The sequence below is a fragment of the Carya illinoinensis genome, chromosome 13, assembly GCF_018687715.1.
Source record: "Carya illinoinensis cultivar Pawnee chromosome 13, C.illinoinensisPawnee_v1, whole genome shotgun sequence".
Lineage (NCBI taxonomy): Eukaryota > Viridiplantae > Streptophyta > Magnoliopsida > Fagales > Juglandaceae > Carya > Carya illinoinensis.
This window is the reverse complement of record NC_056764.1, coordinates 33,369,200-33,432,359: the sequence shown is the minus strand read 5'-3', so window position 1 is coordinate 33,432,359 and position 63,160 is coordinate 33,369,200. Positions and strand designations below refer to the sequence as shown.

Sequence of the window (63,160 nt, the reverse complement as noted above, 5' to 3'; positions counted from 1 at the left end):
TATTGATGCGCATAATCACTTACAATTAAATTTTTCCATTTATATATAAATCCTGCGGCGCTCCATCCCTTCCCAGGGATTTTTTTCCCGACAACATTAAATGCCATAGATTCTCTTTTCTCTTAAATTTTGTTATAAAATTCATCTCAAAAAAATCCATTAACAACAACATTTGTTTTGAAATACAAATATTTTTATATTATTTATTATTATTTATAAATTATCTGAAACATATTCAAACATACCTAAATGATATTGCTAAGGAAAAACAACGTGATTGGTCTAAGAAAATCAAATGGGATGGGTATGCGACATGTCCCATTCACACAACTTTTCGTTTCAAATTTAAACAGAAGAAAAGTCATTTAGTATATATATCACATGGAAATGTTATCTTTTTTTTCTTGGCAATGATTATGTGTAATATTGAGATTTTGGGAAGTTTTTTACGAATAGAAAAGAAATAAAATTTAGATGAAGTTTTAATTATAAACTTTTGTCATTTATGGCTATCACTTTAAAATTATGTTTGTGTAGAAAAAACTGAGTTTTGTATGTTTAAAGTTAGAAGATCACAAAAATTTTGGATAATTCTCAACAATTTTGGATAATTCTCAACCTACATGTAGGTGAGATAGATGTTTGTATTTATAAAAGTGTTTACAGGTCTTGCAGATACATTGACAAGATGATAAAGATAAAATAAGATAAAGATGAATATACTAAAAAGTTATTTTCAAATTCAAGCTAAGTTTGTTGCTGCAGATGACGTTTATCATGAGGGGTGCTTTATGCTTAGCTAAGAGATATCCGAACCAGCGGTCACTTGTGAGGATGCCTCAACCAAAATGAGGTTAGAAAAAAGGTTTAAAAGTAAAAAGAATAATAGCAAATTAAGTGGAGTTCTTCGCTCTCTCCCGAAAATCTCTCTCTCCATTTTTCTCATTTTCTTTCTAGAGCTTGCCCTAGAAAAAACCGGATCCACAGGTGTGAAGTTTCGGCTCCTCCCTCCCTCCCTCCCTCATCCCCTCAAAAAGTGTGAATTTTTTTTAATTTTTTTTTTGTTTTGCTTTTTCCCAATCCAAAGTATTGCGAACTGCTGATCTGCTGTTTTCAGATCCCAATGACACCACGCACCCTATCATATGATTTCCAAGCTGCCGATCTTTCAAACGGATGAAAGTTTCGTCAAACAAAGCGGCACGTGAGTCACACGCAAGGGTCAAAGTTGCGCTTGTATTCCACGCACCACTACACAAGGAGGCTCCTACTGCACCACGCGTGGCATTTCTAGGACCAGGGTTCTAGGTTTCTTCATACTTAACTGTTTGCCACACTCCTAGGGTGGCTTGTGTCCTTCATAGGCCACCACAGTTGCTTTTGCTTACCTTTTTGTTTTTGTTTTTGTTTTTGTTTTTGTTTTTTTGAAAATAAAGATCTAAAGTTTTTCAAGCTGTAATTAGTTATTTTCCTATTTATCTGTATGTTTTATTTTTTTTATTTTTTTTATTTTAGGCAGAAATAAAATCCTATTCTCATTTGGAGGGTGGAGGAAGAAATCCCTCTCATTCTCTAGAGGGTGGGGGATGAAAGCCCTCTCCTCCTCTGGAGGAAGAGGGATGAAAGCCATCTTTACTTTATCCAGAGTGTTGTCTCGCAGACAGTTTGTCTGTAAAGAATTATAGAAGTTAAGACCTTATTAGTCACAAATGAATTTATGTACTGGTGAAGCCCTAACAATGAGTAGTTAGTTTGAAATATGGATTTTTTCATGTATGTATCAGGTAACAACTATAACTTTGCTTTCATGAATAAATGAAATTTATTTATATATATAAAAAAAAAGAAGTAAAAAGAATAATTATATTTGAAGGTTTTTATACTACACACCATACAAGTAGCATAATTTAATTTGAAAAAAATAAATTTTAAAATTTAAATCTTTAAAATCAAATTATATCATATAGATGGTACGTCAAAGTTGAATGCATAAAATTAAGATGTAAGGCAAAAACTTATTACAATTGCCAACTTAACTTGAAAACATTCAGGTTTAACCATGTTTTTAATATTGCTTGCTTGCTGGGGAAACATGCTACAAGCACAATGCATGAAAATTTAATTTGTGTTTTTAATTAATCATCGTTTCTGATGCATTAAATAATTGATAAATAAACAAAATATAATAAATAACTTTTTAATAATTTTTTTGAGAAATAAGAAAAGAATTATTATTAAAAGAACTTTTAAAATTCATTCCGACATCACGTAGCTATACTCCAACGAAATAAAAGTAATGGAAGCAAATATCCATATTACCTCCCCATCTCTCCTAAAATCTTCTTATCATGATTACAAAAAATGTGAATTTAAGCTTCGAATTTATTTACCGAGAGTGAAAATTCCTAATGAATAATAATTTCTCGTCATTTTGTCATTGAAATTCATTCATATTTTCAGTTTGATTCTCAAGTTTCGAGCTATATCCGTTTGATTTTCGGAGGATTGAGGATTCCCTGTCAAGGATTCAATCGCTCCCTGTTTTTCCTTCTAGGTACGCCTAACATTTTCTTGCTAATTTATTTCTTCCTAAGATTTATTTTCCTTAAACAAGTATATTATAGATATATTTAATAGTTGCATGATACAAGAGTCAGAATCCCTAAATTCATTCCAAACCAACAAATATAACACAAGAAAAAAATAAAAAGAAAAGAGATATATATATATATATATCACATGGGGTCAATGACTTGATCCCCCATTTCCTACCAAGGAAAGCTGCATGAAGCGATTTTGGTACAATCCGATAAACAGGTTGTAATTTTATGACTAAAAGTCACAGTAAAACATTTTGTCTTGCATTTCGCTGGTCTATACATGTTGATTTGCTCCTAAGATATTATTATTTATTAACTTTCCTCATATTTTTAATATATGCTAATTATGTTAGGTTCTTCGAGGGCAAATGGCAATTATATATGGATAATTCTATAAACAACCGGCTTGCGGTACCCCTGCGGCATCGGCTTGCCATGTCAGCCGATATTAAAGAAAAAAAACATGAAATAGGCGAAAGGAGGGAAATTGAAATGGGTCTTTGTTTTCTCACTGAAAGCAAAACTAGAGAGTTCCTGTGAAGCTCCTGTGAAGTATTTCATCTTTGGTCGCCGACGTTGGTGAAGGATTCCGGTTATTGCGGTCGCCGTCGTCGCATAGTGTAGATATCTGAGTCGCGGTTGTCGTCGTGTGTGAGGAAGAGGTCTACGGTCGCCGTGAGAGGTCCACTATGATTCGGTTATTCAAGGAGTGCTTTTTTTTTTTTTGTTCCCCTTCCTGTTGTTCTCCTAATTTGACATTTTTTACACATTTCTTTAGATTTCGTTTTAAAAAATTTTTGGCAACATGGTTTTGGTTCTGTTTGTGTTGCCTCTGAGAATCCAAAACATGTTCTTGATTTTGCTTCTGTAGCTTCGAAGGTTGTACCGATTACTTGGTTGGCCATTGTAGTTGGTTGGTTTGGGTTTTGCGGCAAAGGAAACATGGAAGTGAAGAATCAACGTTCAATCTTGAAAAATTACTTTCACTCAAACATTTCCTTGACCTCTTATAGCTTCCTCCATGGGCTTTATTGATTTATTAGCTTTCTCCACGGGCTTTATTTGTTTTGTTTCATCAAGAGTAACTACGATGCATATTGAAGTTTTTTTTTTTTATTAGTATGATATGATGTATATTGAAGTATTAAATATGCTTTTGTTAGAAAACTCATCAGGGAGGTTTTTTTTTTCCTTGTAAGATAACCTTTTCAGGAAAAAAAGAACGGTAAAACATTAAGTTTTTAGATTATAATGTTGTTGTCATGAAAGAAAATATAAGATTACTTCTAGTAGATTACCTAATGCATAGGCCTATCTGATAAATTCGCTTGTGTAATTTTATTTTGAACTGAAATTGGATGGCGCATAGTTCTAGCATGCGATGTTTGATGCTTTAAACTTGTGTAATCAATATACAATATTTATATTGACCATGCATTTGCCTCCCTCACAGAATGTGGTTGGCATCACCCTGGCTCTAGCTAGAGACGATATAAAGAAACAGGTGTAGATTCAGATTGGGTCTATACCACAATTGATATGTTAATTAACATTTCACATTATGTTGATTAATTAATAAAAATCATTCATGATTTTGCCATTCTGCGCTTACACATCATTGCATTTAAGGAATTTCTTATAAATTCATAGCGCACAAGGATATCAAATACATGTGTGCGTATACACATGAAAATTAACTAAGAACCAGTCCACAGCGGGATTCAGCGACGGTGATTGGAGGCTTCCTCTCCTCTTTGGACTCGATCTCCAATTTAGAGCACTCACAATAGGTTTTTTTAAAACCCATTGTTATGTCAAATTTAAAGGAATGTTGTCTAAAAAGTGCATCCAACGGATGCTGTATTGTATTTTTATTTTACATTTCTGTACAGTGTTGTCGTTAGATGTAGAAGAAACTATATACAAATGTAAACATATTTTATTTGTTTTCTATCTCTTCTTGTATTTTTTTCTCTCAAATTAATTTGTCTCATTGTACTTTTTTTTTCATAAAATATTAAAAGGTATAATATTAAAATGATATGAAGTTATTTTAGGACTTAAAAGATTCTGAAGTTATTTTCCCGTATCAGCACTAATTTGGCTGACTCGGCTGGCAGCATTCCAACAACTCTTGACCAATTCAAACTTTAGAGCACAAGTGTCAACATTTAAGTTAAGAAATCCGGCCATGGTTTCCAAGAAATCCACACAGATTCTTTTAGGATCATCATCTTGGTAAATTAGCTCCATTGCCATTTACATCCTATGCTTATTGGATGGTTTTCTTCCTACTACAAACATACTATGATCGATATTCAATCATTCTACTCCATCTGTCGCTATTAATTAAGGAGTTAGCTTTCTTCCCACGGCATTGATGTGCATTAATTCGGCAATTTCTGAGTTTGTTCCATTCCTAGACAGCAACTTTATTCTCAGGCTGAATTGGAAAGCTTTCACAAGATGACCACAAATAGGATAAAATACCCACAACAGCAAGGGCGGCAGTTGGAAACGGTCCAAGACTTCTGGAACCTCCAGAAGAGCGTTGTGTTTCGGCTTGGCATGTAAAGGAACGTCGTACAGACACAAAGAGTCTGGAGATCCCTCAGGCCCATTGAAAAGGTCATAAAACTGACAGGAAACTTCAATTTTGCAAACCCAGGGTGCATTTGTTATCAACTTTCATTTGTCAATCTAGCATTACTTGCATTGCCATTTCACGAACTTCCCCATCTCTCACTCGTTTTCTGCTTCATTTGAGTTTTGCTCCTTCATTTCTCTGAAGTACTTTCATTGCATACTTATCCTCGTGTCGTTTCCTCACTCCGCATCTCCAACATTCCCTTCTTTTTGTATCCCGCGATTCCTTCACATTCCTAGTATCTATCTGCTCTAAGAAACCTCGTCGATAGAAGACCGATGCATTTATTTTTTTCACGCAAATTTAAAGCTGTGAAAGTCCGGTTTGAGCTGATGATATTAAGAAGAGCAAACGTCATTGAATAGGCGAAATATATCCGGAAAAATGTATGGGGCTTCTGAAGAACTGGTTTTTGCTTGAAGTTTCGTGGTCTCTGTGGTGCTTTTGCAAAAAGGAGCTGCAAGGTACACCAACTGATACTTTTTTAGCATGGTGTTTGTATGCTGCATATTCTATGTTAAAGAGAAGGAAAGAAAGGAATTCAGAGATTAGATCTACTCTTTTCCTATTAATTTATTTTTTATCGTGGGATTCTTTCTGTTGTCCTGCTAGTTAGTTCTAAATTCACTGAACTAAGTTTGGATAAGAAAAAAATAAATGCTTTAATCACAAACAGAACCACAAAAATAACCCAAAAATTGATGTGGTTGATACAGTAGGTTAGATTAAAAGTAGATTTATTTTTGTAGAATTTTTTTTGTGGCTCAGCACTCCTCTGCTTTCATTTCTGATATGGAACTCATAAAGGTGGGTAATTGGGATCTCTGCAGTGGACTCTCACTCCAATGTCCCCCCCCACCCCTCCTCTAATATCCTTGATCTCGTGCAAACTTCTAGAAGTACTAATTTCAAGGTACAATATTCATAGCAAGCTTGTGTGGACTTTCCATTAAATTGCATGAATTAGCTTATATGATATATGTCAACTTCAAAGAAGATTTCGGGATTTGATGGATAAAACCTTCACCGTAACAGATTTGCTAGTAGTTAATACTAAATGAGTAATTCCATGATAACATTCTCCTTCCTTACAGTCAGAAAACAAGAAGAAACTCAAGGAAATAAAATTTCCTCTATAATAATCTTCAGGAGGCAATGTCATAATCCCTTGTACATACGGTCTTCCTGACTTACTAATGGCTGTTTATTTCAATTCATGTGTACATAAACCTTTTTCACTGTGATCTCCTTTATTCTAGTGTGGTGGAGTTTCTAACATCAACAGAAATGGCATTATCTTTGGAGGAGCTTCTTGTGGAGGAAGGGTTTAAAGTAAGATCATTGGCTAGATCATCCTTTAATGCTGCAAGAATGTCTTCTTACACTTCCCGAGATCAATACAAGAATGATTCTGTACTGGGACATAGATATAAGATGGAGAGGGCAAGGTCCGAGGTAGCTCGGCACAGTTCGAGAAGTGAATTACCGCCAAATGACAGTAGGGGTAGGTGATCAAGGGATAAGTTTTTGGAAAAGAAATATGAAGGCTTGAAGAAAGAAAGTAGAGAGAGGCGTTTTAGCCATATCAAGGAAGGGAAAAGTTTTCGTCCCAACTTATCCAGAAACATGCCACAAAATGAAATAGAGGATCATAGGCAGGATGACGAGAGTTTCAGGATTATATATTCAAATAAATTTTATAGCTCAGAGAGAGAGAGACTGGTAAGTATTCAAATGGATGCAGGGAAAAGGAAGCATACAAAGAGAGGTCAGGGAGGGATAAAAGATTGGATAAGTTGAATGGGAAAAACATGGCAGAACAGATGCTTGGACGTTTGAGTTTTGGTGCCACAAATAGGAAGAGCATGCAAAAGCCCATAAACTCGAATGAAACGTGTAAGAGACATTCATGGAATTGCAAAAGCTTCGAAGATAACCAGAGTACAAAACGTGACAAAGTTGAAGAAGTAATTTCAGAGCCTGCTCTTGAAAAAGTTGCTATCCAAGCCATAGTCTCCATCCTAAATGGATATATTAAATGCTTTCTAAACGATGAGGAATTTCGTACTACTCTGCATCACAACTACTTTTCTTCCCTTAAATTTACTGGACTTGAAGAAGGGCACAGTACTGAGAGCAAGGTCATGGCCAGCCTTGAACAAGCCATTGAAGCAGTAGAAATAACTGCTGAGCTCCTCTAAGGCTAACGAATTGCAAAGGGCTTCTTTGAAGTTGCGTGTAATTACAGGGTTATATTCGAATGGTTTGATGGATGGGTTCACATCTGGAATTCCTAATTTTAAGCTGTCAGCTTGTGCTCATCTCTACCTCAGCGTGGTATATAAACTAAAGGAAAAACAGAGGACTGCAGCAAAGCATCTTTTGCAAATATTTTGCATTCACCTTTTCAGGCACGAACAATTTTGTTACCTGAACTATGGGACTATCTTTTTTCTCCGCAGCTCTCACATTTGAAGGCATGGTACGACGAGCAAGCTGCTTCTCTAGCAGATACACCAAGCAGGCCAAGGAAACTGAAGCTTCTTGAACAAGTGTATAATGAGATTCTTGATTTTGGTACTAACCAGTTTGCGGTATACTACAATGATTGGCTCACAGAAGGGGTTCAAGCTCCTCCCATTCCAATCATCCATTTCCCTTCGGTCTTTGTTTGTGGAGGTCAGCAGGGAAGTTCACTTGGTCATTCTTCAGAGTTATCTAGTTCAATGTGTCCTTCCTCACCTGAACCTGTGATTAGTAAAACACTATATGATGCTGTGATTGGCCGCTCAAATAAACCAGGAATCGACAAAGCTGAAGAATGGGGGGAGGCAGACGGCTTCAATAATTGTATGAGAAGCTCCGGTGGTTCTGCTGTAGTTAAAGGAACATTAGCATACTTTTCTGAGACGGTCAAAAATATGAATTTTTCCGTTGAAGAAGATTTGGCCAAGAGTGTGTTGGATGATGCATTATTTCCTGTAAGTTTTTGTTTTTTTGTCTTCTGATATTACAACTAACTTTAATTGTTTTCTTCATGTTATTTCTGGAGGATTTATTTGGTACAAGAAATATCCTTACTAGATCTGGAGCAATGTGAAAATAATTTCCAAATGAGATTATTGTCAGGGCCATTATTTGCACTATTATCATCTTTTTTCTGGAACAAAGCGATGATCTAGCCATATGTCACACACACACACACACACACATATTACTGTTAAGAGTATCCTACATAAAAGCTTAAGTACAATGGAGCGGCTAAACAAATATATAATACCCACAACAAATAGTTGAATCCTTAACATTGACACGCGTGAAGGATTGAATCTTTTTCTCTCTATTACAGTAGATGGTAGATACTATGCTCTGATAGCAGTTTGTTGTGAGAGCGTAACTTCTGATGGTAATCCTTATCTAAAAATAGTCGAGTTTTGTTGGAGTTGCTCAGGGATATGGGTTTGAAGTTGGCCAAACTTGGTTAAAATCTTGTGGTTTCACTTTTTAGCTATACGTCTGTTCCAAAGCAGATAATTTTCAGCCTTGAAAAAACTACAATCTTACGCTCCATATGGGAGGATCACCGAGGGATGTATAAGGCTTCGACTGTGATTCATTACTCTCTTTCTTAATTTTGTGACTTGGGATTTTAAAAATCTTTGCATATGGATGAAACAAGACGATGATCAACTAATTATGTCACTTCTTTCCTCAACCATACAACTTCCTCCTTCATGATGATCGGTAATGTTAAGTTTTCTGGAAAGAGTCAATCTTTAATACTCTCTTATATGCTAGGTAAGAGTCCATCTCTAATACTCTCTTTTATGCTAGTTAACGCTGACAATAATCTTAACACGTAGGGAAATGAGCTCTCATCTATAGATGAAAAAGAGTGGAGGTTGTATGGCACGAGTACCTGGCATGAAAGTACTCTTAATTGTGGCATTGGTGACTCCACTATATGGCATGAAGCCACAGGGAATAGCAACATGGCCGATGCACCAGCTACTTATTTAAATTTCTTGTCCTTTGGTAAACCCCCAAAGTACTTTAAAGCTGACACTGCAGCTCGCACCTGGTAATAAGGCCCTCAAGTTAAATAATGGAAGAAATAATCAACAGTTGCTTTAGAATTACATTAGTTACATAAAAGGAAACAAACTTGCCTCAGGCAAATCCACAATGGCATTTGTTAAGGACGGACCATCCAATGGTATAATGTTATAAGCAATTAAATCTTCAGTCATTGCAGTGTCAGATTCCATCATCCGTTTAAGCTGGAAAGAAAAGCAATGAAATAAAATTACATCAAATCAAATAAGAAAACTACATTATCAGCATATTCCATAGTAATTTGCACACGCATAGGGGGTGTAACAAATACCAAACAAAATATAACACTCACGAAGATTAATCAAATCAAGAATCAAATTTGTAGTTTGCAATTTGTAATTCCTGGTATCCTACTAAACAGCACATTGTGAAGTGATCTTAAACAAGGGAACCACCCCCACCCTCGCTGCCACAAACTTGACAAACTTACTAAAATCTGCTCCCAGTTTTTTTATTTGATAAGTGGTAGGATTTGTAGAAATCCAACCCACCAACTCTGGGTCCGACTCCGCACCATCATAGTTGGAGTTCCAAAAAAACAGAGTCGGAGTTGAGTTTTTCATGTTAAATCCAATCGGAGTCAGAGTTGGCGGTGGAGGACTTTTCTGACCAACTCTGACTCCGACATCATTAACCACATGTTATAAAATATATCTTAACTCTATACCATTATTTTATATAGTAATCATATATATATAGCATATACTTATATTGAAGTCTATAACTTATGTTCAATACTAAACTAGTAGAAGTGTTAATAATTACGGCATATTTATTTTATAGAATCACACATTTATGTATATATTCAGTATTAAATTCTAGTTAGTATTTGTACTAATACATATCTAGGGGTAGTAACTGTTAAATATGAGTCATGTACTATTACTAATTTATACCATGTATATAGTAATCACCATGTGTACTACTAGATTAATGTTAGATGTATGCTATATAATTTATATAAGGGTATGCTATTATTTTATACATATACTATAACTATAGGCTTGAAATTATAATAATTGATACAGGGTATACTTCATATCATAAATCTTAGCTTATACATATATTCAATAATAACATATTTACTTGTATAGATCTTAGAGTAATTGTTAATGGTTCTATCATAATAAATTATTAATATATTTTCCTTATACTTAATACTAAAATATGCACGTGTATACGATAGAGTAATTGTTAGTGGTATCGTGACATACTTAAATATAACTTGTACCAATATATGTACTAGTTTATATCTTAAGAGTAATTATTGATAGTTATATCATGATACTTAATTTCTTATACTATAATCAATTAACTTATTATTTTACTCTTATTGATATTATGATATATATATATATATATTACTTAATTTCTATGTCTATCAGCTTTCATATCGAAGAATAATTTATACCATGATTTTGTAACTTATACAATAGGACACAATTAAAATTTACAATCATCTTGACCATTGATTATGCACTCATTTTTCGTCGTGAATATCACAATCTTGTGATAGTGTTTGGTGGGTCTAAAATGTGAAAGAGGAAAATTTTTGCATGTTGAAATCCAACTCTTAACTCCGACATCCGCTTTGCAGTGTCGAAGTCCGAGACAGAGCGGATTCTAAATGTATCAGAGGCGGAGGCTGAAATCGGCCTTCGATTAAGTCGGAGTCGGGATTTTGGATTCCAGCTCTGACAATGTCGGTGCTCTCCCCTAGTTCTCAATAACACTTCAACAACAAAAAGCTAGTTCTATCTCCCCATCAACCAAAAGAAAAAGAAGCCCCCCCCCCCCCCCCCCCCCCCCCAAAAAAAACACACACAAACATAAAATAAAAAAAATAAAAAATAAAAAAAACCCAGCAGCATTTTCTATCTACAAAATGTGCATGAAAGACAGTCCACGAAAATCCCCAACACCAACCCTAAAGCGTGAGCACCTATGCAAAGGAAGAAAAATAGTTATTGCATACAAATTTTTTTTTGATAAGTAGTTATTGCATACAAATCTATTTGATACACCCAAAATTGACCTTAAAAACTATCATTGAGTAATAACTAATAAGACATCTGATACCAAAAGTCATCCAACATTGTCACAATATGAGGCTGACAATCGAGAACATATATATATATATATATTTTTTATCTATGACAACTAAGAACATATTAACAATCATCTCAGCACAATTTTGAAGACAAGGTTCTTCTCATCAACTTAAGCTTTTGAGACAAGTAGTGATTTATCCATGTGTTGGGCCCACTCATTGAGAGGGAGTTTGGCCCGCACATGAGGAGTATTAAAAATATACTACAAATAATTAAATTTATCTCTTTGCATCAACTTAAACTTTTGAAACAAGTGGTGATTTCACTAAAAGCATCTAGTCCCCCAAAAACAAAGTACAGGAGAAATTTTCTTCCCTAGATTAGCTTAGTTATCAATCCATTTTCCCATAAGAGAGCTAGTTTACTCAACAAAAGCCAAAAAATATGTTTAAATAGAGCCAATTGAATTCAAGTAATACTTCATTTCCAATCATAAATTCTACAGGATAAGGAGAATTAATATGCCCTGCAATCTGCGCTATGTAATAGACCTTTCTTTTACAAGTCAAAAAAAAGTTGCCTCTGCTAATCAAGGAACAACAGTGATGATATTTCCCAGTAAGAGTAAGAACTCCCCACTATAGTTTATGAACCTGATCAAAAGCCACAGTGAGATCTAAATGCTTATTACACTGCAATTCTCTATGAAAGGGCCACAATTGCATTGAAATTAAACCACTAACTTAAAAAAAATCTCAAAGCACTAGACAATGTGGCTAGGGATGTACAAAAAAACCGATAAACTGGTAAATCGGGCCGGACCAAACCGTTGGGATCGGTCCAGTCCCGAGTTTGGTTCGGTCCGGTATCGGTTTTATTTTTCTCAAAACCGGTCAAAATCGATCTAGTTCCGATTTTTCTTTTTCTAAAACCGGGCCGGACCGGCTTAAATATATATTTTAAAATTTTCTATTGTATATAATTTTTATATATAATATATAATTATATATAAAATAGTTTTGAATTATATGATAAATTACTAATTAATATAATATTAAATTTTAAAATCTTATATCATTTTGTTTATTCTTTTAATAGTTATACTAATACTATATCACCATATATATTATAATATACTATAATGTATCACTATATTATATATTATAATATATCACTTCTATAATATAATTACAATATACTACAATATATTATTACTATAGTATTATATACTATAATATATTATATTATATAATATATAATATAGTATATTAAAACCGAAAAATTGGACCAAACCGAACTGGAAACCGGTAAAACCGGAATACCGGTTTAGGAGGATAACCGGTACGTAATCAGTTTTATAAAATACAAAACTGGTGTAGACCGGTTTGGTCCTAAATTTTGTCTAAAACCGGACCGAACCGGACACGTTACACCCCTAAATGTGGCAGCTCCAAGACAGTTTTATACAAGCTGAGGAAAAATAAACTGCAGTGCATCATAAAAATAAAAATACAAAATAAAAAGTTTCAGCTGTCTTTCCTTTACAGCCCACTTAAAAAGAAACAAGTGTCTCCACAGAGATAATAAGAACAAAAGCAATCCGTTAATCCAACTCCAACATTTCATTTCACATGAAGCATATATATAAAGAACGCTACAGAAATTTCTTCTCTAAATGAGCAGGAGAATTGACATAATTCCTTTTTATAAAATTTATAGAAAAGGGATCACTCAAAACAAATTCATAAGATTAAAAAGAAAAGAGTATGTGCTTCACACTTCCCCTTTCAGCATCAGATATCCCACAAAATTGGGCAACTCAAAAGGGTTAAAAGAAAAATACTAAGAAAATGAAGCCAAATAAAAGGTAGAGGCTTAATTCCTGCAAATATAAGAAAAGACAGAAGATATCCAACCTCTTCAGGAATCTCCTTGGTCAACTGTTCCAGCACCGTCCCTATAACTTTTAAAGTTGCAAACAACCGTTTTCTCTTTACCGTCTTTCGCTCCAACCTGAAATAAAAAATCAATCAGTCGAGAGAAATATCGAAAACAAAGGAGGCACATCATAAAGGAAGAAAACATTATTTTCAATACGGTGCATGGTTAGGACATATGCTTTACACCATTTAACGGGAAGATGACACATCAGCTTCTTAATGTTTTCTGAAAAATCAGAGAAGTAGAAAACATGAGAAGCTCCAAATCATTCCCCAAAACAAGACAAATCCCTTTACGACTTTTTTTTAAATATGTAAATCCCTTCAGTGTCCAAAAAATGTCTCCATAAAAAGAAAATCTATGTTCGGGCACGTTTACTAAACCATTTTCTTCTCAGCCATGAACTTCAACAAGGTGGACTCAGCAAGCTTCACTCTACAAACTCAATCTAAATTTTAAAATAAAAATAAAATAAAAATAAAAATAAAAAATAAAAAAATAGAATTAAGTAGAACTATCTTTGGCTATGTAAATTAGCAACCCATGAAACTCCAAAATTAAAAGTTACCAACCGTGGAGAGAGAGTCTGGGCATGTTTTCTCTCTGTAAATGATACCAACTGCTAAGTTGTTCCAGTGACTTTTGCCGGAATCAAGCTTCTCGGTTGTTTTTCATTTACTTATTTGTTTTAGTTTACAAGGATGAGTCTCTTAAAACACATACTGATAGAAACAAAAGTGTTGTCTTAACGTTGGTGGGGGCAAAATGAATTCGTATTATTGAGAGGAGTAGGAAAGTTACAAAGGAGATGGTACTAAGTTGGGCTAGTACACGTTGGTTTGCAAACACTTTGGAAGAATGTTTGTTATCGGAGGGCAAGATTGATTTTTGCAAAACTTATTGAGATGGAAACAAGGTTATCTTCGCTCATCGTCTTCTAATGCTTTTGGGCGTTATCTAGAACTAGCAAAATATGGTGTAAGTGGGCAGCAAGGACTTTTAGTGATCCCAGAAGGAATGGAAGGAAGGGGGTGGCAAAGCTTTTCTTTGGAGATCAAGCATGCTCTTATGCTCTGTCCATTATCCCAACAGATTAGGCTAGCATTGCCTTTACTCCCGGTCAAGGTGGTAGACAAGGGGAAGCAGGTCAAGTCGTATGCAGAGGCAGCAATGGGTGGGGCAAGGAAACTGGTGGTGGTGTCACACGGTGCGGGCCACTCACTGGCATTGCAGCAAAGTGATAGGGGTAAAGAGGGAAGAGCAATAGGGGAGACTGTTACCGTTCCAGAGAAGCATGGTCAGAGGTAGTTTGAGGTGCCAGAAAATCACTCCAGAATTTACACAAAAAATGATGGTGGTGGTCTGCTCAACGTCGGCTCAACAGAAAGTGAGGCTAGAGTGTCCTAAAATGCTTGAAAGAGGACTTGGGAGTTTTTAAAAAGATGGTAGAAACACTAATTTATAAAGTGGATATGGGCCTAGGCCAACGAAAGAAGGGATTGGACACTTTAGATGGAGGGATGTTTAGCAACGGGCCAAAGCCCATCAGGCCCAATAAAAGTAAAATTAAAATTGGATTGGTTCGAATCCACTCCAATCACTTACCCAGGAAGAATTGGACTCTTAAACATTAAAATTGAAAGGGGCTCACTGTCAGCCATTGCGAAAGGGATGCCAAAAGACCAACAACACTGGCCAGGGGTGAGACAGAGCCACCCGCCGGTAACTCTAAGGGCTACATCCAACACTACTCTGTCAGTATTGACATCAGAAAGTGAGGAGGTAGGTTAGAAGGAGACGGCAACACAAATCCTTAAGCCAACTATAGGGGCAAAGAATGGCGTGGAAGCACAAAAACCTGTACCGGAGATATTTGGGCTGACAACCATTTCCATTGCTGCAAAGTTGACGGTACCGGCACCAGAGAACAAAATCATAGACCAAATAGTGCCACCTGTCGATGAGAGGGAGGAAGAGTCGTCAGGAGGGCCAACGCACTGCGAGGTGGCACAGAAACTAGTGTCGGAGTCATCCATGCCGACGACTTATAGCCTTGCTGCAATGGTGACTATACTAGCGTCGGAAAATGATGTTGTAGCTCGGAAACATCTGTCGATCGACTCTGAGGGCGAGGAAACAGTGAGGGAAACTCAGTGCACGGTGGGGAAATTTGAAACGAAAGGAGCTTTGGTTTTATTTGAGTCTAATAGGGATGGGGAGCAGCAAGGGTTGTTAGACATGGTGGTTGAACAGAGTATGTGGGGATGGGCAGGACAACAATTGATGGGGAACAACCCATTCCTCTAAACTCGTTTCATCCCAACGTGTCAGATTGGGTTATTCAAAAAGCTATGGAGCATTGCATAGGGATCATGTGCGAGGGTTTCGAAGATGAATTACATGGCATTTCTCACAGCTATAGAGGCCGGACATTCACATTCCAGCTCCGTCCCATCTCATAATTCAGCCAAAAAAAGACCAAGAGAAGTCAAGAGGCCTACATGAGCAATGAATGATGATGTAGGAGAGAGGAGCTCTAACCAAGTGTCTTAGGGGAAGGGAAAAGATGGTCTCTTTATGAAACCAAAAATTATATCATGGAATGTATAGGGGCTCAATGAGAGTAACAAGCGACTCAAAATTAGAAAGAAACTTCATCAATGGAAGGGTGATATAATTTGATTACATGAGACCAAGCTGGAATTTATCACTAGAGAATTAGTGTGAATTCTAGCTTCACCTTTCTTTAATAAAATTCTTATGTACCAATAAAAAAAAAAATATATATATATATTTGTTTGAAGTCTATGGATATGTCAAGAAGTTGGCTGGTCATACTTGCCATCTAAAGGGGCATCCAGGGGTGTTTTAGTTATTTATGACAAAAGGGTGGTCGAGAGAACGGATGAATGTGTAGGAGAGTTTATTGTGGCTTGCTCGTTTAAGAATATAGAAGACAGATTCTTGTGGGCATTTGCAGGAGTATATGGCCCTAATCTTGATTTGGAAAGAAAGATATTGTGGGAAGAGTTGGTGAGGATTCATAGTTAGTGGGAGATACCAAGCAATATAGGGGGGACTTTAATGCCACTCGCTGCCTGAGTGAAAGATTAGGTGCGTCTCATATTAAACCCGCTCTGCAGGATTTTTCTGACTTCATTTTTGAACATGAACTTATGGATATTCCTTTAACTAGCGGCACATTCACATGGTCGAGCAGTCGAGAGCACCCATCTTGGTCGAGGATTGATAGGTTTTTGATAACTCCTTATTAGGAGTTACATTTTCCAGATGTAATTCAAAAAAGACTACCCAAATTATGCTTAGATCATTTCCCTATCATCCTAGACAATGGAGGCATCCAAGGGGACAAAAGGTATTTTAAACTTGAGAAAATGTAGCTTAAAATTGGCGGTTTTGTGGACATGACTACACAACGGTGGTCGTCGTACTGCCTCCAAGGCTCCCCAAGTTTCATAATGGCAAGAAACCTAAAAGCATTGAAGGAATATTTGGAGTGATGGAATGAAGAAGTTTTTGGAAATGTGGCCCCCCAGAGGTGCTCTCTTTTGGAGGAGTTACAGGCCCTGGAGGGAGAGGCGGTAAATATTCTCTCTAAAGCTGAGATAATCCGCGAGAGTCAGTAATCACGAAACTTCAAAGAGTAACATTGATGGAAGAAATCTCTCAGAGACAAAAATCAAGGGAAATATGGCTTGAGGGAGACAAATGCACAAAGTGCTTTCATTAGGTGGCTAATTCGAATCGGAGGAATAATGCAATTGAGGCACTGATAGTAGATTGTGCAGTTTCTTCAGACTAGTAAGTTATCAAGAATCACATTGTACAGTGCTATGAGCGCCTTCTCTCAGAATAGCACGCATGGAGACCGAGAGTGGATGGTTTAACCTTCAAATCATTAGACCAACAAGGTTCAAGGTGGCTTAAAAGGCTGTTCGAAGAAGATGAAGTATGCAAAGTGATCCGTAGTGGCGGTTTTACCACGGGTTACTTCCAAGTTTGTTGGTAAGTGATCAAGGATGATCTCATGAGGGTGTTTCAAGAGCTTTATGCTAAAGAGGGGTTTGAAAAAAGTCTCAATGCTACCTTTTTAGCCCTTATTCCTAAAAAACTGGGGTCTGTGGATATTAAAGACTACCGCCCTATTAGCCTTGTGAATGGGGTGTACAAGATCCTTTACAAAGTTCTAGCGAATAGATTTGAGTACGGTGATGGAGAAATTGATTTTGAAGCCACAAAATGCATTTGTCAAAGTAAACAAATTCTTGATTCAGCATTAATTGCAAATGAAGCCTTGGACAAACAACTCAAATCTAAACAACCTAGATTACTTTGCAAACTAGACATAGAGAAAGCTTATGATCATGTCAACCAGAACCTCATGATTTATCTACTTGCAAGAAGTGGTTTTGGGGCTTCTCCCGTGGTTTGAGATCTCATTTCTGCAGATCTCATTCAAGCACCATTCTACTTGCAAGAAGCCAATAGGTTGACTTCTCCCGTGGTTTGAGACGGGGATCCGCTCTCTCAATTTCTTTTCATTATCGATGGAAGCTCTTAGTAAGATGATTCCGGGCCTCATGGAAGGTGGCTTTCTCTACGGCTTCTTGATGGGGAATGTTGATTATGGATCTATTGATATTTCTCATTTTCTTTTGGCCGATGATACTCTCATTTTTGTTGGAAAAAATCATGGGTACATTCAATCTTTGAGAGCTCTCCTTTGCTTCAAAGTTGTCTCCAGTTTGAGAGTGAATCTTTCAAAGTCTAAATTGTTGCCTACGGAGGTTGTCCCAAATGCAATGAATCTAGTTCACCTCCTAGGATGTAAGGTATCTTATTTACCTATGAAGTATTTTGGCACCGTTGGGTGCTTCCTTCAAATAAAAAGGGATTTGGAATGGCGTGATTGAAAATGTGGAAAGTAGATTTGCTTCTTGAAAGGGGTTATACTTGTCTAAAGGGGGTAGGCTTACCATAATCAAAAGTTCCCTTTCTAATCTACCAACCTATTTACTGTCCTTGTTCCCGCTCCCTACAAAAGTAGCCAATCGTATTGAGAAGCTACAATGGGATTTCTTGTGAAGTGGGATTGGGGATGAGTTCAAATTCCATCTATTGAACTAGTCAATTGTTTGCACACCCATGTCTGAGGGTGGATTGGGAATCCATAATTTGATGAAGTTCAATCAAGCTCTTTTGGGTAAATATTTGTGGTGGTACCAACATGAAAGGGGGGCCCAATGGAAGTTGGATATAGTTTCAAAGTTTGGGGAGTCTTGAGAAGGATGGTGCTCGAATGAGATCTGCAGACCATATGGGGTGGGTTTGTGAAAACACATTAGAAAGGATGGGAGACTTTCCTAAGCCAAGCACGTAGTGAGGTAGGTGATGATTCTCGAGTCAAATTTTGATACGACAATGGTGTGGTGAACAAAGCCTTAAAGAAACATTTCCTAACATTTTTTAGTTTGTACGGGTGAATGATGCTTCAATAGCTGATCTCTTGGTCTTCTGTCTTAGTTTCCCTCAATGGAATGTAGATTTAATCAAGGCAGCACAAGATTGGGAGTAGGAGTTATCTCCGAGTTTTTTGCCTCACTATATTCCATCAGGGTGACTGCGGGCACTGTAGATAAGATTAGTTGGAGCCCCTCCAAGAAATGTAGATTCATAGTTAGATCGTTTTACCAAGTTCAAACTAACTAGAGCATGACCACTTTTCCATGGAGGAATATAGAAGCCAAAAGCTCCTCCGAAAGCAGCTTTCTTTGTTTGGACAGCTCCCCTAGACAAGATTCTTACTATAGACAATCTAAGAAAAAGTTGTGTAATGGTGTTGGACTAGTGTTGCATATGTAAAAAGGATGGGGAATATGTAGATCGCCCGCTTCTATATTGTGAGGTGGCTAGGACCTTGTGGGATCATTTTTTTGCAGGAATAGGATTATCATGGGTCATGCCTCATACACTGGTGGATTCTCTAGCAAGTTGGAGAGGATTCCAAGGCAATCCACAAGTGGCAGCAATATGAAAGATGGCCCCAGTATGTATGTGTTGGTGCATTTGGCAAGAGAGAAATGATAGGAGCTTCGAGGATCTCGAGAGAACAATGGATGAGCTTAAAGTTTTCTTCTTTAAAACCTTGGTTCTTACGGGCAGGGGTCATTGATTTTAATGGACTTGCCCATGATTTTCTACTTTCTAATATTTAACACTTCTAGTTAATGTCTCATATAATTTCATTTTTTCATCAAATTTTTTCTAGTTAATGCCATATGATTTCATTCAATGTTCATGAGCACCTCAAAAGAAAAGAAAAGATTATTTGCACCTAAGGGGATTTGAACCTTAGACCTTGGGGGAGCATACCCCCAATCCCAAAGCCTTTACCACTTGGGCCAACCCCTAGGGGCCATCAGACTGGGGGATTTTCTCCTTGAATTACCCGAGGTGTACTTACGAGAAACTCCTTGACGGAGCCTGTGCACCCTAGTGATTAGTCAGGACGTTGTTCCTAGACACCCGGTGCCAATCAAAAAAAAAAGAAGAAGAAGAAGAAGAAGAAGAAGAAGAAGAAGAAGAAGAAAAGGTAACTAATTCAAAATCCTTGCAGTCATAGCATCAATTAAATAAATGATAAAACCCAAAGATCCAAACAAAGAATGGACATTCCTTCCTTGTAAAGCACCTATTGTTCATTTCCCACCATATGCTCAACAAGAACATTGAAGGCATTGCTCTCCAAACAACAGAGCACACTGTTTTTGTGAACAAAGGATGGGCTATGCCCAAGACCCCTCCCATTATATGCTCCACAACAACATGATGGCATTGCTCTCCAAGATATTGAGCTTCTAGTACATAGTTTTGTTCTTTCTCATTAGGAGTCCTTGTCCAAGTAGGATAAGAAAGACCCCAAAAGTATATGGCAGGGCTATAGATTCTTCGAGGACTTAATCGACATTCCCTTCTTGAATTTTGACTTTGACCTAAACATGTTACCTAAGTTATCTTCTGCATGTTTACAACTTGGTAAAACCTAAAATCAGGTCCAATTTAAACCTCAACCTACCTCTAAAATTTACTTTGATAAGATCAATGCTTTCCTTCTGCAAGGATCAAACTTTACAAACGATGAACTAGTAATTCATCCGATATTTAGCGCCACAAATTTCATATTATATTGCAGGCAAGGAAAATTCCATTTGTTTATAAATATAGACAAGGAAAATTCTAGCACTTATTGGAGAGGTTCCCCAACATTAAAAAATTAAAAAAAAAAATTCTAGCACTTAAACTTCAAAATAATGCCCTATAAATTATGTGAAACATGAACATACTCCAGAGAAGCATTAAAAAAGACCTTGCTTCCAGGGAATATTAAGAGAACTCATGAAATCGATTCCAAAAGAAAAAGAACATAAGATATCAAAATCTGGGCACCCTCGAGCAACAAGCAAATGAAAAGTTTGGTTTTTAATTTCTATTTCTATTTTTTTTTTTTTTAGGGGGGGGGGGGGGGGGGGGGGGGGGAGCCTATAATAAAAGAAGGCAGGCAGAACCATATCAAGCAAGAGGTGAATGGTTCAAGAGCAGAGCTAAATTCAAAATTATTAAAATGTTATTTCCTAGTTCAGATACATACTCGCTCAGGTTTCCACTAAAAGCACTAGACTCCCTCAACTTCATTTCTTCTTCTCGTAGCTTGTCCACATTATTCTTCTCTCTGTACAGTTTGTAGAACTCTTGCAACCGTGCAACGTCTTGACTTCTATCTATTGGACCAACCTCCTTTGCTAGTTTTTGCTGAAAATTGCTCAAAATGACAACATATTACATGTGACATTAAAACAAAATAAAGCCCAAGATTAACTGAATTGGTGGTAAAAGTGAAAGTCTCAAATTTAAGAACCAAGTAAAAATATAGATTTGAATATAAACAAGATATTCAATACGCTAATCCCTAATGTCCAAAAGAGCAATAGAGAGCTTGTACCACTTAAACATGCACACAGCACACGCATGTAAGTACACCCACAAAATAGTCATTGTCTTGTCTATAATGCACGAACTATAATTGTTTAGTGTTGAAAACAAAATTTAGCATTTCAGCCTGAACACATACCTTGATGACTGACATCAGTCCAGTTTTGAATTGTAAAACACCTCTTCCTTCACTATTAGGATCCAGGTTTTGAGCCAGTGAATAAGCATGCTCACATACTGTAGATAAATAGCAAAAAGTTGGCAATTTCCAACAAATCTAGAGGTTTCCATGAACATTTAAGAATTAGTTTCATATGCAGAACACTAATCAAAAAAAGAGTTTCATATACATAATAAAGGGCCAAATAAAGAAGTTTGAAGATGGACTTTGATACTTGATTGCAGATGAAGTCAGGGTGGTTTTTTTCACAAGGCCGCTTTCTTCACGTGGACAGCTTCCTTAGGGAAGATTCTGACCATGAACAATCTAAGGAAATGGCTGATCATATTTTTTTTTTTTTTATTGACACCAGGTGTCCGAGAACAAAGTCCCGACTAATGCTAGGTGTGCATAGACCCTCGGCAAGGAGTTTCCCACAAGTGCACGTCAGGTCATTCAATGGGAATTTCCCCAGTCCAATGACCTCTAGGAAAAATGATTTGAACCTTAGACCTAGAAGGAGCATACCACCAAGACCAAGGCCATTACCACTTAAGCCAACCCCTAGGGGTTTGGCGGATCATATTAATTGACTGGTGTTGCATGTGTAGGAGAAGTGGAGAAACAGTAGACCATTTGCGTCCTCCCTATGAGGTGGCTAGGTACCTATGGGGTCTTCAGTAAAGTAGGGCTAGCATGGGTTATGCCTAGGAGGGTGGTTGATCTTCTTGCTAGCAAGAGAGGTCTATATTGCATTCCATGATTGTAGTTGTATGGAAGATGGTTTCCATGTCTCCTCTGGTTTTTTTTAGAAGGTAAAATAAAATTCCGCCGAGTCAAGTAAATAGGTGTTGCCAAAGTACATAAGAAGTATACGAAAGATAACGCCTAGTTACAAGTTTTTTTTTTTAATAAAGTTTATTGATCTTAAAAATAAAAATAAAAAAGCTTATTAGGAGAGCTTGGTTTATTTTATTCCAATTTAATTTAATTTTAGCAGTAAATTTATCCACACCATCACCTCTTCAGAAGAACCTCATGGAATTCTTTTGTATTGCTAAATATCAGATTTTGATATGGGGTTTTCATCTTTTTTGTTACAGAATCAAAATACTCTGAACTATTGGTAGAAGAAGGAAGAAGGGATACAGTGGTACATATTAGTGAAAGAAGTAGGAGCATTTAAAGATCGGTGTGTCTGAGCCAAATTAGTTTAGCATGGATGGGATCAACAATGGAAGCTTTGGTCAAGCAAAAAGCACCAGGAGTTTGTGCGAAAGTCGAGGGTTAGAAACAGAGCAAATATTGCCACAGTGTTCCAATTCATATGCTCATTATTTGGACTTGCCAGAGTATGGAAGGCAAGGTTCGATGTATATTTTCGTTCCAAAAGGTTTTATAGGGGTGGGATGGCAGGGTTTTGTTATAGAGCTTCTAAAGGTGGCTATTTACTTCCAATCAATTATCAACGGCAAATTTTCAAAAAAAAAAAAAAATTATCAGTGGCAAAGCCAAAGCTAAGATTCTCACAATTTCAGAAGTGTAGATTTTTTTGTGTTTTTTTTTTTTAGGGGGGGGGGGGGGGGGGTCGCTTGGTAAGAGAAATGTCTCTGATGTTGACTTCGGATTATTGTAAAACTAAGTAGTAAAAAGTTGTACGTTTGGCCAGAATATAAGGCTCATAACAGGGGACTCATGTAAGAATTTCAAAGAAAATTAGAGTTTTTTTAATAAGTAGGAATCACAGTATCTACTACATCCAAGAATTTTGCTAGAAGTAAAAAATGAATTTGGTTTGGAGAGTTTGGTGTCTTAAATGTTAATGGAGAGAAGAAAATGAACAGTAGTTCAATGAATTGAGGAGCTAGCTCTTCAAAATTCGAGAGGGTGTGCTCATGTTGTAAAAATAAGTGTAAATACAAGTTTTATCAGGTTAGAAGATGAGACCATCAAACAAGGTATTAAATCTCAGCCCAATTCTCCTAGGGGAATTAAAAAGCCAAGTGTTTTGGGGATGAGTCTATAATTCGAATAGTTATGAAAATGGCTCGGCCTCATAATAGAGGTCTGTGTGCAGTTGGCCAAGCAAACAAATTCAATAAGGGGAAGGGTTAATGGATCTGGACTTTTCAAGCACAACCTGAACCAACTCTTTCTTCAATGCAAAATAAAGTCAAGTGGATCTTTAAAAAAGCCACATTATCAAACCCAGGTGCAATGCCTACACTTCACACTGCCAAAGCTAAGACTTCTCCGTTTCCACAAGATAGCAGCCAATCTAAGTGAGTCCAGCAAGTCTGACATAATAGGGAAACCCTGTTCATGTTTATCAAGCTTTGGAAGATTTTATTCCAACCAATATCCAGCAATTCAAAGTCCTCCACCCAATACAAAAAATGCTGATGTAGCTGCTTCTATATTATTTGCAAAGGTGGAGTCAGTAATTTGGTTAATTCTTTATGTTGTAATGGCAAAGTGCATTGCCAAGACATGGGGGAAAGCCTAACTTCACGTTTGGATAGGTCATATGAAAATTTAGCACTCAATTCTTCTAATAATTTACCTCCATTGTTAAAGGACAGGGTCAAAATGCCCATCCTTGTTAAAGGCCTTTACCACTTTAACCCCTTAGGGATCAAGTGGTAAAGGCATTGGTCTTGGTGGTAGGCTCCCTTCAAGTCTAAGGTTTAAATCCTCTTAGGTGCAAACAATTTCTAGGGGTCATCAGGCTGGAAGAGCTTCCCCTTAAATTACCCGAGATGCACTTGCGGGAAACTCCTCACTGAAGACCTGTGCACCCCCAGGATTAATCGGGACTTTATTGTCTAACACCCAGTGCCAATCAAAAAAACATGCCCACATCCCATATCTAGATTTATTTTCCTTGAAGGAGGATAGTAGAAATAGAAGGGATTCTTAGAAGTTCTCAATGGAGGGTGAGACTATTGCGGGTTATGTTGTAGGATGGTTTTCTAGTATTGGTAATGATCATTTTTGCCAAGATCCGTGTTGTCAATCACTTGGAAAAGTTACAGAGGATTTTTTTTATGGGGTGTCTTGACAGAGAAATCAAAGTATCATCTTGGTCAGTAGTCTAGAGTTTATTGTCCATTTCTACGACGGTCGAGGTTCAAAGGTTGCTCTTTTTGAAGTATGCCTTATTGGGGAAATAGTTATGGTGAAATGCAAATGAGAGAGAGAGAGAGAGAGAGAGAGAGAGAGAGAGAGAGAGCTTGTGATGGGTAGTAGCAAATGCGAAATAGAGTACATCATGGAGAGGATGGTGTCATAACAAAGTGAATAATCTGTATGGAGCTCATCTTTGGAAGAATATAAGGAAGTTTTGGAATGATTTCCTCTAGCTTAACCAGTTCTAATATGGGAGATGACTAGCCATAAAGGTAGTCATGAGTGCTAAGATCCATATTGGCTGCTTACAGGTGAAACTAGGACTATAAGTGATTCTAAGGAAGTTTCAAATTGAAAAAGATAGTTAAGGACATACGTGGCTAGCACTTCCCTGGACCATTATATGCCTATATTGGTAATACTTCCCAAATGCGGCTGATATATAACCTTCTTCTAATCCTCCCTCCTTAATTTTTGGTAAAAGCCACCTCTTAATCAAGCAACCAGACTTTGTTTTTCATACTAAAAAATATATCCATCCATCATCAGCTAGGAACAAAAACTTTAATCCCTAGTATTTCCTCCCACCATTAACACTAGACCTAACATCCCTATAGCTCCCTTAAAAACTTACTGCTACAAAATCCAACAATAATTACCAATTTTTCAAGCAACTAAAATCCCATCAAGATTCATTTTTTTTTTTTTACAAGTAAAAATATTATATATATATATATTAATAGGAATAACCAAGTACATTGGACATATGCAAGAAAACATCCAGCCCATACTAGAGAGCTCCTAATGACCCAAAAAGCCCATGAAAATTAAAAATCTATACGAAATACACTAAGCCCAAATTGGAATAGAACACACCTCCCCATCCCCAACCCATTGTTTTTTCTTAAGACTAATACTCCACCTGAAACTCCCTCTATGAGGACGTCTTCATAAAGCCCTCACTTTAGTCTTCCCCCGACTTGAGCTACCCCCTCGACTTAAGCTACCTGTAACACCCCAATCCCAAAAGTGTAATTTTTATTATTATTATTATTATTAATATAAATTTGAGATATGTTTTGAAATAGATTTTAAGATGATATTTGTTGTTGATTGAGTTTCATCCCCTATCCCAAAATTTTATCCCGTTAGTTTTCTTTTTAGTTTGAATACGACCCCTGAATCGAAACAAACTCCTAACTCCAAACTTTATCCAATTTATCCTCAAGACTCACGGCATCTCCCTCCCCCTCATCTATAAAAATCCCACAGGACCTTCAGTTTTAAACACAAGAAAATCCAGTTGACACATAGAGAAACTTACTTGCGCAGCACCCTCATTTTTTTCCAGCCACCGCCAACCACCACAGAGGACGTCACAGCACTTTCCTGACTGCCCAGAAACTGCCGATCAGGCACTCTGCACCATTTTCAGTAAGTTCCTGGCAGGATCTCTCTCTCTTGCCTCGCACCCTTGCTTTTTCATCTGCTTTACTCTCACCGATATCACTTGCTGTCTTTTAGTCTCATCTGTTTTTCCAGCCTTTGGAGTTCTAGAAATAAATTATGCGTTTAAGGAAGTGGGCGTTGGGCTTATTTTTCGAGTCGGTCAAACTGAAACATGGGGTCTCCTTTTATGGTTTATTTCTACTTTTTCCCAAAATATCCATGTTGTTTTCAGTTAATTCCAAAAAATACCACTTGAGTTTTGTCGTGTATCACCAACTTGACTTTCAAATCTCATATTTTAACTGCAGTAACAAGTCTCTAGATCTCATTGATGGTGAAATTCCATTTGTGCCCATAAAACTTTGCTGTTGACTTTCCAAAAAGCCAATTATACTTCCAGTCTTTAAGGGTATATGACGTAATGGGCCTTAAAGGTGTTTTTATTTACGTGGGCTTTGCCTTATGACTGGAGTTAATTTTAAACTTGGGCTGGGTTTGTTTTAAATTGGGCTTGATTCTAGTATATTTCAGAAATTATCATAATGGTTAAGTGGGTTGGATTCATATGGGCTTGATGTTTAAAGTGGGCTGGTTATATTTCTTTTTCCTTTACAGAAACTGTTTTTTAGTGTTTAAGTGAACAATTTTCTTCAATTGGGCCTTGGGCCTTCCTTTGTTTTAAAGTATATTTTTAGCCTATTATTTTGGTTAATATTTCAATTGACCTTTAACTAGATTTTTACAAAATTATTAAGATATAAGTTTACACAGAATATTAAGTAATATGATATGAGTTTTAAATATTATTATTTTATGAAATCTTTGTATAATTGAATATTTATTAAGTTATCCATTTGGTATTATTTTAAGTATTTAGAATGTTACGACACCTTAGTGACGAATAGTGCCTCGTATAGGTCACGAGCTACGACGTAAGATTTTGGAAGTAGCGCTAAGAGGTAATTATTATGATCATATAATTGTATTTGTACTGTAAATTTTGTAATGATATATGAAAATATGATGTTTGACTACACTAAGCTACAAGCTAAGTCAAGGTTAGATTCCTTTCACGGTCTATGATGAATTATGATATTTGATGGAGTGAATGATTCTAAAATCACATGGAAGCCATGAAATGTTTATGTAGTAATTTAAGTCAAGTATGCCATGTAATAAAATAGCCAGATTATGTATGCCATGTTCATGTAGTGATTAAATCATATATGCTATGTAATATCATGAAGTATTTAGATCAAGTATGTTATGTAAAGTTCATATAGAACTTAAATCATGTATGCCATGGAATGTTTGTGTTTAGATCATATTATGCCATGTACAAGAATATGCTCTGTTATGCTATGCCATGTACGAGGATATGCCATGTTATGCTATGCCATCTACAAGTATATACCATGCTAGAAAAATTCATGATATTAAATAAATTCTCATGCATTAAGAAAGATAAAATGTTTAAGGGTGACATGGACCTAAGTGTGTTCACTACAAGCTATGTTAAGACGGTGCCACAAACCTAAGCGTGTTTCACCATATGTTACGTGAAACACGGACCTAAGCGTGTTTCACTTCAAGTTATGTTAAGGATGACGCGAACCTAAGCGTGTTCATCACAAGTTATGTTAAGGATGGCACGGACATAAGCGTATTCATCATATGTTAAGGGTGACACGGACCCAAGCTTGTTCACCACAAGTTATGTTATGCAATGCTACGAACTCAAGCGTGATTCACCTTATGTTAAGTGAAATACGGACTCAAGCGTGTTTCACTCCATGTTATTACAAGTTATGGGGCGACACGGACTCAAGTGCGGTTCACCATATAATAAAATGAAAGACAAGATAAGCAAGTAATTTATGCATTCACGTTTCTATGTTCGCCATGATTATGTTTGTTTTTGCTTATCTTGATGATGAATAGACATGCTATGGGAATCTGTGAATGATATATGTTTGTTAGAATAGTCTATAAAAAATTAGGTCTTGTTATGTTTTACGATATGATGTACTATTTACTGAGTATTCGACTCATTTTTGTTTGTTGTTTATTCTTTATTCTCCTCTATGTTTAATTGTCACAGATGATGATTGTAAGGACGTAAAGCTGGAGGACTAGGAGTAGATCTAGTGCAAGGACTTAGTTTCTTTTATGACTTTTGGATAAAAGTCACACGTAGGGTTAGTTTATGTTTTTATTTTTACGTTTTCAATTTTAGGTTTTCAAAAACAGTTACGCTCAGTTTAATTAATGTTTTCAATAAATGAGGTATTTCAATATAAGAATCTCTTTACCAGGCATTATATTATGTATGTTAGTAACATCTCTATCCTACGGGAACAGGACGTTACACTACCTCCCTTCACGTCATAGTTGATTGCCCAAAAGACATTTTAACTCCTTGCTTTTCTTAAAACTTGATTTGGTTTCAAGCGAGTGGCCTGCCTCAATCGCAATGAGTAGTACTTTAAACTGGTCTTCAAATCCTCCATATGAAAGCCCCACAATATGCTTAATCTCATTAACCTTATGTAGAACCCAATCAGATGGAGAACACGCTATATATTGTTTATCAGATGGAGAGAAACTAGGGGAACAACATTATCATCCCCAAACACAGTTCCGAATTGCACTCTCGACCCTAGACATTCCTCCTCAAAAGGCACCAACAACAAATCCATAATTTCCTCCCGTTGTATCCTGCATTCAAATCCCAAACCTCCTCAATAGCTATATTGTTGATGTCCAATGTTGTCACCATTAAAGATTCCTTCAACTTCGGCATAGGTGTTATCATTACATTGATAAGGACATTGCTTGTAGGTGCCCCACCCCCCGACGATCATTTCTGTGCCACTTTGTTAGACCCTACTACTCGCTCAGGAGGCATAGAACAGGTATGGGAAGCACTACCTTCTGTTACCCCATTTTCATCTTCTAAATGAGGTTCGTCTGCTTCTTCCAAAGTACTCAAAACCCTGGAAAGACTCCCATCTTCAACTGAAAGTGAACCTTGGAAAAAGGTACCAAATCCATTTGCAACTGGTGATTGAGGGCAATTAGACGACAAGTTGCCAATGTCTTGAGTGATACCGGCTTTGATGTTGTGCCCGCCCCTATCTGAGACAGTATCAAAATGCCCTATGCCGACGCACTTGAGGCCTTCAAACCCATAGGATCTACCCTCGCCCCCCTCGTCCGTTTTCAACCCATGACCAGGTCCAGTCCCTTATCCACTTTAATCATAAGATCTCTCACATATTCCATAACTCCCGTCAATTAAGGTCTTACAACCCACAAGATCCCCTTCACTTCTCCCACCCTCAAACACTTGACATAGGCCAGTCATTCCACCCTGCAACACATGGTGCTTACCTTCCACTTCTGCCAATGTCACCAGACAACCTTTGTCTCCTCCAAGTGCCTTACCCTTTTCTTCCACTATGGAGCTGTCTGCCGGACTACCCATCGATGACCTCAACACTGAGGCATACAATACACCTTTGACCAAGAGAGGCATTCCCACTGTCTTTCCATCAACAAACTCCCCTTTGCTTGCATGCTTCAGAATAGCAGCTTTGGACCCAATGATGCTTTGAATGGAGTGTAGAAAACCTTTCCATCCGATATCATTTGCACCTTCCAGGATCACAAGCAAACCTTTCTTCCTTCCATTCCGAAAATCTAAGAGTTGCAAAAAATTGCCCCTTGCGTTAATATGATGTTGAATGATGATAACTCCATTACCCATCCTTGCCTCCATGAAGAATCCCTGATGACAGATGAGTTCTAAGCAATCCTCTATCCCCTTAGCCACCCATAAAGTTGTCGTCCCACATAGACACATGAACTTAGCTACCTTTTACTACATTCAGAGATGCAAAAGCTATTACCTCCCACTTTCGTAAAAACGAAAATTTTTTAATCTACTTTCAACCACCTCTCACCATCCATATGAGACATCCACATCGTACATCGTACATCGTCATCCTCTTATCCCAAATCACAGGATCTCCATCTGCTTTTTATACAGGCAATTTGTGCATCTCTGAGGAAATCGAGAGGAATATGACTGATGAAGAAGATTTGCCTTGTCACCGGAGTGTGTCGCCGAAGCTCGACCTTGCCTGTGACGGACCAGATCTGCATTGCACACCAGATCTGCGTTGATGAAGCCTAAAGGAAGGCTTTCTATAAGGATCACGGTCACCGGAGGGAGGGCAGTCGCCATGGTGTCCTCCAAGGGGTTGCTGGAGCCCTTCGATTTTGTCTGTGGTGGCCATAGGTTTGACGACTCCTGGCAGATCTCGTTTCTCTCTCTTGTCATCTCTACAATGTGCGGGGGCTGCACGTTCAGACTTTTGATGATCTGACGACGACTCAACAAGATCGAGTGGGTACACTGGGTACAACGGCACAGCAGGATCGAGTGACTTTCGATTACTTGAGGCCTGAATACTTGGGCATAATTATACCTCTACTAGGAGTCTAAAATCCCAACTAACTGTATGTAAGCTCGTAAGGTTCAATTTTTCCTCTCCAAACTAGAAAAATTATAATTCCATTTCCCCTCATTAAAATATTAATCCAGCAAATAAGTTTCAAAATTACATCGTGAATTTTGCAAATGCATATGCCCCAAAAAAATTAAGAATATAATGTAGTGTCTTAATCATTCACCATCTAACAACACAACTGGGTAATGGGAACCACAAGTATGCAAAACAAGCCATTGAAAACACAATGAGACCGCAGAAATTCGCATAAACAATGATCTTCAAGAAAACAAAAAATGAAAATGACATACAGATTCTAGAAATATTGGGATCTTCATCTTGAATTTCATCCGCAGCCCTCAAAATTTCATCAAGATCCCTATTTTTTGCAAGCGAAGATGGTACATTTCCAGCAATGCCAATACCAGGATGCACATATGCATAAGTGCCTAACCTTTCCCTACTTAACGATGCACGTACTAACCGCTCCCATAGTTCTTCAGCTCGTGACATTTTCTATAAAAGATAGAGCACTAGAGAGGAAAAGAAGTATCAGCACAAGTATGCCATGAGTTTTTTCAACATTCATTGAGATTGGCACATATAGACACCCATTGTCACTTCATGTCAACGAAAGTAAGATCAAGAGCTTTTCCTAAAATCATAAGTTAATATACGGATTAAAAAACCAATAAAAGTAGCACCAAGAAATAGAAGTTCTGCAGGCAAAACCAAAGTTTTGTAATTGAGTGAGTACAACTCAACCAGGGTAATAGAACAAAGAAACTATGTAGAAAATAAGCAAACCTCAACAGAAAAATAAATTTTTAAGCTGAAAGTAGATGGTAGAAGTCTATACGCTACAAGGTGATGATTAGACCATCAACCAGTCAAAATCTGACAGAATGAAAACCTCCATTTTTTTTATTTTTTTATTTTTATGTCAAGGAACCTCTCCAAGGCGGAGCCCTCTGGACCCACCCCTATAGAGTAAACTCTGGTCCCGTGCACTGCACCCTCGGATGTTTCCTTACACAGAATTGATTAAATCGCTAGCTTTTCACTAGGGGGTGTGGCCCCAAAGGATTGTTTGCATCCATGAAATGTTGAACATTGGACCTTGAGGGGAGTGATATCCCAAGACCAAGGCCTTCACCACTTGAGCCAACCCTTTGAGGTTCTTGAAAACCTCCACTTAATTAAATAGAGTCCATACCACACAAGTTAAAGAAAGTCAAATATTTCAATTTTTAAACCACACAAAAATAAATAAATAAATAATACAAAGCATCTTAATCATTCTTTTCTCTTCATAGTATCAAAACAAAAAAGGTATAATCCAAGTTTTGAATTTCATTTTATGGAACATTTTAGTAACGGTGTGTACCGGTGTACCATTTCAGAATTACCAATATATCTAAGTTCATAATCGATGAAACAAAAAAATAACGAGTCATATATATAAAGTTCATCCTTAATCATAGCTTCAAGATTTATTAAAATATGTTGCATTGAGCAAATTCAACCACCCATGTTCTTAAATATTATTCAATAAGAACTCAAACTTTCCAATTTACCTATATTATATATGTTTCAACAAGTACAAGTACACGATAGACCAATTCTTATTCTTCTTCAAGCTCTTTGCCTATTCTTAATGTTTTCTTCTGTGGTGGTTTATTAATTCTAAACTGAAATTTCATCTATAGACACAACTGTCAATAATTTATCTAGCTTTGTATAAACAATAATCTTGATAACCTACCCCAACTTCCAGACTGAAAATTAGGTAAATTATTATAAACCTTGCATAACACGAAACAAACAGAGCTAGATATTTGTTGATATATATTCAACAACCCTGGTAATCATCATTTATTAATCATAGCTTGACTATTTGCTGAAATATATTGCATTAAACACATTTAAAATTTTCTCAAAGTTGCACTAAACTGAAATTTAGAAATTATTATAAACCTTGCATAACACGAAACAAACAGAGCTAGATATTTGTTGATATATATTCAACAACCCTGGTAATCATCATTTATTAATCATAGCTTGACTATTTGCTGAAATATATTGCATTAAACACATTTAAAATTTTCTCAAAGTTGCACTAAACTGAAATTTTCTCAAACACATTTAAAATTTGCACTAAACTGAAATTTCATCTATAGACACAACTGTCAATAATTTATCTAGCTTTGTATAAACAATAATCTTGATAACCTACCCCAACTTCCAGACTGAAAATTAGGTAAATTATTATAAACCTTGCATAACACGAAACAAACAGAGCTAGATATTTGTTGATATATATTCAACAACCCTGGTAATCATCATTTATTAATCATAGCTTGACTATTTGCTGAAATATATTGCATTAAACACATTTAAAATTTTCTCAAAGTTGTAACTAAGAGGAAGGCAAAGCCACAGATTTGGAAAAGAGCAATCACATACAATGTATAATACATTTCATAAAAGGGAAAAAAAAAGGAAAAAAAAAGCGTTGATACCAAAATCAAGCCATAACGTTCATTAACCACTTTAATTTCAAAAAATCCAGTGGATATTTCACTATTTCGCCTCGGGCCTGAATTTATTAGTAACAGAGGATGTGGTGGAGCCGAAGAGGGTGGCAAACCATAGATAGGCAGACTGTGGCTAGGGGTGGCTGAGAAAGAGCGATAATATCCACCGTTAGGCGTCAACACTAAAGAGAACACACACACACAGAAGGACGAAATTTGCCGACCGTTGGCGCTGGCTGGGCCGCTGGGTGGGTGTGGTGCAGGTGAAAGAGCAACGAGCAAGTTGGATTGGAGTTGTGGAGGATAATGCAGGAACCGGGTCACCGTATATGGCTAGAGGGAGTGGAAAGCAGGAGAGAGTGGCTCACAGATTTAGGGCTGAAAAGTGAAAATACGAAGAGAAGAAGAAGGAAAGGGTGGGTATCCTCATTCTGAAACTTGAATGTGATGAAGAATGACCAAAAAGCTTTTTACCCCCAGGAACGTCAGGCGCCGATTACCAAACAATTCAAACAAAGTATTCCACTTTCAAGAACCCCAACCCCTCCTCCCCAGTCTACCCCCAAAATTAGAAACAAAAGTCGCAACATCAGAATGTGAAAAGGATGGGCATTACCTGATCTAGGGATAGAAGACCCTAGAGACAGAGTTGACGACGGACGAGTGGAATCGGTCTCGGACTCGGACCAAATCCGAAGGCGGGTCTCTTCTTTCTGAAAAAACAGGAATCCTTGCTTCAAGTTTTGAATGAAAATACGAAGGTGGTGTTAGGAGGTCTTCTAGCAGTGGATCGACGGAAGCAAAGTTCAGAACTTTTAAGTGGCTGAAGAGAGAGAACGCTGAAGCTTGAAGATGAAATGGAACCGAAGACAAGTGATCTCGTAGAAGGAAGGGCAGGGTAAAGCGACAGCTTAAGAGGACTTTGTTAAGAATGAAACGGCACGGTTTTAATAAAAGCCTGAAACGGCACAGTTTAGTATTTTGGGTCTCAGTATACATTTTACTTAGAAGGAGCTTTTACGTAATTTCAATAGAAAAACAGTTAAGTATCACGCTAAGATGGGTTTGTCCATTCATTCTGGAGCATTTTTTATCTATTAGCTAGATAATGTCTATGCGGGAATTGGAGACCTCGAATACCCCAAGCTGTACGAATCTTTGAGGTATTCTCATCAACAAATCTGTCATCATCTTATTATTTCTATTCAATAATTTTATATACAATATGAAAAAAGTAAGAGAATCCTAGCAATTGGTATCGCAAGTCACCGATCCTATCCAGTTCTTTCACATACACACATTCTTACGAAAACACCAAAGTTTATAATCCAGTAAATTACCAGCCATCACAAAGCCATTTCCTATCGATAATATTAGTGTCTATTCATCCATACCATATCCTTTCATTTTCATTTTTGTTAGCCAGACACCACCAATTACAACCCAGTAAGCCACCAAACAGCACCATTCCCAACCCAGAAATCAACCAAACAGCACCTATATCCATGGCAGACAACACCAGATCCAAGCACCAATAGCATGAACACCTCCAGCAACAAGTTGAACAACACCAACAACAAATCTTGGAATTAAATTCAGATGTCAATATATTAAAAATTGATGTAGCCACGGTGAAAGTAGATGTGAAAGAAATCAAAGACATGTTATGCACTCTTTTTGCCTAAATGAACAATCACCCACCCCCTCTACCTTCCCCTAACCAAGAAATTCCTCAAGACCATGAAAATCCAAATCCTAGAAGGGTAAATTTCAGGGGGGTCAAACTTGATTTTTCACATTTTCAAGGTGATGACCTTGCTACATGGCTTTGTAAGGTCAATCATTACTTTGAATTCCACCAAATGCCAATACCCCAACGTTTGTTGATGGCCTTTTATCACATGGAAGGAGAGGCGCTTGTGTGGTTTCAAAATGCAGCAGATGCGGGTTTATGCATAGATTGGGATACACTTTCCTGGTCTTTACTACTTCGTTTTGGTCCAACGACATATGACGATCCCATGGAAGCATTGACAAGCCTAAAGCAGACTAACTCAGTGGCTAGTTACATGGCACAGTTTGAAGCATTAGCTAACCGCTTACAAGGACTCTCAGACATCCATAAACTGAGTTGTTTCCTCAACGGCTTGAAGGATGAGGTCCACATCCCAGTCCGAATGTTGAACCCAATGAATTTAAATGCAGCGTATAGTTTGGCAAAAATGCAGGAGGAATACCTCCCGAGTATACAGAAAGTTGCTAAAGCTATGGGGGACAAATCCACCCCCATGGGAGGGGGAAATTATTCTGCAGGGTCCTATTCTAGTGACTATTCCAACAAATGAAGGAAACCTTTTAGGGGCGCTAAACCAATTTCTTCCTAACAAATTAATGAGAAGCGCCGCAAGGGATTATGCTTCAATTGCGATAAGAAGTGGAACCCTTTACACAAGTGTAAAACTCCTCACATTTATCTCTTAGATGTGAATGAGGAATCTTGTGTTGAAGAAGAAACACAACCAGTGGTGGATATTGAAGAAAAACCTTTGCTGGAAGCTCCAGCCACTCCCTCCAGCGGAAAGGAAGAGCTAGAAATTTCCTTGGCAACCATAGCTGGTACTCCTACTGTAAGGACTATGAGGTTGATAGGAAATATCTGTAGGGAACAAGTGGTGATTCTAGTAGACTCAGGCAGCTCGCACAACTTTATAGACTCGACCCTGGTCTCCAAGTTACAGCTACCAGTAGATTACTCTATTAATTTGAAGGTGCGGGTAGCTAATGGACAAGGCCTAAGCAGCGAAGGGCTTTGTAGAACAGTACAACTGAAGGTACAAGGTAACTCACCACAACCCCCCTTAACTTATTAGACCTCGCAGGTTGTGATATTGTATTAGGAGTCCAGTGGTTAGAAACCTTGGGTCCTATCATATGGGACTTTGCGAAGTTACTTCTGAGTTTTGTGTTGGAAGGGAAGGCAATTGAGTTGAAAGGGTTGAAATTAAACCCTTTAGTTATTGAGGATGGGGAAAGAGTTTGTAAGGCCTTTATGGCAAAAGAGAAGGGCATTCTCTTACAGATTATGTGTGTTGGGAAAAAAGAACGTGGGGATGGAAATGTGGCTAAACCAGTTTCAAAACTGTTAGAAGATTTTAAAGAGCTATTTGCTGAACCTCAAGGATTACCCTCACCCCGAGCCCATGACCATCAAATAGTCCTCAATGAGGGCACTCAACCCGTGGCAATTGCACCATATCGATACCTGTATTATCAGAAAACAAAGATTGAAAATATGGTGGCTGAGTTATTGAAGTATGGATTATAGGGCACTTAATAAAGAAATGGTGAAGGCAAAGTTCCCTATTCCAGTTATAGATGAACTACTGGATGAACTCTTTGGTTCAATGATATTTTCTAAGCTAGACTTGCGATCAGGCTATCACCAAGTGAGGGTAGTGCATAGTGACATTCCTAAGATGGCTTTTCGTATCCATGAGGGACATTACGAGTTTTTGGTGATGCCTTTTGGTCTTACCAACGCTCTAGCCACTTTACAAGGGTTAATGAATGATGTATTCAAATCCTTTTTGAGAAAATTTGTTCTTGTCTTTTTTTACGACATACTGATCTATAGTAAGTCCCGAGAAGAGCACGAAATTCACTTAAGAGAGGTTTTGAAAATGTTGAGACAACATTGCTTGTATGCAAAAAAAATCTAAGTGTCGGTTTGCTGTGGAAGAGGTGGATTATTTGAGTCACATAATTTCTAAGCGAGGTGTGAAGGCAGACCTGACAAAAATTCAGTCAATGTTGGATTGGCCAATCCCGAAGACAACTAAGGCCTTGAGGGTGTTGACGAGGTTGATGGGGTGCTACAGAAAATTTATAAGACATTATGGGCTTTTAGCAGCCCCTCTCACTTAGTTGTTGACAAAAAATGGGTTTGTGTGGACCTAAGAGGCAGAACTGGCCTTCAATAGGTTAAAGGAAGCAGTGATGAAACCACCTGTCTTTGCACTACCAGATTTCTCAAAGCCCTTCATAGTGGAGTGTGATGCTAGTAGGAAAGGAATAGGTGTTGTCCTTATGCAGGTAGGGCAACATATTGCTTTCTTGAGTAAGATGTTAAAGGGGAGGGCTCTACTACTCTCTACGTATGAGAAGGAATTTCTGGTCATTGTGATAGCAGTGCAAAAATGGCGGCCCTACCTTTTGGGGCAGTCATTTATCATTAAAACAAGCCAACAAGTGCTGAAATTTCTGCTTGAGTAGAAAATTGGAACGGAAGCTCAACACAAATGGGTGAGCAAGCTTATGGGCTATGATTTCAAGATTGAATATAAGAGAGGAAGAGAGAACGCCGTGGCTGATGCATTGTCGAGGAAAGGGGAGGTTGAAAATGAAGAGGTCAGGTTGCTTGCCCAGATTTCATTTCCCACTTCAAATTGGGTGGGAGAACTGATGCTAAGCTATAAGAACAGTACAAAAACTTCGGGGTTGTTGGAAAAATTGTTGAACCAGCAAGAGGTTCTAAGGGGACAACATTACAACAGGGAATTATTTTGAGAAAGGGGTGAATTTTCATAGTTCTAGATTCACCCTTCAAACTGAAAGTACTCAAGTTCATTCATACCGACCCTATGGCGGGACATTCAGGGTACTTGAAGACCTATCAAAGGGCCAAAAGGGACTTCTATTGGCCAGGTATGAAGAAGGACATTAAAAGGTGGGTAAGGAAGTGTGAAATATGTCAGGCTTCTAAGTATGAGACGCTAGCTCCAGCGGGTCTCTTACAATCTCTTTCCATACCCCAACAAGCCTGGGTCGACATTTCGATAGACTTTGTGGAAGGGCTGCCAAAGTCTAAGGGGTACTCTGTAATCTTCGTTGTAGTGGACCGTTTCACTAAATATGGACATTTCATGGCACTCTCACATCCCTATACAGCTCAGGAAGTGGCCAGGGTATTTTTCAGGTCTGTTTTAAAACTGCATGGTTTTCCAAAAACCATGGTGTCTGATAGGGACCCAGTTTTTCTGAGTTCATTTTGGAGGGAGTTGTTTGTCCTCCAGGGTACTTCCCTTGACTATAGCTCAGCTTATCACCCGCAGATCGATGGTCAAAAGGAAGCGGTGAACAAGGTGGTGGAAGGTTACTTGACGTGTTATGCAGGATCTAAACCTACTGGGTGGAGTCAGTGGCTACCACTAGCCAAATGGTGGTATAACAGTTCCTACCACAGTTCAACTAAGATATCTCCATTTGAAGCTCTCTACGATTACCCTCCCCCAAGATTAATAGACTATATCCCAGGGACATCAAGCAATGCAACAGTCGATCAATTATTACACAATAGAGCACAGATTATAAACCTCTTGAAAAATAATCTCATGGCAGCTCAAGTAAGAATGAAACACTATGCTGACAAAAAAAGAACTGAAAGTCAGTTCAGTGTGGGAGATTGGGTATACCTCCTCCTTCTACCGTACTGCCAGAAAACGATGTCGTTGCGTCGGAATATGAAGCTGGCTCCGCATTTTTATGGGCCGTTCAAGGTGCTTCAAAGGCTTGGATCCGTGGCCTATAAGCTTGAGTTACACCTCTCTTCTCAAATCCACCCAGTTTTCAATGTCTCTTACTTGAAGAGAAAACTGGGGGATCGTTTTCAACCATTAGCCATGCTTCCACCCTCCAATAATTGCGGCGAAGTGATTCTCGAGCCGGATGTGGTGCTTGATCAATGTGTGAAACAACATGGGGGACGGGCTGCAACAGAGGTTTTGATTAAATGGGTAAGGCTTTCGGAAGAGGAAAATACTTGAGAAAATCTCTGGAAACTGAGGGCTTTGTATCCACACCTTGTGGGCAAGGTCTTATAAGGGAAGGGGAATGTTAGGAGGTCTTCTAGCAGTGGATCGACAGGAGAAAAGTTCAGAACTTTAAGGGGCTGAAGAGAGAGAACGCTGAAGATTGAAGATGAAATGGAACTGAAGACAAGTGATTTCGTATAAGGAAGGGCAGAGTAAAACGACAGCTTAAGAGGACTTTGTTAAGAATGAAACAGCACAACTTTAATAAAAGCCTGAAACGGCACAGTTTAGTATTTTGGGTCTCAGTTTACATTTTACTTACAAGGGACTTTTATGTAATTTCAGTAGAAAAACAGTTAAGTGTCACGCTAGGATGGGTTTGTCCATTCATTCTAGAGCATTTTTCATCTATTAGCTGGATAATGTCTATGGAGGAATTAGGTACCTCGAATACCCCAAGCCGTATGAATCTTTGAGATATTCTCATCAACAAATCTGTCATCATCTTACTATTTCTATTCAATAATTTCATATACAATCTAGAAAAAGTAAGAGAATCCTAACAAATGGCAACAAAGAATGTCATGGTGCTTTTGCTAAATCCCAGTGATAATATAAGGGAGGGATATTTATTGGATTTATGGGCTACAACTAGTTGGACACGACAACGATTTTATAGGGTTCTTAATATTCTCTCTTTTTTACCTTTTTTGTCTGCATAAATAAAGCGTAGAAGAAATCCTTGGCGCGTGACAGTCGGTTAATTTCCTCAGACTAGACTATGTCCCAATCTTAATTATAATGATTTTATATTAATAAATAAAAATATTATATATATCAAAATGAGTAATCAAGTACATTGAACGTATACAATAAAATACTTTACCCATATAAAAGAGCCCTAATGACCCAAAATACTCAAAAAAGTATACTAAACCTCGACTCTTTGTTTCCCGTAGAACTAATACCCAAGCCAAACCCCAATCCCAATCCCAGCCCCAACCCCTTGTGTTTTCCGTCTACACTACCCTCCCTTTAGATTTCCCTCTACTTGAGCTACCTCCCTTAACATCATAGTTGATTGTCTAAGAAAGATGCAGTAACTCTCTTTTTTCTTGAAACTTTTTGTTACAAGAGCATGGCTTGCTTAGATCACGGTGATTAGTTTTTTGAACTAGTCTTCGCATCCTCCATGTGAAATCCCCACAATGGCGAGGGATTAAGGAATGAAAACCAAAAGAAGAATGAGAATATCAATTTGGAGGTGAATCATAAAGACCCAAGCACATTCATGGTGGCGAGTCGATCAAATACGGCAGCTCTAAAGATGGGTTATGCTTCGGTGGCTCAGAGTGAGTGGAACGGTGAAAATAGTTTGCAGATCACGCAAGCTTAAAACCAGCTTGAAGCGATGCAAAATTCTCTAAAGAATATGGAAACCCAACTTGTTGAGTTTAAGGCAACAATAGCTTTTTTGTCTACGAAAGTAAACACGCTTTCAGCTGAAGGCAACAGAGTTGTTAGAAATAAGACTAAGATAAGCCTAAATCTTTTATAATAATGAGATAAGATAAAACACTCTCTGAAAGAGGCCTTGCGTGTATAAGTTCATATTTTAGCCAAGGTTACAACTTTAAAGCAATTCATATTTTTTAGGATACAAAATGTATTTTTTCTTAGTTATAATATCAATTTTAAACAAAACTACCCCAAATTATATGACCTCGAAATTATTAAAATGGTCTTCCAATCCTTGATTTGAGTTGTACTTTACATTTTGACCAATATGGATAAGATTATATGGTTTTAACAACAAAAACATTATTAAAGATTGACAAAATAACTTTTTTCATATACAATTTATGAAAAATTAGATTTCTCATCTTCCAATCATTTAATTTTTTTTTATTTTTTTTTTTTGCATTTTAAACTATCAGGGCTTGTTTGGTGAGTGAGATGAAATAAGAATTTTGTGAATAGTAATAAGATAGTTTGTAAATAGTAGTGAGATTGTTTGAATTGAGTATTTTTTCGATTTTGGAAAAGGAGAGAAAAAAAAGTTGAATAAAAAATATAATAAAGTTAAAATATTGTTAGAATATAATTTTATAATATTATTTTTGTTTGGAGATTTGTAAAAGTTGACAAAATAAGTTTTGTCATATACAACTTAGAAAAAATTAGATTTCTCATCTTCCAATCATTAAGTATTTATTTATTTATTTATTTGCATTATAAAATATTAGAATTGTCAATTTACACTTTAAATTACTAAATTTTGATCATTTGTAATGTTAGTCAAGATATGGCAGTTGAGAAGAAATTGATACCTTTAACACTTTATGATATAAATTGTAAAGAGCAATATTACTCTTTATTCTTGATTTTGTCATCTTCAATCGCACTTGTTGATATAGCACATTTTTAAGTAGTTGATATATAAAACCACTTATAATACGCAACATAATCATTGTGACTAATTGTGGGATGCAAAATATAATGGTCCTACCATTTTAGATTTAAATGTATACACGTCTTTTTGTGAAAATTCAAGTTTAAAATGCTATGGTGATAGTTATTGAAATACATAATCAACGTTTTTTTTAGATAGGATGTCAAGGTTAAAATTCACATTCCAAGGGATTTGAAATTGAGTAATGATATGCATACAATCTTTTATACAACCATGTTTTAAATTAGAATATTTTTGTAAAATTAACGAGCATATTTTAAATAAGGGGCATTGTTATAAACCTACTTATAATTGAAAAAGTATTGTGAAATACGCACAACCTTAATTCTATTATTTTGTATCGTGTGTCAAATTCACAAATTGTGTCAAATCTTGTCAACCCTAATCATACTCATATTTATTTATGGGAACACTCATGCTGTTAAGGATATCAAAGATATCAATCCCCTGCTTCCTACAAACTAGGCTATTTGAGTTTCAAACTTGTATTCTATTTATATCTCGAATGTTATGCTTGTATATCCCAAATGATATGCTTGCTGTTACTGTAATCTGATTTCAACTGTAAAGTCTATATAATCTTAGTGATACACACAGTTTTGATATCTTGCCAAAACCATCTTTCCTCTTTATTATCTTACATGGTATCATGAGCCAATCTAGCTTACGCTTTAAGATCCTGCTTCCACTTTTCTAAACATGGCTGAGTCTGGTTCCTCCTCCTCATCCAATTTTATTCTTCCCAATCCAACGCAACTTGTCTCTATCAAACTTGATGAGACAAACTATCTTGCGTGGACTGCTCAATTTAAAACTATTCTTAAGAGTCACAATCTGCTTGGTTTTATTGATGGCTCTAACCCCGTATCCTCCTATGTTTGTTGACGATGATGCTGCCAAAAAGTGAGTCCATGAATCCAGCCTACTCTAGTTGGTAGAGCCGTGACCAACTTCTGCTAAGTTGGATCATCTTCTCTCTTTCTCATTCGTTGGTGGCTTCTCTCTATGGTTTGGATTTGTCATTTTTAGCTTGGCAGTCGTTGTTCGCTTTGCTTCTCAGTCGAAGTCCCAAATTTTCCATTTGAAACGTCAGCTACAAAACCTCCAACAAGGTTTTATTACCCGTGCTTCATATATATCCGAAGCCAAGTTCTTGGCTGATCAATTATCTGCTATTAGAAAGTTGGTTGATGATGATGATCTCATCTGCTTTATTTTGGGGTTCTTAATCCCACTTTTACACAATTCATCTATCCTCACTACTTCCATACTCGAGAGGCTTCTATGTCTTTTATTTATTTATTTTAGGTTTGAACTTTTGAATCATGAAATTGTTTTCAACCGTCATCCTCCACTCAATCATGTGCCAGAGACGTCTTCCTTTGCTCTATTTACCACTCATTCGAATTTTCAACATGTGAAGTATAAACTGCAGTTTTTTGATTCCTCCAACTCCAACACAACCAAACCGAATTTATCCATTAAACCTCTGCCCCTTATATCTACCAAGGACGCTTGTCCTGCCTCATCTTCTAATTATGATGGTCGTTCACCCTGCCAAATTTACAAGGGCAATAATCATCAGGTGTTGGACTGTTTTCGGTCGATGGATTTTTCATTTTAAGGACATCATCCTCCTATAGAGCTGGCTGTCATGGTTGCGGATATTAATATTGATTTTCTGAACAGTCAATGGCTTGCGGACAGTGGTGCTAATGCATACATAACCAATAATGCTGAGAATCTTGATTCCAAACGCCCATTTGATGGTAATGAGACTGTTGGTATAGGTAATGGTGCAAGTTTGCCTATTAAACATACTCGTTCATCCATTGTCTATTCTCATAACAACAATTTTCTTCTTGACAATATTATTCACTGTCATCAAGCAGTTACTAATCTTCTTTCTATTAACAAATTTTGTGCCGATAATAATGTTACTTTTCATCTCACACATAATGCTTACTCAGTTCAGGAAAATCAAACGAGAATCACTCTCCTTCAAGGTTCGAGTGAAAATGGGCTATATCCTATCAATCTCGCCAACTTGTCACATAACAAGCGTAAAGGGTTAACTGCCTTTATGGGAATCAAGGCACCTAGCTCCCTTTGGCATCAACGTTTAGGTCATCTATCTGAGTTTGTCTTGCATCATGTCTTATGTAATTCTAATTTACCCATTGTTGGTTCTATACAAAAGGATGTTATCTGTGAATCTTGCCAACTTGGCAAATCCATCCAACAACCTTTTTTCTCCTCTCATTGTGAGACTTTAGGTCCTTTAGATTTGGTACACTCTGATGTTTGGGTTGCACCTCTTGCTTCGCCTAGTGGTTTTAAATTTTATGTAACGTTTATTGACGATTTCAATCGATTTACATGGCTGTATCCGATTGCAAATAAATCTGATGTTTTCAATTCCTTTGTTTAGTTTCGGCTACTTGTGGAAAAATAATGTTCATCTCCAATTAAATGTTTACAAATCAATAAGGGTGGATAACACATCTCCTCTCTTTTTACTCGATACCTCATGGAAAATGGTATTTTACATAGGCAAACATGTCCACATACTTCCCAACAAAATGGCACTACAGAACATAAACATCTCCTTATTGTTGATATGGGACTCACTTTACTTGTGCAATCAGGACTTGCTAAGAAATTCTAGATTGAATCATTTTTAATTGCCGTATATTTAATCAACAGGTTGCCAAAGCCAATTTTAAATAATGATACTTCTTTTTCTAAACTTTACAAAGTTGCACCTGATTATTCTTTTCTACACAACTTTGGATGTCGATGCTATCCTTTGTTGCGTTCTTATGCTAGAAACAAATTATCATATTGTAGTATTCCGTATATTTTTATTGGTTATTGTTCAAGTTAAAAGGGTTATAGGGGCCTTGATCCCATAAGTGAGTGTGTTTACATTTCTAGCAGTATTGTGTTTGATGAAAAATATTTTTCCGCTAAAATGAAGATCCCAAATCGCTCTCCTGTTGGTGCCGTGATTCCTCCTGGTATGACTTCTTCTCCAATTCAAATTTCATTTTCTCCTGATTTCTTGTGTTCACCACCTCACTATCGGTTAGACTATTCCATAGGTACACTCGTAACAACTATGCCTTCCGTATTTGCTCCACATACTTCACTCGAGTCACGTGTCATTCGATCCACCTACCTTATCTCCCATTCAAATTTCAACCATGATGCCTAATCCTTCACCCCATCAAGATGTCGTTGCCTCACCTAACTCTTTGGAACTTGTTGAGCACTCTTCTATCCCTGTCTATCATGTTGTTACCTACTCACAAACTGGGCATTCTCGACCTCACCAATTTCTTGACTATGTGACTTATTATTCCTCACATCCTCCACTTAATCTATTTCATACGGTTGCCATCCCTCATAAGCCTAAAACTTCCACACAGGCAATCTCTAAACCAAAATGGTGTGCAGCTATGGAGTTCGAGTTCAAGGCATTATTAGACAACGGTACATGGTCACTCTGTCCACGACCATCTTCTCATCATATTGTCCACAACAAATGTGTTTACAAGATAAAACAAAAACTTGATGGTTCTATTGATCATTACAAGGCGAGGTTGGTCACCAAAGGATTTGATCAAAGGTCTGGTGTCGACTATTTTGAGGCTTTTAGCCTATTTGTTAAACCAACAGCTGTTCGTATTATTTTTGCTTGGGATGTACAATTTCATTAGACTACACGGCAGCTAGTTGTCTCCAATGCATTTCTTCAAGGGTAACTTGATGAGGAAGTTTATATGGAGCAACTGAAGGGGTTTATCAGTGCTGAACAACCTGACTTTGTCTATCGTTTACATCGCTCTCTTTATAGCCTTAAGCAAGCACTATGAGCTTGGTTCACTCGTCTCTCACAAGCACGATTTGATCTTGGTTTTACTGGTTCGCATATTGACTACCCTCTCTTCACTCTTCACAAAGATAAATTACATTTTTTTATACTAGTTTATGTTGATGATATAATTGTTACTGGCAATGATGATTCTACAATTTTTTCTATTATTTCACAGTTGAAGTTTAAGTTTGTGACGAAAGATTTGGGTGACTTGAGCTATTCGTTAGGAATAAAGGATGCACGTGATGATACTAGTTTGCACTTATGTCAATTTAAGTATATTGCCGATTTACTTGATTGTGCAACTATGGTTGGTGCTCGGCCTTACAAGGCTCCCCTGTGTTTCGAGTTTGAAGATGTCTAAATTTGATGGTAATTTATTGATCCATCCCTCTGAATATCGCCATATTGTCGGGGCCCTATAGTATGTTACCATTACAAGTCCTGATGTTGTATATTCTGTCAATTAGTTATGTCAACATATGCAAGCTCTCACTAGCACCCATTGGACTTTAGCCAAAAGAGTCATTCGTTACTTAAAACATACTGCCAATTTTGGGCTTCACTATAAACCAAGTACTAATGCCTTACTTGCCTTTTGCGATGCAGATTGGACAGGTAATCCAGATGATAGGCATTCTTCCAGTGGCTATGGCATCTATCTTGGACAGTGTTTGATTTCTTGGTCTTCTAAGAAACAACCTGTTGTTTCTCGACCCAGCACCGAAGCAGAGTATTGAAGTTTGGCCTTAACAATAGCTTATGTAAATTAGATATGTATGCTTTTGCAAGAATTGCAAATTTATTTATCTTCCCCCCTATGCTTTGGTATGATAATCTCAGTGCTATGTCTTTGGCTTCCAATCCTATTTTCCATGCTCAAACCAAGCATATTGAACTTGATTATTATTTTATTAGAGAGAAAGTGATTAACAAAGATGCGGTTGTTTGTTATGTTAATACCTGCAATCAAGTTGTAGATATCTTCACTAAAGGCTACACTGTTGATTGGTTTTGTATTTTACATGACAAATTGTTAGTCTATTCCTTACCCTCTAATTCGAGAGAGGGTGTTAAGGATATCAAAGATATCAATCCCCAGCTTTGAAAGATATCAATCTCCCGCTTCCTACAAACTAGGTTATTTGAGTTTCAAACTTGTATTATGTGTATATCTCGAATGTTATGCTTGTACATTGATTGAGCTGAAATATTGCATATTTTAGCTATTTAAAACCAATGTATTTTAAATTCATCATGACATTATTATTGGTTTTAGATGGAAAAATAGTTAATAAGCATAAATACGAGTTGTGATTTTTAATTGATTAATATCATGTTTATGCTTAATTTTATAACTATGATTTAATGAGACAATATTTCCTCACATATATAGTTTATTTGTGATAATCTATTTTTCTTTTAATTTATTTTTGAGTGTTATTTTTATTTTCAGTTCAAATAAAATTCACATGATCAAATAAAATTCCGATATCAATCCTCAGGTGCAAAAATCTTAACAGCACCATACCAAATGAAATCTGCAACATGTCAGCAATTCGTGCTCTTGGGTCAAAATTCATTTAACCTCGTGAGATTGGAAATTGTGTGAAATTGCTTGAATTGCAAATGGGCAGCAACTACTTGACTGGAACACTACCTCCTGAGATTGGTCATATTATAGATAGCATTAAATTTGCAATTATCTCCATGGGCCACTGCCTCGAGCTAGGGAAACTGGACAAGCTCTCACCAGCTCACATGCAGCACATAAGTACATGGACAGCAAGAGATGCAATACACATACAAGCAAACAAACACATCATTGCAACACAGCCACTCACACGGAAAGGATATTAGCTGAAAGACATTGAAGAGCCGAAGGAGGAGTGATGTGTGGGGCAGCTAGCTGAATTCATTAAAGGAAAGAGCAGCCAGCCGAGAAGATGGAAAATGAGCTGAAAGTGAAAGAAGAAACATGGGCCCCTCATTAAAGAAATTGGAAGCAGCACACAAGCACGATGGACGGAAGAGAGTGGTGATATTGGAGCTGGTGAGTTGTGCTGGAAAGAGAGGCAGCAATCGGTTGAGAGGTGATTGAAGAGATCATCCGTGATGGAGGAGAACAATTGATGTGGGGCTGTTGTGTTTAGCCTTTATTAGTTAATTATCCTAAGATGAAGAGAGAGTGGAGTCGCTGAAAGTGAATGCATGAATATAGAAAGGGTGAGAAAAAGTGAGTAGAGAGGGAGAGTAATGAGTGGAAGAGCTGAACTTAAAGAAAAGGAATAAAGGAGTGTGCAGCCGAGATGAAGGAGTGAAAGGTGGGAGTCGGAATTGAGGAATTTAGCTGGAACTTCGGACAACATGGGACCAGACACATGGACAGCACTCCACTCACACGAAGCACTCAACAAACCGATCGTGCAACACCCACACATGCATCAGCATTTCATCATTCGACTACTCATTCACACATGCTGCAGTAAAGAAAAGTATCATTCTGCAGCACTCACACATAAAAGCAGCAGCTTCATTCGGACACACCATGCCCACTCACACGAAGCAACTCAACAAACCACACATGCATGACAACAATTCAGACATCATTCGGACATGCAGGGGCCACGGCTGGTGGTGCTTGGGTGGAGCTTGCTTTTGCTTTGATGGTGGACTTCTTGCTTTACTTTTGAGTGGAGAGACCGAATGATGCTTACCTTGAGTGGAGAGACTGAATGATGCTTCCCTTGAGTGGAGAGGCTGGGTGGTATTCTTGTTGGGGTTGGCTTTGCTTTGAATACGAAGGCACAAATGAGTTGAAGGAGTTCTGTTTTTCATTCATTCGGGGGGGGAGTAGCTTAGAGTTTTGGCTTTGAAGTTTGTTTTGTTTTCTTTCATTTTGTAGAGTAGCTTAGCTTAGGTTTTATTTATTTTCCTTCATTTGTTTTCTTTTTCGTTTAAGCAAAGAGTGGAGTAGTTTTCTTTTTCATTCAATTTCCTGTTTTTATGATCTAATTTTCATTTTAGCTTGAGTTTTATCTTAATATTATCATGGATAATGTTTGGAGTTGTAACTTTTATTTTATTTTATTTTCTTTTCAGTTTTATGTTATTGTGTGGTTACATTGTATTTTATTTTTATCCTGAACAATATTTCTATAGTATTTGTAATAAATATGTTTGGCTAAATTTTCATACTAAGGTTAGAGGTGAAATTTAATGATGTACATATTGTTTCCGAATCGACGTAAAATCTATTTTGCGAGCTTGATTGATTGAAAGATTTTATTTGGGTAATTTGATTATCTATATACTCGTCTTGATTCATTGTGATTTTCGAATACAGTGAATGCTTGAGGAATCCCTGTGGTATTCAAATAGATTTGTAAATGTTTTAAATCAATCGTTCACGCTCAATAATAAGCGTCTGTTTTTCTCGATCTTAAATGCTAAATCTACCAATTAAACGGAATCGTTATTCTAGTTTAATTAAAGTAAATCAATCGGAAACAATATTATAAATTATTAAACGGATCCTCGAAACCTTAGTCTTTTTCCATTCGTTTTATCATTTCAGTTTGATTCATTTTATGACTTGCTTTCATTTTCATTCGGTGTTACAGCAGTTTTATTTCATTTTCGTTTCAAACAGTATCTTTATTTTTATTCAGCTGTTTCTTCGTTTTATTTTTCATGATTGATCTTCATTCTATTTTCTGCAATTTACGTTTCAGTTTTGATTTCGTTTTAATTTTAGAAACTTGGGTTGTGGAATGAGATTTAATTTATTTTTGGATTCTAGATCGATGCAATATTTTGTGATTGATTGTTAATTTCACTATATTACTAGTCGGATTTAAATAGAAAATAGATTACTGTTCTTGCTCTTGTTTTGTTGTTGACGTAAGGCACAACAAAAGCTTGAATGGGACGTGATTTGTTTTGGATTCAAAAAAAAGAGATTGAAGCTCTTGCTCTTGTTTTGTTGTTGACGTAAGGCACAACAAAAGCTTGAAATTATCAAGGCTTCTCTCGTTTGTTTGTTAATGTGTGTTCGGCTAGTAAAATAGAAAATCCCTTAGGAAAATATTGCAACAAAAACTTGAGCTTAACCTTTTTTATCTTCCGTTTATCAATGCCTTGACTGGATTGTTAATCGAGAAAATTATCTAAAATCCAAAATAAAGAGAGTCTCAAACCCAACCCAAGTGTTTGTTAATTTGTTTGTTTTAGAAACTCTAATTTCAATTATTTTCTTGCATTGCATTTTGATTTTATTTGCATCTCTAAAAATCGACACAAGTGTTACCCAAAGATCTCTTGTACGCTCTGATAACCCATTGTCCCTGTGGAATACGATCCTGGACTTATCCTTGATACAACTTGACACTTCTGCACTTGGAAGCACATCTCACGACGAGTCATACATCATGATTGATATGCTTGTTGTTATTATAATCTGATCTCAATAGTAAAGTCTACATAATCTTAATGATACACACAGTTTTGGTATCTTGCCAAAACCATCTTTTCTCTTTATTTTATTATCTTACACATGCAAGACGAAAATAAGATTTGTATAAATATCCATCAAAGAGGAGTTTTACATATGCCAAAATCTACAGCCTAATGACAACACATGGTTGATACCCAAATTTTCCTATAGAAGATTTGTGTATTGAAGAAGGGGAATTAAGTGGGATCTACCCCTAGGAAATGTAGACATTTCCACAGTTGTTGGATAATGTTGCTATGTAATCCTTTATGCGTTAGAAAAATTTTGTATCTCTTGCTAGCTACTCAGAGACATCAATTTACTCTAGATGTATAATTCATACTTATATTATGTTATATACATATTCACAAATGCTCGTTACCAAGTGAGTGATCGTCGTTTGGCAAGCAATGTAAGAAAAATATTGAACACCAGCCCAACCAATCCGTATAAGAAGGAACGTTGCCCACGTGAATATGGATAATTATATTTGCCACCTTGACAAGTAACTTGAGGAATAGTGTGCTTGCCACCTTAGTGAGTGACGTAGGAAGTACTAATGTTCGCCTCTTCTACGAGTAATATAATTGATAAGGATGCTCACCTCTTAGCGAGTAAAGGCAACAATTATACCCATACCTTGAGTAAGCACCAATGAGATTTAGTTGCACGCCCCTTGGCAAATAACATAAATTCTATCCATAATGGAGAGTGTGAGGGCTCTAGTAGGGTGATAATGTTGGCATCAATGAAATAAGTAACGTTATCGCCCCTTTGACTAGCAAAGACACAAACATGCTCGAACATCGGCCGAACTCATATTGGGAGTGGATTCATCAACAAGATCAAGTCTAAGTATGCCAAGTCCATGGTTTAAATCACCAATCTAGTAATATTTGCATTATTAAATAGGATTAGATGGACAAAATGAGCTTATGAAATAGAATACCAACTTACGTTTATAAAGTGTATAGAGAGCTAAACATCTTGGAGACTACATATGATTGAGCTTCAAAATAACTACATGAAGAAGAAAAAATCCACAAAAGTTTCATTCATATGGAGGTTGGTGCATTCAGAAGATAGAAGGGGAACAAGATCTATTGGCAGAAGATGCGAAAGCTCCAACTAAGAAAATCAAGGAAAAAGCCACCAAGACACCTCCATATTCCATTACTCCACAAACCATAAATACTAAAAAAATGATGCAATTTATATGCAATCAATCCTTTAAACTTTTAAAATTCAAGAGTTGGGAGATGATTGAATGGCTTCACAAGAACAAAGCATAGATAGATGATAGAATTAGATGTCCAACATGTTTTTGAATGTAAACTAGTCCCTAAAGGGTAAAATGAACATGTTTGTTTCTTGGTTTCCTCAATATTCTCTCTTTTCTTTTTCCCATGAAAACCATCCTTAAATATTAATTATTTTATTTGTGCTTTTATGCTTTGGGATATGGATTTTGTGAGATTGGGAAACAATTTTGGTCCAAGAAACTTGGTGGCGAAGAAAGAAATAGACTTCTTTGTAGAATGAAATTGACCCACAAGTAGTAAGGAACATATAGAGATTGCTCTCCCATAGCATTTCCATCTCCAAACTCCCGCTCAACGTTTTCGGCTTAAACAAAAGTAAGGCAAAAGTAGTGCAAGTATGATCTTTATATGATCGCATGGTAAGGAGCTCAGCGGTTCAAAGTGGCCTTCAAAATCATTTGAAGGTTCATTGTTTTAGTTCATGTGTTCAAATTTACTTGTGGTTGACAATCCAAATTTTGAGTAGTCTTAACTTTTATTGACACTTGGTGATGATCACGCAAAAATGATGAAACCTAACCTTTAGGATGATCCAAAGTGGGGTGAAAACAATACTCGAAGGTTAACTACAACAACCAGTTCAAATATTAAGCAAGAACAAAATAAATGCCTCTTGGATAAGGCTCAAGGAAAAGGATAATCCAAATCGATCATGGTTTTCTTGCAGGCTTTCTTTTGCATATACTACCCATTACATTAATACATTTTGCTCTTATTTTCCTGATTATTTACAATACAAGCAAATCCTATTTAGAAGATGATGGAGATTATACAATTCTGGAGATAATATCAAACTAGGAGATGATGGTTTTATTATAGCTGTGTCATTCAAAACTGAAAGAGATAATAACAAACCCTAAAATAAATCTATTATTTTCTTAGAATCTTTTGCGAGAAACACCAAAATAGATGCTTCTTGCCAATAATACGTGCACACAGGTTACACTCGATTAATCTTAGTAGGATGTAGTCTTGTCATTAATTTTGTCAAAAATTATGTAAGACAAGTACTTTAGATTAGAATGGAAAAATCAAAATTATTGAAGATTCCATTTTAGATGTGATTCCACTCATGAGCTTAAATAATATTCATCATCAATTTAACTACCAACATTTTATCATCTCCTGAGGCATCAACTATTTATAATAAGTGAAAAATAACAAACAATTTTCTAATAATTTGATTCTACATATCAAGAGGTGATAGGATAATAGTTAAGATGAAGAACACTTCTATTTCACTTTACCACCAATGTATAACTAAGTTGACTAGGTTATTGAAATATACTTTCGAAATTGTGATTGTGTATACATGTAATCAAAACCACAAAATTCCTTTTTCTCTATTCACATCAATGAACTGAGGAAAAGAATGTAAGGCAGGCACCTAGTTGGATAAGAAAAATAGGAATGTAGTATTTATTTATTTATTTTCATTTTTACTCAAGAAATCATTTCAAAAAAGAATCAGAATATCATATCATCTTAGATGATACACTTCATCTATCAAGCATAGGTAATTGCCCTTTATAAATAAAGTGGTTGACTCTTGCTATTTTTGATAGATGAAATAATGAGGGTAACCTAAAAGTTGTAGGAGTAATAAGTAAGGGTCCCTAGTCTTGCCTGTATAAAGGGGCTTGTGTTTTCCTTTAGACTCACCCATAAAGTTCTTAGGCTAAAGGCTAAAAGTCCATTCTCTATAGAAAATTTCTACTATCTTTTGTAGGTTTTCAAGCTGTTCAGTTCTCAAATTCAAATAGTTGGAGGTAAAAGATCTTATAGATCTCTTTATTCTTTCAAGTTATTTTCTAACAGGCTTCACCATAATGGAATACAGAAAATTCCAGTAATGCATCTCAATTACTTCCATAATCACAACAGCTAATGAAAAATATAAACATTTGTGCACCATATCAAGGGAAATTGAGGAATAAGCATAAACAATGGTCTTGATGACAGTAAGATTACTCCTTGTTTCGTGATGTGTGATCCTTCGGTGGCTACCAAGAATACGAGAAATCTGTAGCCCTCGGCTAAATGCTTGGTTAAAGAGCATACGGGTCTGGAATTCAGAAACAAAGGGAAACCAAGCCATGAATGCAACTGAAGAGAATAGAAGCAAACCTATTACAATCTCATAACCATGAGCAAGCGTCCTAACTAATCCCCAAAACCCAACTTGCTGAACAAGAGGCTTAAAAGCTTGCGCAATTTGGTGCAATTAAGGAGAAAAAAATAAAATATATAAATTTGGTCTTTTCAAAATTATCGAATCATCATGAGTTAGAGAAATTGCTGCACCCAATTAGCACAAATTTTTTGCTGGTGGAGGCTACAATGTATACTAGGCTTATTTTTAGACATTAAAGTAGGGGTGCTACCCGTACCATACGGTGCCAGGTAGCCTCCCCCGCACCTCGCCCCGCATGGTGCGAGGGTGGGGTTTTCCCATCCGCCCCCCCCCCCCCCCCCCGGCGCTAGGCAGGGTGAGGGGAGGATGCCCGCCTCGCCCAGCCTCATTTCCACTTCCAAATATCAACTATATTTCACTATATTTAAAAATTATTTATAGATCTAAAAGTGTTCAAAAATATATTTTTAGATCCAAATGTAAATTTAAATTTTGTAACTATGACTATAATTTAAAAATTATGTAGTTTTTAAATTTGCTAGTGCATATTTTGTATAAATTGTAGTGTAGTAGTTTTAAACTATATAGTTTTTAAATTTTCTAATGCATACTTTGTAAACAAATCAAACAAATTGTAATTGCTAATGAGCGCACACACACATATATTATTGTTAAGAGTATCCTACATGAAAGCTCAAGTACAACGAAGCGGCTAAACAAATATATAACAAAGTTTTGAAATCCGTTCCAGACACCATTCCGATTGAAGTACTAGAATGGAATATTTCAGTACTGGTAGTTTCGGTATATTGTTTTGGAATTAATTATATATTATATATAAATATTTATATGTATATATAAACTAACAACTAATAAAATAAATACATATATATGTAAGTGTGTATCATGTATATGTGTATATATATAGAAGAATTGAAGATTTATAAAATGAATATATATTAAAAAAAAATCACAAACTTGAGTTAAGATACAAAAATAAAGAAAAAAAATTAAAGAATAGATAAATTATTAAAAATAATAATACTTAAAAATAGATAATGAGGGGACATATTTAAAATTATAAAAAAATTAAAATTATATAAATATATTTTATATTTTAGAATGAATTAAATACCGTTTGGATTTAAAATTTATAAAAATGCCATCTAAGTATAAAAAAAATTATAAAAACTGTCAGAAACAGAATGGTGACAGAAACGCTCAGTTCCAGCCGAAATGGCCAGAATTTGACCGGAATGTTCAAAACGGGACCGAAATTTGAAGCGAAACAGAATGAGGTGGTAGAGTGAATCAGACACTACACCAGAACGGCAAATCCAGCCATTCCGATGGGAATGGAACGAAATTCAAAACCTTGATATATAATACCCACAACAAATAGTCGATTCCTTAACATTGACACGCGTGAAGGATTGAATCTTTTTAGATAAGCACCCAAGCAATGCCTAATTCCTTAACATTGACACGCGTGAAGGATTGAATCTTTTTCTCTCTATTACAGTAGATTGTAGATACTATGATCTGATAGCAGTTTGTTGTGATAGCGTAACTTCTGATAGTTATCCTTCTCTAAAAATTGTCGAGTTTGGTCAGAGTTGCTTAGGGATATAGGTTTGAAGTTGGCCGAACTTAGTTAAAATCTTGTGGTTTTAGTTTTTAGCTATACGTCTATTCCAAAACAAATAATTTTCAATCTCGAATAAACTACAATCTTACGCTCCATAAGGGAGGATCACCTAGGGATGTATAAGGCTTCGACTGTGATTCATTACTCTCTTTCTCAATTTTGTGACTTGGGATTTTAAAAATCATATGGATGGAACAAGATGATGATCAACTAATTATGTCACTTCTTTCCTTAACCATACAACTTCCTCCTTAATGATGATCGGTAATGTTAAGTTTTCTGGAAAGAGTCAATCTTTAATACTCTCTTATATGCTAGGTAAGAGTCCATCTCTAATACTCTCTTTTATGCTAGTTAACGTTGACAATAATCTTAACATGTAGGGAAATGAGCTCTCATCTATAGATGACAAAGAGTGGAGGTTGTATGGCATGAGTACTTGTCCTAAAAGTACTCTTAATTGTGGCATTGCTGACTCCACTATATGGCATGAAGCCACAGGGAATAGCAACATGCCCGATGCAGCATCACACACAAAAGAAACTGACGAGCTTACAATCAGAAGCAAAGAAAAATCTATTTTAGATTAGCCACACAATGTACTTAATTCTTGACTATTTACTTACTCTTAGGTAGTGTGTTTAGTCAATAGTTTCTGATAGTCACCTCTGTTGAAGGTGAGTAGCAACGAACTCTTTATATGCCTAACATTTTGATCCATTGCTAATTCTACATTTTCTTTGCACAGAGTTACATGGAAGAGACGAATACTCTGGTGAACATTCTTTTTTCTTAGGCATTCCTCGAGGCTTTATTTGCCCACTAATTGGAAAGTTGTTTGAAGATCTAGTGACCATAGAGACGGGTCAAACCTTTGAACGTGTGGCCATCAAGGTGTGGTTTGATCAGGGAAACAAAACATGTCCAGTAACAGGAAAACCTTTGGAATCTCTTGCAGTGCCCCTTACCAATTTTGTTTTGAAGCGTGTAATTGACAATTGGAGATCAGAACATTGTAGGAAGCTCTTGGCTTTCGCCTTTCAAGTAATAGAAAACTTAGGCAAACATGGTCTCAAACACTTGGATGAATCTGTCGTTTGCATATTAAAGCAGCTTCTCACGACTTTCAATGAACAGGAAAGAAGAGCAAATGCCAAACTTCTTATATCTCATGGTGGCTTGCATTTTCTTCTTCAAAGGCTTGAATTGGGAGAGTTAGAAGAGAAGTCACAAGTGGTGGTACTCTTGTCCTGTTGTATTGAAGTAGATGCAACATGCAGAAATCAGATTGCAAGAAATATCAATAAACAGTGTCTTCTTCAGCTACTCCAGAGCAAGCAATTTAAGTCGAGAAGAAATGCAATGTTGTTGTTGAGTGAACTGATTTTTCTGGGAAGGTAAATTCTAATTTTTTCTGTCAATGCTGCCTCTGGTTCTAATGCTGCCTCTATTTTAAGTCACCTGCAATGATAAAGCCATAAACTTAGAAATATCGACATTTACTACCAATGGTAAAAACTATAAGAAAATATTCCCTTACAACAATGTCTTGCACCCATAAATGTTGTAGTTGTCATTGCAGGTGGAAAGACATCACTTTATTTGTAAGAGGCTTGCCGAATGAAGGGATAGTGAATATTATGCCTATTTTGCTTGAGTATCTCCAGAGTTCTCCAAAGGCTCACAGACCCCTAGTTCCTGTCCTTCTGTTACACTTAGATCTTCTGGTATGCTCCTATAGTTCACACAGGTGTTTAAATTTTGATCTTGGTTCTCACCAATTTTTTTTTTTAATTCCATTTCGGTTCTTTGGATCCCAGCCTAAAAACTTTTTTCAAGCTATTATGAAACTTGACAAGAATACATTTCTAAAACTAATTCATTTATGGTTGGGCTCTAATGATGTCTACCTTACAGACAAGATCCCTACTATAATAACCCTGTATTCATGAACTTATACATAATTGGAACAAACTCATGGCTAGTTTCTATCAGGAGCAACTAATGAATAATTTCATTCAGGAAGTGGCTCTGATTGTTGCCTATTCAAAATAACATATTTGAAGACCATGGTTTTTCATCATATGTTTTGTATTTTCACTACACATTTGGAGGCTGCTTTTAACAATTGAAAATTAGAAACTAGCTCCTGAAAATAATGCTTCTTCTAATTAGTGGATCTTGTCTGTGTGTGAGAGCTTCCAAGATATGTGGGCTGAGACACTCATCTGGTTGCAGGTAGAACCTAAAAAAGACAGCATATACAGAGAGAAGGCAATTGATGCCATTATAGTGGCTCTTGAGGACATCTTGGTGGATGAGAAGGTCCAAGAAAAGTGTTGCCAAGTACTTCTTATATTGGGAGGGCGTTTCTCTTTCTTTGGGAAGCTATTGACAGGGAGTTGGATCCTAAAGCAAGCAGGATTTAAAGATATGTGTGGTGGGAATTCTCTTGAAAATGAAGATGAAAATTTATTAGTTGATGACACTATCTCATTGGTACAGTTGTTTCCATTTTCTTTTGACCTCTATCTCTCACATTTTAGCTTTCATTGCACATGATACTTATCCCGGTTTTCTTATAAGATATCTAGTATTCTTTGCTTTAGAAGGCAATTTGACCATAAAAATAGACATGCCTTCCCTCAAGATTCGTCTTTTTGTATGGTTAAGCATTGTCTAAGTTGTTTACCAACTATCGCATTTCAAACTAGTCATTCTTATTTGTTGTTCAACTTGATTGAACGGAGTAATGAAATCGTGCAATTTCAGCATGGTAGCTCATTTTCACATGATCCCACCAATACAAAATTGTTTTGACGATCTATAATTAAATTGAACCTGACGTCGAAATTGAAAGAAACGATACTCTTTGTAGTCGACATTGAGAGAAATTCTAGAAATATTTTTATTGATCTTTAAGCTTATATATACAATATACAAATGACACTAACACCCTTATATATATTAGTTACAACCATACCCTCTAACACTCCCTCTCAAGCTGGTGCATATATATCATATAAACCTAACTTGGAACAAATAAGCTTTAACCGTTTACAATACAATGGTTTGGTAAATATATCTGCAAGTTGATCAGCAAACTTCACAAAAGGTGTAGAAATGTCACCACTTAGTATTTTATCCCGAATAAAGTGACAATCAATCTCAATGTGTTTAGTTCTCTTATGGAAAACGGGATTAGATGTAATATGTTTTGCAGCTTGGTTATCATAAAGTAACTGAAGAGGGACAAGAGCTGGAAACCCAATCTCTTGAAGAAAGTGCTGCAACCATGTCAACTCACTAGTTGTGTGAGCTATTGCTCTGTATTCAACTTCTGCACTAGACCGAACTACTACTATTTACTTCTTACTCTTCTATGTAACCAAGTTACCACTCACAAAGGTACAATATCCAGTAGTTGATATTTTATTTGAAGGAGATCTAGCTCACTCAGCATCTGAAAAAGCTTCAATTCTAAAATGTCCATTTGATCTATACAACAATCCAATGCCAGGAGCTCGTTTAAGGTAACGAAGAATATGAATTATAGAATCCCAATGTGAGACCCTAGGCATTTGTAGAAATTGGCTCACTATACTCACTGCATAAGAGATATCAAGTCTAGTAATAGTAAGATAATTCAATTTACCAACAAGTCTTTGATACTGGCCTGAATTTCCAAACAACTCCTCTTCCTCTTTTAAGAGTTTACAATTTGGATCTATAGGTGTGTCAATGGGCCGTTCACCCAACATGTCATTTTCTTCTAGAAGATCAAGTACCTATTTTCTCTGAGATAGATTAATACCTTTCTTTGATCTACCGACTTCAATTCCAAGAAAGTATCTAAATTTGCCCAAGTCTTTTATTTGAAACTGATCATGTAGGAATTGTTTTAGCCTAGCAATTCCAACCAAGTCACTCCCAGTAATTACAATCTCATCCATATATACAACTAACAAGATATGACCTGCATCACTACGTGATATAGGTGAAATACCGAGTGATCTGTTTGGCATCTACGAAGACTAAATGCTAATACAACATTAGAGAACCTCCCAAACCATGCTCGAGGAGATTGTTTCAAACCATATAATGCATTTTTTAACTTACATACAGTACCTCGATACTCCCCTTGAGTAACAAACCCAAGTAGTTGCTCCATATACACTTCCTCATTTAAGTTGCCATGTAAGAATGCATTTTTAGCATCTAACTGAAATAAAGGCCAATCCAAATTAGCAGCAAGAGAGATCAATACTTGAACAGAAGAAATGCCATAAGTTTGAGTGTAACCCTTAGCAACCAAGCGAGCTTTCAGACGTTCCACAGAACCATCAGGGTGAAATTTGATTGTATATACTCACCTACAACCAACATGGTGTTTACCAGGTGGTAGAGGGACAAGATCCCGTGTCCCATTATGGTGAAAAGCATCCATTTTATTTTCCATAGCAGTCATCTATTCCAAATCAGATAAAGCATCTTGAACAGTTTTAGAAACAGAAAGTTTTGAGAGTTGAGAAGTAAAACATGAAAAAGTTAGAGATAAGGCATGAAAAGAGACATATTGGCTAATCGGATGTTGAGTAACATAAGAGCGAGTGCCTTTTCGGAGAGCAATAGGTGGAGATTCTGAAGTAGTAAGTAACTCAGGATCTGAAGATGGAGACAATGTTGGTGGAGGCATGGAAGTTGGGGTTCGCAAGCAACATAAGTACACATGTAAAGGAAGAAGGGAAGGCACTGAGGAAGGTTGGGTAGAATTGGGTGAGTGTGCAGGAGAAAAGGTAAAGGTAGGTAATGGTAGAGGATCACACTCACCAACCGAAGATGTTTCCGAGAAATAGGATATGGACTCAAAGAAGGTGACATCAGCACTAGTGAAGTAACGTCTAAGAGCAGGACTATAGTAATGATATCCTTTTTTAGTCCGAGAGCAACCAACAAACAAACATTTAGTAGCACGTGGATCAAGCTTATCAAAGCCTGGGCCAAAATTATGGACATAGCAAACATACCCAAAGATTTTTTGAGGGATAGAAAAAGGTGAAGAGGAAGGGCACAAGATGGAGAAGAGAGAGGAACCATCGAGGACTGATGAGGACATACTGTTAATAAGATGACACGCAGTAAGAACGCCATCACTCCAAAAGTGTTTAGGAACATGCATGTGCAGTAAAAGTGCTCGGGTTACATTTAACAAATGGCGATTTTTACTTTCAACCACCCATTTTGTTGGAGTGTATAAGAACATGAAATTTAATGGACAATTCTTCTATTACTTAAGTAAGTAGTAAAGGCATTAGATTGATACTCTTTAGCATTGTCAGAACATAAGACTTGAACTTTTTGTCTAAATTGAGTTTTAATTTCTTTCTGAAATATTTTGAATATGGAAAAAAGTTCAGATTGTGCATTTATAGAAAATAACCATGTCATACAAGAATAGTCATCAAAAAATGTAACAAAATACTGAAACTTATTTGATACAATATTGATTGGTCTCCATATATCATAGTAAACCAATTCAAAAGGATTAGAAGCTTGATTATCAAATTGAGGTACAAAAGACACACGATGGTGTTTGCTAAGCTGACATGCTTCACAAGAAAATGCAGACACATTTCCAAAATTCCTAGCTTGGCGTTTCAAAAGAGAAAGTGATAGGTGTCCAAGGCGGCAATGCCATTCAAAAGCAGATGATGAGGCTATGAGGGCTCAAATAGGTGACTGTTTGACATCAAGGTAATATAGACCACCAGCTTCATGCCCCGTACCAATCTTTTTCCCCATCTTGAGATCCTGAAAGATACATACTGAGGGATAAAAGGTCACGGAATATTGAAAGTTTGAGCAATTTTACTAATGGATAGTAAACTAAAGGGAAAACTAGGAGCGTATAAAAGATATGATAAGGATATAGAATCAGTGAGATCATTGGATCTAATGCCTATAACTTTAGCAAGAGAACCATTAGCAAAATAACACTCTTTGGAGATGTCATAGTATCTAACTTAGATAAGGAATAAGAAAAACCGGTCAAGTGTTCATTGGCTCCTGAATCGATGAACCATTGATGTTAAGTAGATGAGACAAGACATGCGGACGTTGTACCTGAATGGGTACAAGTAGCTATGGAAGATGAAGCCGTCTATGTGCGACCCAAAAACTGATCATACTCATTCTTTGATATGTTGATCATCTCTGGAGTTAGGTTTGTCAATTTTGGTCTCAATCCCTCTTTCCATTGATTTCATTCATTTATATAGAAGAGACTTACAGAGAGCGCCGAGTGTTTAGCGTGATTCCAGCACCTAATCACTGTTGATTTTACTATACACATACATATTTACACGTTAAGTCTATTTACATCTAGCCTATTTATCTGCTATACTATCTAAATATAGAAAGTTACTACAAGTATCTGTGTAACCCAAAAAGTATCTCCATAACATCCTCTCTCAAATTGATGCTGGTGGATCAAGAAGTATCAAATTTTCAACCAAGAACTGATGCAGGTGTCGGGAAAGAGTTTTAGTGAATATGTCGGCAGTTTGACATTCAGTGGAAATGTGAGGAAGAGTAATCATATGTTTGTCAAAGGATTCACGTATGGAATGACAATCGACTTCAATATGTTTTGTATGCTTATGGAATACAGGATTAGCGGCAATCTGAATAGTACTAGTATTATTTGCGTGAAGAAGAGTGGGATGCAGCTGAGGAAAACCTAGTTCCCCTAATAACCCACAAAGCCATGTGATCTCAGAGCATACAGAAGACATAGCACGGTACTCAAACTCAGTAGAGGACTTGGAAACTCTGTCTTACTTCTTACTCTTCCAAGAAATGAGTGCATTGCCTAAGAACATGCACTAACAAGTAACAGAGCGACGAGTATCTGCATATCCAGCCCAATCAGCATCAATATACCCCATCAACTATAAGGAAGATTTTTTAGGAAAGAACAACCCTGGGTAGAGATGCCCTTCAAATATCGGATAATGCGGCAGACAGCGGTTAAATGAAGATGTCAAGGGGCCTGCATAAATTGACTGACTTGCTGCATGGCAAACAAAATGTTAGGATAAGTAATCATCAAATAGTTCAAACTTCCAACAAGCTGCCGATACAAGGATGGATCTGATAGAAGCTCACATTCTTCATAACGAAGCTTAGGATTTACCTCCAAGGGAGTAAAAATAGAGTTACCCGATTGAAGACCACCTAATGAAATAACATCCTGCATGTATTTGTGCTGGTGTAACAACATACCAGTTGGAGTAAGCTGCACCTCAAGGCCAAGAGAGTACTGTAGGGGACCAAGATCTTTCATGTGGAAAGAGGCATTGAGATGCTGTTGTAATTATTTAATTAACTCAGTATCGGAGCCAGTAATCACAATGTTGTTGACATACACGAGAAGCAATACGATTCCTGCAGAAGTCTTGTGAAGAAAAAGAGAGGAATCAAACTGACTTTGAGTAAAATGAAAAGCAAGTAGGTTAGAGAGAAATTTGTCAAACCATGCACGCGGAGCCTGTTTCAGTCCATACAAGGATCGGCGTAGCCGACACACCTCTGAGGAATGTGTAGCAAACATGCCAGGAGGTGGTGACATATAGATTTCTTCCTTCCAATCCCCATGTAGAAAAGCATTCTTCACATCCATCTGCCGAAGAGACCATCTTTGCGACACAGCAAGTGCCAAGATAGTCTGCACAGTAGTCATTTTGGCAACAAGTGTAAATGTCTCTTTATAATCAATACCATACTCTTGTCGGTTCCCAAGAACCACGAGACGGCTCTTATATCTGTCCAGTGAGCCATCAGCTCTAAACTTGACTGAGTATATCCATTTACAGCCAATAGGTTTGACATCAGAGGGACATATTACAAGGTCCCAAGTGTGATTGTCTTGAAGAGCTTGGATTTCCTCTTGCATGGCCTGATGCCAACATGCTTGAGCGGATGCCTGAGTATAAGAGTGAGGAACAAAATAGTGTCAAGTGTGGCAGTAAGTGAGATGTGAGGAAAACCATACCTATCTAGTGGATGTGTAACCTGAGTGGAGTGCCGAGGTATAGGAACCACAGAATTAGATGACGGATCAGTGTCTGGAAAGGGTGTTGAAGAAGGGAGAAGACGTCGATGATACCCCATACCTCGTTGAAATCGCTTAATAGAGGAACAAACATCATCAAAAGTGGGAATAAGAGTATTAGGAGGATCAGA

At 36.9% G+C, this 63,160-nt stretch overlaps 2 protein-coding genes across 6 annotated transcripts; one reads left to right on the top strand and one right to left on the bottom strand.

The window, feature by feature from the left end:
* Nucleotides 1–4,676: 4,676 nt before the first annotated feature.
* Nucleotides 4,677–34,062, bottom strand: LOC122291996 (callose synthase 9-like). Of its 5 annotated transcripts, none has more exons than XR_006236833.1 (9): nucleotides 33,771–34,062; nucleotides 30,929–31,150; nucleotides 21,505–21,602; nucleotides 21,025–21,185; nucleotides 13,331–13,427; nucleotides 9,417–9,527; nucleotides 9,167–9,325; nucleotides 7,678–7,995; nucleotides 4,677–5,720 (listed from the first exon to the last, which is right to left on the bottom strand). XR_006236833.1 is itself a non-coding variant. In XM_043100124.1 (7 exons), exons 2-7 carry the CDS (start codon nucleotides 31,128–31,130, stop codon nucleotides 9,260–9,262), a joined length of 735 nt encoding a protein of 244 aa, XP_042956058.1. In that variant the 5' UTR covers nucleotides 31,131–31,150; nucleotides 33,771–34,062; the 3' UTR covers nucleotides 8,914–9,259. The 5 variants fall into 5 exon arrangements, 1 of the variants encoding a protein (XP_042956058.1); XR_006236832.1 differs by having other exon boundaries at nucleotides 4,677–5,704; XR_006236834.1 differs by lacking the exon at nucleotides 7,678–7,995 and having other exon boundaries at nucleotides 4,677–5,704.
* Nucleotides 34,063–47,295: 13,233 nt separating this feature from the next.
* Nucleotides 47,296–58,226, top strand: LOC122291183 (putative E3 ubiquitin-protein ligase LIN). Its single transcript, XM_043098821.1, has 5 exons — nucleotides 47,296–47,410; nucleotides 55,665–56,313; nucleotides 56,499–56,643; nucleotides 57,155–57,415; nucleotides 58,140–58,226. The coding sequence occupies exons 1-5, from the start codon at nucleotides 47,296–47,298 to the stop codon at nucleotides 58,224–58,226; spliced, it is 1,257 nt and encodes a 418-aa protein (XP_042954755.1).
* The last annotated feature ends 4,934 nt before the right edge of the window (nucleotides 58,227–63,160 follow it).

Bases quoted from the DNA above. Each gene is read 5' to 3' on its own strand.
- LOC122291996 (XM_043100124.1), bottom strand. From the start codon at position 31,130: ATGTCACGAGCTGAAGAACTATGGGAGCGGTTAGTACGTGCATCGTTA. The intron at 21,603-30,928 runs GTATGTCATTTT...ATTTATCTACAG, and splicing joins TCCCAATATTTCTAGAATCT to TATGTGAGCATGCTTATTCA. The intron at 9,326-9,416 runs GCAAGTTTGTTT...CCTTATTACCAG, and splicing joins CCATTGTGGATTTGCCTGAG to GTGCGAGCTGCAGTGTCAGC.
- LOC122291183 (XM_043098821.1), top strand. From the start codon at position 47,296: ATGGGCCCCTCATTAAAGAAATTGGAAGCAGCACACAAGCACGATGGA. The intron at 56,644-57,154 runs GTATGCTCCTAT...ATCTGGTTGCAG, and splicing joins TGTTACACTTAGATCTTCTG to GTAGAACCTAAAAAAGACAG. The intron at 57,416-58,139 runs GTACAGTTGTTT...TATGTTTTGCAG, and splicing joins TTGATGACACTATCTCATTG to CTTGGTTATCATAAAGTAAC.